Source organism: Callithrix jacchus, chromosome 12 (assembly GCF_049354715.1).
Source record: "Callithrix jacchus isolate 240 chromosome 12, calJac240_pri, whole genome shotgun sequence".
Classification (NCBI taxonomy): Eukaryota; Metazoa; Chordata; class Mammalia; order Primates; family Cebidae; genus Callithrix; species Callithrix jacchus.
Window position 1 is genome coordinate 30,711,068 of NC_133513.1, and position 56,778 is coordinate 30,767,845.

A 56,778-nucleotide genomic window follows, 5' to 3' on the forward strand; every position below is an offset into this window, starting at 1 on the left:
TCAGGCCTCTAGAGGCAAACTTCCCTAAGCCTTCATGTTCCAGGTGCAGAGTGACCTTGACTCTGTTACAGTGCATAACATGCTCAAGGACTTAAAACCCCTTTTGTAGCATTACAAAATCATCAGACTTGTATGCTCCTTGAGACTCCCTCTCTCTTGCTGCGCCTAGAATGCAATCTGTAGATAACCACATATTCTTGTTTTGTGAAATGCCCAAACTGCCACTGTTATCAGTCTTTAGAATGATGCACCAGTTCTGGCTCACTGATTGAGTTCCGGCTCACTGATTCACGCCACCATTACTCCACTTCCTCCCCACTTTCACCCCACCATCTGTTGACTGCTCAAAGTGTAACCAATAAATACGGTGGGGAACCTAAGCTTAGGTGGGGAACCTAAGCTCAGGGCCTTCACTGCCTCCATTACAAGTGATGGTCCCTTGCTCCCACTTTTATTCTTAATCTTTTTCTCTTTCCTTTGTTGTCACCAAACTTGGGGTACCAACAGCTGGGGTGTGGGGGCTGGTTCCCTACAGGGACCTGCAGGAGGTCGAGACCATCCTGGCCAACATGGTGAAACCCCATCTCTACTGAAAATACAAAAAATCAGTGTGGTGGTGTGCACCTATAATCCCAGCTACTTGGGAGGCTGAGGCAGGAGAATCGCTTGACCCTGGGAGGTGGAGGTTGCAGTAAGCCGAGATCATGTCTCGAGACTCCATCTCAAATAAATAAATAAAAAAAAATAATGGAGACCTGGCAATTCCACCCTAGGCTTGCACGTTTGTTTTTCTGGTTTTGATTTTCCAGAATTTCAGGGAAAGTTAACCCATCCTGGTTTTTTTTTTTTTTTTTTTTAGATTGCTGGAACCATATCCTCTATAACTTGGGGGGTAATACACACACAATTAAAAATATATATATATAGGAGTCCTCCCTTATCTACAGTTTCACCTTATACAGTTTCAGTACAGTAAAACAATCTGTGCTGAATATATAAATTGAACTTTATCATTTGTCAAAATATGGATTCTAACTCAGTAAATCCAGGTGGAGCCCAAGATGTGCATTTCAGGCCAGGTGTGGTGGCTCATTCCTGTAATTCCAGCACTTTGGGAGGCTGAGGTGGAAGGATCACTTGAGCCCAGGAGTTGTGACAAGCGTGGGTAACAGCAACATCCTGTCTCTACCAAAATTTTTTTTTGAGATGGAGTGGCTCTGTTACCCAGGCTGGAGTGAAGTGGCATGATCTCTGCTCACTGCAACCTCTGCCTCCCAGGTTCAATCGATTCTCCTGCCTCAGCTTCCCAAGTTGCTGGGATTTATAGGTATGTACCACAATGCCTGGCTAATTTTTGCATTTTTAGTGGAGATGGGATTTCACCATGATGGCCAGGCTGGTCTTGAACTTCTGATCTCAGGTGATTCATCTGCCTCGGCCTCCCAAAGTGCTGGGATTACAGGCGTGAGCCACCAAACCAGGTCAATTTTTAAAAATTTTGGTAGAGGCCGGGTGCGGTGGCTCACGCCTGTAATTCCAGCATTTTGGGAGGCTGAAGTGGGTGGATCATGAGGTCAGGAGTTCGAGACCAGCCTGACCAACATAGTGAAACCCCGTTTCTACTAAAAATACAAAAAGATGAGCTGGGTGTGGTGGTGGGTGCCTATAATCCCAGCTACTCAGGAGGCTGAGGCACGAGAATTGCTTGAACCTGGGAGTTGGAGGTTGCAGTGAGCCAAGATCACGCCATTGCACTCCAGCCTGGGCTGGAGGGTGAGACACCCTCTCCAAAAACAACACACAAAAAAAACAAAAATTAGCTGGATGTGGTGGCACACACCTGTAATTCCAGCTACTTGGGAGGCTGAGGCACCAGAATTGCTTGAACCTGGGAATTGGGGGTTGTAGTGACCTGAGATTACACCATTGCACTCCAGTCTGGGCTACTGAGCAAGACCCCATCTCAAAAAAACCCAAAAAACAAAAAACAAAATTAGCTGGGTGTGGTGGCATGCACCTGTAATTCCAGCTACTTGGGAGGCTGAGGCAAAAGAATTGCTTGAACCTGGGAGTTGGAGGTTGCAGTGAGCCAAGATTGTGCTATTCAGACTGGGTGACAGAGTGAGACTCCATCTCAATAAATGAATGAATGAATGAATGAATGGTGGCATGTACCTGTGGTCCTGTGATCCCAGCTGGAGAGATTGAGGCTGCAGTGAGCTGTGTTCCTGCTACTGCACTCTAGCCTGCAGTCCTGGGTAACAAAACAAGACTGTTCCCTGCGCCCTCCCCTCAAAGAAAGCATTTCTGACAGGCTTTCGAGTGATACTGACGCTATTGCTTCAACACTTCTCTTAGAGTAATGTTCTAGAGATTGGCAGAGTCAAATTATTTTTGAAGGGGAACTTGGCTTTGTACGAAACTTTCTTCTTTCTCCCCCCGGCTCCTGCCTCCTGCCCCCCAGCTTTTTTATTGGAGACAGGGTCTTGCTCTGTGGCCCAGGCTGGGGTGCAGTAGCACGATCACAGTTCACTGCAACCTCCAACTCCTGGGCTTAAGTAATTCTTGCACCTCAGCCACCCAAGTAGCTCGGACTATCAGGTACCACCATGTCCAGCTAATTAAAAAAATTTTTTTTGTGGAGACGAGGTGTCACTGTTGTTCAGGCTGGTCTTGAACTCTTGAGCTCAAGCAATCTTTCCCGCTCAGCCTCCCTAAGTGCTAGGATTATATTTCTATATCAACTGTGCTAGCTAGGAGCTAAGAAAAAGTGGTTGTGTGGGTTTTTGTAATAAGCACAGGCCCAGCCAACACTGGCTTCTGTTTTCTTTTTAAGTCTTGTGAAGCTTAAATGGCAAGTTTGAGCAAAAAAGAGGATGCTGTCCTCTTTGTGGGATTTTTGCGGCTGTGGGGAGATCTGGACCATCACGGAGGGTGTCCTCAGCACAGGGATGGGATTTGGTTCCTGCAGGGCCTCAGAGAACCATGGGACAGCCCTTCAGGTGTAAGGGGAAGATGATTTTGAGTTGCTCCTTTACTTTGTTGAATGTCTCTGAAATCCAGTTCTGGGGCTTGGCAGGAATGTTGCTGTTTGCAGTGGCTGCCCTTCAGCTTATCTAGGATGTGTCCCAAGATGCTGGAGTTGTCTGCAGCCATCTGGACTGGGGCTGGGCCTTCCACATCCATGGAGAGAAGCACTGCCAGGACTGGGAGCAACAGAACGAATCTGGGGTGGTACCAAAGGGGCACTCTAGATTGGTCTTGGGATAGCACAGGTGAACAGATACAGTTCTAAGCCTTTGGGGGCCGAGGAGCAGAACTGTCCTAGTGGAGGTGATTGCTAACTCTGAGGTGCACTTGCCATAAGCCAGTTGCTGTTAGGGGATGAGCTGCGACCTGTCACCTCCACTTTACAGAGGGGATGCCCACACAGCTAGTGAGAGGTGGAGCTGGGACTTGAACCTCTCTCCTTTAGCTGTAGAACTTCTGTCCTTTACCACTATGCTGTGCCTGAAATCCGAGGACACTTCTGGTAGGACTCTTTCTTCCACAGCCTAAAGAAAAAGGGAGCCCCAGGACATTTTTTATCTTAGGGAGACTTTCTTGGAATCCCTTCCTTTCCTCAGGCCTGCGCTGGATTTTTGTAGTGACTCTAAGGATGCCTCTCATGCAAGGATGTGTTACCTATGGCCCCATCTCAGGAGAATGATTAGGTTCCTGTGAAGTTTAAAAAAATCTTGTAAGGCCGAATGCGGTGGCTCATGCCTGTAATCCCAGCACTTTGGGAGGCTGAGGTGGGTGGATCACAAGGTCAAGAGTTAAAGACTAGCCTGGCCAACATGGTGAAACCCTGTCTCTACAAAAGATACAAAAAAAATAAAATTAGCCAGGCGTGGTAGTGTGCACCTGTAATTCCAGCTACTTGGAATGCTGAGGCAGGAGAATTGCTTGAACACGGGAGGCGGAGGCTGCAGTGAGCTGAGACTGTGCCATTGCACTCCAGCCTGGGCTACGAGAGTGAAACTCCATATTAAAAAAAAAAAAAAAAAAAAAAAAAAGCCAGGCGAGGTGGCTCATGCCTGTAATCCCAGCACTTTGGGAGGCTGAAGCTGGTGGGTCACGAGGTCAAGAGTTCGAGACCAGCCTGGCCAGTATGGTGAAACCCCATCTCTACTAAAAATACAAAAATTAGCCAGGCGTGGTGGCATGGGTCTGTAATCCCAGCTACTCCGGAGGCTGAGGCAGGAGAATTGCTTGAACCCGGCAGATGGAAGTTGCAGTGAGCTGAGATCATGCCACTGCACTCCAGCCCGGGAAACAGAGCGAGACTCCGTCTAAAAAAAAAAATCCTGTTAGATACTAGAGATACAAAGTAACTGCCATATACTGATTACTTCTTACATGCAAGGCACTTGTACAGAGGTTGAAAAGATGTCTGCATTTAAGCAGGGGAGTGGTGGAGTCCTCTGTGAATGTAGACCAGCACATGGTTTGCATTGCCACAAGACACTGGGAAGAGACTCTGAAACCCAGAGGAACGCATGTGTATGGGCTGTCTGGGGCAGGTAGAAGATGTCAAGGTGTCCAGAGATAAAGGGGCCAGCATGTGTTAGGGCACCAGGTGTGAGCAGATAGTGGTGGGATCATGGGGTGTGTGAGGAGAGGAGAGGTTGCATGGAGTTAAGCGCCAGGCTAGGAGGAGAGTTTAGGTGTTCTATTAAAAATGACAACTGAAGCTGGGTGCGGTGGCTTATGCCTGTAATCCCAGCACTTTGGGAAGATGAGGCGGTGGATCCCAAGGTCAGGGGTTCGAGAGCAGCCTGACCAACATGGTGAAATCCAGTCTCTACTTAAAAATACAAAAATTAGCCGGGCGTGGTGGTGTACACCTGTAATCTCAGCTACTTGGGAGGCTGATGCAGGAGAATCACTTGAACCCAGGAGGTGGAGGTTGCGGTGAGCCAAGAGCACGCCATTGTACTCCAGTCTGGGTGACAGAGCGAGACTCCGTCTCAAAAAAAAAAAAAAAAAAAAAGAGACAGCTGCGCATGGTGGTTTGCACCTGTAGTCCTAGCTATTCAGGAAGCTGGAGCAGGATGATCGTTTGAGCCCAGGGGTTTGAGGCTGCAGTGAGCCATGATTGCACCGCTGCACTCCGGCCAGAGCAACAGATGAGATCATGTCTCCAAAAAAAGTGAGAGTCTGTTCCCATGATCAGTTTGGATTTCTGAGACCCTTGGAGCTACAGGCAGGGAGGATGAAGTAGGAAGCTTGTTGCAGATAAGACATAATTAGAGATAAACCTGGTGGGGCAGTGAGGTCGGAAAGTGGTTGTCTGGTGATTGCTAAGGATAGGATCCAGGGCCTCCTTGGTATCTGCCCATTGCTTTGCAGATCCTCCCTCTTCAAGGCCAGAAAGGATTGGGTGTAAAGTGTACTCAGGAAGTAGCCCTAGATTCCTGCTTCCCCAAACAGCCTCTGGAAGGACCTCAAGTTTCCTGGAGAGAGATACCCATATTTCCCTTTGTGGGCAAAAATTGCATCAAGAAGGCTCACACCTGTAATCCCAGCACTTTGTGCGGCTGAGACAGATGGATCACTTGAGGTCAGGTGTTTGAGACTAGCCTGGGCTATGTGGGAAAACCCCATTTCTACTAAAAATACAAAAATTAGCCAGGTGTGGTGGCAAGCACCTGTAATCCCAGTTACTTGAGTGGCTGAGGCACAAGAATTGCTTGAACCTGGGAGGCAGAGGTTGCAGTGAGCCAAGATCGTGCCTCTACACTCCAGCCTGGGTGACAGAGTGAGCCTCAAAAAAGAAAAAAAATACATAAATAAATGTGTCCGGGCATGGTGGTTCATGCCTGTAATCCCAGCGCCCCAGCACTTTGGGAGCCGAGGTGGGTGGACCACTTAAGGTAAGGAGTTTGAGACCAGCCTGGCCAACATGGTGAAAACTTGTCTATCAAAAACAAAAATTAACCAGGCGTAGTGGCGGGGATCTGTAATCCCAGCTACTTGGGAGGCTGAGGCTCAAGAATAGCTTGAACCTGGGAGGTTGAGGTTGTAGTGAGCGGAGGTCATGCTGCTCCACTCCAGCCTGGGTGACAGAGGGAGACTCCATCTCAAAGAAAAGTTTTAACTGTTCCTTTCAAATGAATGAATAAGCAATAATAACTCCTGAAAAAAATTGCATCAAAAGAGGCAGCTACCACAACTCACTTCCTGAAAATTTGCTTTGGTGGTTGGCATGTTTTTTTGAGCAAAGGGCAACCTATGCCCCTTTCCTCCACAGGATGGGCGGGGTGGAGGGAGTGTTTAAGCCTGCTAGAGCCAGGGCCAGGAGGAGCCATCAAGCGATTTGGTGACTTATGCTCTTCTGTTCTGTATTTAGATAATGCTCTGTCTCTCCCCCTGAAAATTGCTCTAATTTTGCATTTTTCTCCCGTGTAAAATGTGGAAGGTAGGGAAGCTATGAAGACTAGTGTGTTTCTAAATGCCTGGGACAGAGCTGCCTGCCACAGTTTCAGACCCTTTGGTACATGCCTTTTTTAACCTTTGGACCTGGGCCACAGGGTGTTATCTCTAACGGCAAGGATAGACCCTTTAGGGAGCATTGCAAGGTTAGACCCTTTAGGGAGCACTGTAGGAGCACCACCTGGTGAATGAGGAGGGATAGTCCATGGTGATACCAGGAAGGATGGAGGAAGCATCTGCGGTGCGGGAGGCCCTAGGGACACGGAGCTGGAGGGCTGGTCGGCCTCGGAAGCATAGCTGAGCGCTGCACATGCCACCAGGCTAGAAGTAGGAAAACACACAAGTACAAGTTGGCTTTTCATGTATTGTGTATAAAAGCATCAGACCCAGAATGCATTCGCTGGGATTGCAGTGGCTGGGGTGTTGCTGGCGTAGAGCCTCAGCTCTTCTGCTCCAGGTCTTCCACCAGGTAGGACTGGGTCTCCCTCAGGGCCTGGAGGAACAAGTCCTTGCAGTTCCAGTTCCAGGCTGGCGTGAAGCTGAAGAGCTTCCGCATCTTGGTTGGGTTGGTGGGCTCGGCTCGCACTGCCTGGTACTGCTCCTCCGTCAGGACCTTCGCGTAAAGGGCATCCAGCAGCCCCTCAACCTCTGTGACCCTCGCGATAAGCGCAGCCCTGTGCAGGTCTATAAAGTGCTGGCCTGGGGGTGGGAGGAGAACGTGAGTTGGCAGCCAGGGTGTGGGGCCTGTCCCTGCTTAAACGCAAGCCTAGGGGCGGGGCTCCAGGGGGCGGCCCACCAGGACCCCATATGTAGTGGGATGAAGGTAACATGGTCTCCCTTCCCCTGCAGGGAGGAGAGTGGGTGTGTAGGTGGAGTGCGCAGGGTTGCGCGGTCCTGCCCGGCCCCGCCCTACCCTGGCTGCGGGAGCACAGATACTGGCTGTGCGGGGGTGCGGTGAGGCCGGGCTGGGTGTGGCGGCCTCACCTGGCTTGGCTGCTGGCTGAGGAGGGGCCCGGATCCCAGCTGGCGCGGCTCCAGAGCCTGAAAGAAAATGGGTCAAGTAGACATTTTCTCTTCCTGTCTTGGGGCCGGGGTCCCCTTGGTCGGGAGGCAAAGCGCGGGGAGCCTCCTTTCCGGCACAGGAGCTTCGTTTAGGGGTAGGAGGAACAGAAAGCGGAAGAGCCCGAGGGGCAAGCGCTGGTGTGAGTGGAGGGGAAAGATGGGGTGGAGGGGCGGGTGGGGGCGGCTCACCCTGCTGCGTGGCCTCCTGCAGCTGCCCGGCCATCTCCTGCAGGCCCATGTCCCGCAGCACAGTCGCCGCGAGCTCGGCGCCGTAGGCCTCCAGGTAGAAGCTGACCAGCTTGTCGGTGAGGTCCACGGCGTCCATGGGCAGCAGCGCGCCCCGCGGGATGCGCCCGTAGCCCTCGCGCAGCGGCACCGACAGCAGCTTCAGCTTGAACTTCTTGAGCTCGTCGGCGGTCAGGTTCTCCAGCGCATCCAGGATGGCGTCTCGCGCGCGTCCCATGGCTCCTGGATCCCCGCCGCTGCCGCCGCTCGCGCCGCTGCGGCCGCCGACCAGGAGGAAGTCGACTGCGGGGCGTGACCTGGACTCCCCGCCTATCCCCCACTCCGGTCTCCCGACTCCACTCCCGGCCCCTGTTCGTTGCCCTCTAGCAAAAGGCGCTCCCCGACCACGCCCTTGGTCTCTGCTCACCCAGGCCTCTGGATTGGGGCCCCCAGCCGTCACGGGGAGCCAGGATCGCGCCCTCCAGCTGGCCTGCGAGGTGGGACCCGGGAGGGGACCCTCAGAAGGGCTCATGGGTGGCGCCTGCTTGTCTCTGGGCTTGTACCAGCGGGTACAGACCAGAAACCTGGGCTCGCTCTCACTGGGTTTATTGGAGCACCCAGGCTTAGAATCTCATTTCTAGAACTTCGAAATCTCTGCGATTCCCTGAACCTTAGGATCCTCTCCCACAGGTCATAGCATTTTGGAATCATCACAGCTAGAAGCATGAAGCTCCCCCAATTCCACATACTGGGGAGAAATGAGGTGGAAAAAGGGTGGGGAGTGTGCCTATGTCTCTGAGCGTCAGTTTCATTTTCTACCACGTGGGGATGATAACCCTCAGGTGCTTATAAATATTCCAGCATAACAGGGCCAACCTGATGGCTCCAGAAACCTTGCCAGATGCTTCCTAGGGGAGCTAGATTTTGATTCTAAGAGCTGAATTTCTGGGGAAGTGATGACAAGAGCCATTGGTTGAAAACATTCTCAACTGGAGGGATCATACTGTCTGGAGAGCCAGCCACTCTGGTCCCAAGGGCTTGGGATAGCATTGGAGCCTGTGCTGTGTCCAGAATTATTCCTCCTCCTCCTCCTCCTCCTCCTCCTCCTCCTCCTCCTCCTCCTCCTCCTCCTCCCCTCCTCCCTCTCCCCCTCCCCATCCTCCTTCTTCTTCTGACAGGGTCTCACTGTGTCTCCCGGGCTGGAGTGCAGTGGCAGGACCATCACTCCCTCCAGCTTTTAACTCCTGGGCTGAAGTGATCTCCTGCCTCACTTCCCAAAGTGCTGGGATTACAGCAGGAGGCACCATGCATCGCCCTCGATTTGTTCCTAACATGGCTGGGGAGGTCCGCTGGTCTGGCTTCGGTGAGCCTCCCTGGCCTTGTCTTATGCCACACCCTGCTTTCCCTCCATCTCTGAGTGGCAGCCACGCTAGTCTCTCAGTTCCTCAAGTGTGCCAGCCTCCTTTTACCTATCCAAGCCTTCGCATGTGCTGTTCCCTCAGCCTTGAAATCTCTTCTCTCTTTGCCTGGCAAACTTTAGTTCTCAAATTAAATGTCACTTCCTCTGGGAGACCAGGCTTAGAGCTTTTCCCAGGCTAGTTCACAACACCTGCTACGTATCAAATGCTGTGCACTTGTTTAAACCGCTTCTCCCTGCCAGTCTGTAAATCGTGCCTGTTCAGATCATTGTTACTTCCTCAGCATCCAGAACAGGGCCTGACAAATAGTAGGTGCTCAATAAATGGTTTCAGAATGAAGAATGAATGAATGGACCTTGTGGCTCAAGGGAGAATACCAGTAACTGCAAGGTATGCCTTATACACAAGCTCTTCAGTGAGAGGCAGCTTCCAGGAGATTAAAGACCATGAACTTGGCTCTGTGTTGTGCGGTGGCTTGCACCTATAATCCCAGCACTTTGGGAGGCTGAGGTGGGCGGATCACCTGAGGTCAGGAGTTTGAGACCAGCCTGGCCAACATAGAGAAACCCCATCTCTACTAATAAAGTACAAAATTAGCCAGGCGTGGTGCCTGTAATCCCAGCTACTTGGGAGGCTGAGGAAGGAGAATCGCTTGAACCTGGGAAGTGGAGGTTGTGGTGAGCTGAGATTGTGCCATTGCACTCCAGTCTGGGCAACAAGAATGAAACTGCGTCTCAAATTAAAAAAAAAAAGATCATGAACTTGAAGCCATACAGTTCTTAGTTTGAATCCTGACTATTTCCCAGGGGGGTATTTGGAATCCTTCATTTTTTCCTGCTCATCTGGGTTGTAACAATCACTGTTCCTTGTAGTGGTACGACCCTGATATATTACACATTTATTTACTTACTGGACATTTATCCCTCTTTAAAATGTGAACCCTGTGAGCATCGCAGACCTTAACTGTCTTGTTCATTGCTGAATTCCTAGTGTCAAGAATGTACCTGGAAATAGCCAGATGTGGTGGCAGGCGCTTGTAATCCCAGCTACTTGGGAGGCTGAGGCATGAGAATCGCTTGAACATGGGAGGTTGAGGCTACAGTGAGCTGAGATTGCGCCACTGCACTACAACCTGGGCGACAGAGCTAGACTCCATCTCGGAAAAAAAATGTACCTGGAACACAGTAGCTGCTAAGTAGAGACATGGTGAAACCCTGTCTCTACTAAAAATACGACAATTAGTCAGGCATGGTGGCAGGTGCCTGTAATCTCAGCTACTTGGGAGGCCGAGGCAGGAGAATCTCTTGAACCTGGGAGATGGAGGTTGTAGTGAGCAGAACTGTCTTGTGGGGGGAAAAGAAACCAGGATGGGGAGCAGTGCTCTGCTACCTGGTGGAAGCCATTTTTGTTGTTGTTTATTTTGAAGACAGGTTCTCACTCTGTCACCCAGGCTGGAGTACACTGGAGGGATTGTGGCTCACTGCAGCCTTGGACTCCTGGTCTCAAGCAGTTCTCTCACCTTGGCCTCCTGAGTGTCTGGGACTGCAGGTGTGCCACCATGCCTAGCTAGTTTTCTTCTTATTTTTTAAAATAGAGACTAGGTCTCCCTATGTTGTTCAGGCTGGTCTTGAACACCTGGGCTTAGCAGTCCTCCTGCCTTGGCCTCCCAAAGTACTGGGATTATAGGTGTGAGCCACGGTGCCTGGCCTTGATCCCCATCCCTGTAGCATGTAGGCTGGGGTAAGCTGTGTGCCAACATCTCACCATGGGTGGCACTTGTGGTTCAACAGCCAGCATTCCTTGGCTCATGGATATTTATCATGCCTTCTTACTGTCCTTTATTCTTCCAGAATCTCCAACTCCTTTTGTGCACTGTAGCCAGAGAATACATCTTCCTAATCCTGCCCCTGCCTAGCTCAGAGACTGCCCCCCACCCCATGACTCTCCAGTGCCCTCAGATTCAAGTCTCAAGCCTTTGGCTTGGCCTTCAAGGTCTTTGCCAACCTCTTCACCTGCCCCTTCCACCTTACTGACCTCTGAACCTCTGTCCCTGTGGGGCCTGCTCTCTGCCTGACCTCTTTTCCCTCCTGGTCTACTTGGTGAGTTCCTGCCTATCTTCTGATACTCACCAGGCATCACTTCTTGTCTTCTTCTTCTTTTTTTTTTTTTTTAGAGATGAGGTCTCACTCTGTTGCCCAGGCTGGAGTGCAGTGCGCAATGATAGCTCACTGCAGCCTCGACCTATTGGGCTCAAGCGATCCTTTCTCAGCTTCCTGTGTAGCTGGAACTATGGGCACATGCCACCAAGCTCATTTTTAATTTTAATTTTTTTGTAGAGATGGGGTATTGCTGTATTGCCCAGGCAGATCTCCAGCACCTGGGCTTAGTGATCCTCCTGCCTTGGCCTCCCGAAGCACTGGGATTACAGGTGTGAGCCACCACACCCAACCCAGTAGTCACCTCTTCTAATAAATAATATTTCCTTCCTTCCTTCCTTCCTTCCTTCCTTCCTTCCTTCCTTCCTTCCTTCCTTCCTTCCTTCCTTCCTTCCTCCTCCTCCTCCTCCTTCCTTCCTCCCTCCCTCCCTCCTTTCCTCCTTCCCTCCCCTCTCCCCTTTCTTTCTTCTTTTTTCTTTCTCTCTCCTTCCTTCTTTTCTCCTTCCTTCCTTCCTTTCTTCTTCTTTTTTTTTTGACAGAGTCTCACTCTTGTCACCCAGGCTGGAGTGCAGTGGTACGATCTCAGCTCACTGAAACCTCTGCCTCCTGGATTCAAGCGATTCTCCTGCCTCAGCCTCCTGAGTAGCTGGGATTATAGGTGCCCGCAACCATGTCCAGCTAATATTTTGTGTTTTTAGTACAGACAGGGTTTCACTATGTTGGCCACACTGGTCTCTAACTCCTGACCTCGTGATCTGCCCGCCTCAGCCTACCAAAGTGCTGAGATTACAGGCATGAGCCACTGTGCCTGGCTTCTTTCTTTCTTTCCTTCCTTCCTTCCTTCCTTGTTCCCTCCCTCCCTCCTTCCTTTCCTTTTTTTGCAGTTTTTACAGTTTTATCTAAACACAGAACGTGCACAGGAGCTGTCTACTCACTTTCTTCACTGCACAGCCTGGCATTGGGGTTGGTGACTCTGAGGGTCAACGGGGCAGCTCTTTCCACAATGGCGTTGCGGTTCTTGGAGGAAACATTGTGAGCCGTCTCAACACAGTAAGATTTGTTGTCTATCAGTAGCACTTCCAGCTCCTTCACATGTGGACCAGGAACTTCCGGAAGCCACTGGGCAGCATGTGCTTTGTTTTCTTGTTTTTTTTTTTTTTTAAAGAAAAAAAAGGAGTGAAGGAGAGGAAGAAAAAGAGGGAGAGAGAACGGAAATGTTGCTTTATTTTAAAAAATGGGTATTAATAATGGCCAATCAATATTTCATCTAAACCTATGAGTAGGTATGATGTGGTATTGACAAGAATGTATATTTTGTGTATTTAAAGTGGAGAGCTCTATAAATATTTATTAAGTTTACTTGTTCTGGATCTGAGTTTGAGTCCTGGATATCCTTATTAATTTTCTGTCTCATTGAGTCTAAGTCTTTATGTATTTGGGTGTTAGGATCTTTAGCTCTTATTGTTGCATTGATCCTTTTACCACTATATCTTTGTTGCTTTAAAATCTATTTTATCAGAGGCAAGAATTACAACTCCTGCTTTTTATTTATTTATTTATTTTTGCTCTCCATTTAGTTGGTAAATCTTTCTCCATTCCTTTGTTTTGAGTCTTTGTGTATCCTTGCATGTGAAATGGGTCTGGATGTAGCATACCATTGGTTTTTGGGCTGTATCTTTTGATTGGGGGATTTAGTTGATTTAAATTTAGGGTTACTGCCATTTGATGTTAACTGGCTGTTTTGTCCATTCGTTGATGTAAATTCTTCTTTATGTTGATGCTCTTTACTTTTTGGTATATTTTTAGAAAGGCTAATACTGGTTGTTTCTTTCTATGTGTAATGCTTCTTTCAGAAGCTCTTGTAAAGCAGGCCTGGTGGTAATAAAATCTCTGAGTACTTACTTGTTCACAAAGATTTTATTTTTCCTTCAGTTGTGAAGCTTAGTTTGGCTGGATGTGAAATTCTGGGCTGAAAGTTCTGTTCTTTAAGGATGTTGAATATTGGCCCCCACTCTCTTCTGGCTTGTAGAGTTTCTGCTGAGAGATCTGCTGTAAGTCTGATAGGCTTCCCTTTATGGGTAACCTGACCTTTCTCTCTGGCTGCCCTTAGTATTTTCTCCTTCATTTCAACCCTGGTGAATCTAACGATTATGTGCCTTGGGGTTGCTCTTCTTGAGGAATATCTTTGTGGTGTTCTCTGTATTACCTGGGGTTGAATATTGTCCTGCTTTGCTAGGTTAGGAAAATTTTCCTGAATAATATCCTGAAGAATATTTTCCAGGTTGGATTCATTCTCTCCGTCGCATTCAGGTACATCTATCAAACATAAATTAGGTCTTTTCACATAGTCCCACATTTCTTGGAGACTTTGCTCATTCCTTTTTATCCTTTGTTCTCTATTCTTGTCTTCTCGTTTTATTTCATTAAGTTGGTCTTCAACCTCTGATATCCTGTCTTCTGCTTGATCAATTCGAGTGTTTAAACCTGTGCTTCCTTCTCGGAGTTCCCATATTGTATTCTTCAGTTCCATTAATTCACTTATATTCCTCTCTAAATTGTCTGTTCTCATTAGGATTCCGTCAAACCTTTTTTTCAAAGTTCTTAGTTTCTTTACATTGGGCTACAACGTGTTCTTTCAACTCACAGAAGTTTCTTATTATCCATCTTCTGAAGCCTGATTCTGTTAATGGGATTCACTTGTTGATGAGGAACTGTGATCCTCTTTACAGGGAGAGGCATTCTGATTTTGAGTATTCTCAGCCTTTTACACTGGTTTCTTCCCATCATTGTAAATTTATCCACCTGTCATCTTTGTAATTACGAACTTTCAAATTAGGTCTCTGAGTGGACGTCCAAGTTGTTAACTTCCAGGGCCGAAATATGAGCAACCCACTGCGCCAGCCAAAACAGTGGCATTAAGACTGATGGTGCTTTTCTGCCCGGGAATCTGCAGTCTGGCTTCCTTCTTGAGTCCATAATAGGCGACTCTGCTTTCCTGGAGCTCCAAACGTCGGTCAGAAGGGGAACCAGTCCCGTTTACTCTGCACCAACAGCTGCCGTGCCAAGGTGCCAGCAAAACCTCTGTGCCAGCCACAAGAGTCGCACTGGTGACCTGTGGGGCTCCTCCACTGGGAATCTTCTGCTCCGTGAGCGATAAAAATTTGTCTGAAAGTGTGGCGTCCTCTCGTTCTCTGCGCTTTCACTGGGAGCTTCGATCATTAGATGTTAGCGATCAGCCATCTTGGATCGTTCTCCGTTTTCTTGTTGCTCCCATAATCAGTGTTAGGCATCAAGATCTGGCCCTTGAGCCTTCTACGAACCCTGTTGTCAATACTCTGGGTTTCTGCCAGTTACGCTTAATTTTGACATATGTGTCTGACTGGTGCTGGATGAACTTTTTGATTCTCTTTTTGAAGATCTTGGGCTGCACAAGGGGTCTGAGGGTGGCCATGATGCCGGGGAGGAGATGCCTGTCACCTCCATAGGCAGCACTAAGGAAGAGAGCTTCCTTCCTTCTTTCTTTCCTTTCTTTCTTTTCTTTCTTTCATTTCTCTCTCTCTCTTTCTTTTTTTCCTCTCTGTTTTTTGAGACAGGGTCTCAGTCTGTTGCCCAGGCTGGAGTGCAATGGCCTGCTGACCTTGTCCTCCTGAGTGCTTGGGACTGCAGGTGTGCCACCATGCCTAGCTAGTTTTCTTCTTATTAGTCATAGCTCTCTACAGACTTGACCTCTTGGGCTTAAATGATCCTCCCATCTCAGCCTCCCAAGTAGCTGAGACTACAGGTGTGTGCCACTATGCCCAATTTTTGTTATTTTTTATTTTAGACAGAGTCTTGCTCTGTCACCCAGGCTGAACTGCAGAGGTACAATGTCCGGTTACTGCAACCTCCGCCTCCTGGGTTCAAGTGATTCTCGTGCTTCAGCCTCCTGAGTAACTGGGATGACAGGCAGGAGCTATCATGCCTAGCTAATTTTTGTATTTTTAGTAGAGACGGGGTTTTGGCATGTTGCCCAGGCTGGTCTCGAATCCCTTGACTCAAGCAATCCACCTGCCTTGGCAACCCAGGTCCTGGGATTGCAGGCGTGAGCATCATGCCCAGCCCACATGCATTATTTCTAAGCCTTACAGCAATCCCTTTGAGATAGGGAATCGTGGCCCCATTTTGTAAATGAGAAGATGGGTTCAGAGAGGTGGAAGGGCTTGCCCAAGGTCACATTTCAGCCCAGAGCTTGGCACGGACCCAGCCTTGATAAGCCGTTGTAGAATGACACAAGAAGCCTAGAATATAGAATCACTGAAACATGCTCTTTTTACTCTGATAGAATTGGAGGAGCTTTGGGCATATGATCCATTTTTAAATGATCGCCTGGGGCCAGGCGCAGTGGCTCACGCCTGTAATCCCAGCACTTTGGGAGGCCGAGGCGGGTGGATCACGAGGTCAAGAGATGAGACCATCCTGGTCAACATGGTATGGTGCAACCCCGTCTCTACTAAAAATACAAAAATATTAGCTGGGCATGGGGGCATGTGCCTGTAATCCCAGCTACTCAGGAGGCTGAAGCAGGAGAATTGCCTGAACCCAGGAGGCGGAGGTTGCGGTGAGCCGAGATTGAGCCATTGCACTCCAGCCTGGGTAACAAGAGCAAAACTCTGTCTCAAAAAAAAAAAAAAAAAAAAAAAAGATTGCCTGATTCAAACCCTACAACACAGAGCAGGGGTTCCCTTTGCCATGTGGCCTCCTGCCTATATCTCTGGAGCCCTTGTTTGGATGGGGTGGCCTTTGCTTTATGTAAAACAAATGTGATAGCTTTCAATGGAACCTTTGGGGCTGCAGGAAAATGCACTTATGGGAGTGTGTGTGTATGTGTGCGCACGCGCGCTCATTGAGTGTGAGTGATGCCTCTGTCCTCCTCCCAGCCAGCTTCTTTGTGGAGAAGGAGGTGAGCATGTGAGTCCCTGTGGGGTGAAGCTCCCATTTTTTCTGGGCATCACCACCCAGGGTCCTTCCTTTGGGGCTCAGCTTGCCTCTGGCATCTGACCCCAGTCACGTCCTACTGACACACACATTCAGAGGAGATGGGGAAGCACCTGGCTGTGATTGTCATCTGACATCACCTCAGAGCAAGTGTTAGCACTTTGGTAAGATGTCACAGGGAGGCAAGGGACAAGGGACTGGGGAAATGCAGCTGTTTCTCTCGGAGAACTGGAAGCCTCGCTCTTGCAGTAGTTTTGGGTCAGAGCTCGGTGAGAACAAGTGACATTTTTTTTTTTTTTTTTGAGACAAAGCCTCTGTCACCCAGGCTGGAGTGCAGTGGTGTGATCTGGGCTCACTGCATCCCCCGCCTCCTGGTTTCAAGAGATTCTCCTACCTCAGCCTCCTGAGTAGCTGGGATTACAGGCATCCACCACCAAACCTGGCCAATTTTTGTATTTTCAGTAGAGACAGGGTTTCACTGTGTTGGCCAGGCTGGTCTCGAACTCCTGAACTTGTGATCCGCCCCCCCTCAGCCTCCCAAAGTGCTGGGATTATAGGTGTGAGCCACTGCACCTGGCAAACAAGCGAAATCTTTCGGCAGATGCATGTGCTCTGTGAGCAGACTGCAAATGCGTTGTTTTTGTTTTCAAGACAGTGTGGCTCTATCACCCAGCCTGGAGTGTGATGGCACCCTCTCAGCTCACTGAAGCCCAAGCAGTCCTCTCATTTCCGCCTCTTGAGTAGCCAGGACCACAGGCATGTGCCTCCATGCCTGGCACATTTTTGTATTTTTTTGTAGAGACAGGGTTTCACCATTTTGCCCAGGCTGGTCTGGAACTCCAGGGCTCAAGAGATCCACCTACCTTGAACTCCCAAAGTGCCGGGATTACAGGTGTGAGCTACTGCATCTGGCCTGACCCCCATCTTTCTGCATGTGAGCTCCAAGTGCTGAGTTTTGACTCTTGGCAGGAAAGAACCTCCAGTTCTCAGCCCAGGCTCACCTTTGCCCCTGGATTGGAGCCAGAGCGGTTGGTGGAATTAGGATGCCTCCTTCCTGGGTATGACGCCCAACCCCACAATGAAGTAACTCCTTGATTGCTGGAGCCAGATTGCTTTTCCTGGGGCAAGAACGGCTATAGACACTTAGCCCCTATGCCCCATGGCCTCCCTGTAGGATGGTGAAAGCGTTGTTATGAGGGTGCAATGAGTCCAGAATTGTGAAGAACTGGTGCAGTGGCTCACGCCTGTAATCCCAGAACTTTGGGAGGCCAAGGTAGGCAGATCACCTGAGGTTGGGAGTTTGAGACCAGCCTGGCCAACATGGTGAAATCCCATCTCTATTAAAAACACGACAGTTGGCCGGGCGTGGTGGCGGGTGCCTGTAGTCCCAGCTACTTGGGAGACAAGACTCTGTCTCAAAACAAAATAAAATCTGTAATCCCAGCCCTTTGGGAAGCCAAGGTGGGTGGATTGCCTGAGCTTGGGAGTTCGAGACCAGCCTGGGCAATATGGCAAAACGCCATCTCTACCAAAATGCAAAACTTAGCTGGGTGTGGTGGTGCGGACCTGTAATCCCAGCTACTTGGGAGGCTGAGGTGGGAGAATCGCTTAAACTAGGGAGGTGGAGACTGTAGTGAGCTGAGCTGGCACCATTGCACTCCAGCCTGCGTGACAGAGTGAGACTCCATCTCAAAAAAATAAAAATAAAACAATTTACTTGTTGCATCTTTACAGCAATCCACAGTCTTGATGCTAATCCTTGCATGATTCTCACTTTACAGGTGAGAAAATCAGGTTAAGTGACTTGCCCAAGGTCACACAATAAGAAAACTTCAGAGTCAGGACTGGAACCTAGTAGTGGCAGTCACTGCTTCCTAAGCCCTCAGGTGCCAGCACACTGTCCCTGTTTATGTGGCATTCTTTTTCTTTTTTTTGATACAGAGTTTCACTCTTGTTGCCCAGGCTGGAGTGCAATGGTATGATCTCAGCTCACTGCAACCTCTGCCTCCTGGGTTCAAGTAATTCTCCTGCCTCAGCCTCCCAAGTAGCTGGGATTACAGGCATGTGCAACCATGCCTTGCTAATTTTGTAATTTTAGTAGAGATAGGGTTTCACCATGTTGGCCAGGCTGGTCTTGAACCCCTGACCTCAGGTGTTCTGCCCGCCTTGGCCTCCCAAAGTGCTGGGATTACAGGTGTGAGCCACCACACCTGGCCAGGATGGTGTTATTTATCCTCATATTGTAACTGAAGGTGCTGAGGCTCAGAAAGGCAGGTGATTTTCCCAGTGGTGCTCAGCATGAGCTCGTGAAGTTAGCATTCAGGACTTGCTTCTGTAGCGGCTCTGACTGGGGCTTCCTGGCCTCTCTCTGCATTTATCCACTAATCAGGTGCTCTCACCTCCCAAGGCTCTCATTGCTTGAGCTTTTGGGAAGCTCTCCCTTAGGCTGCTTCCTGGGTGTGACCCCAACCCCACCACGAAGTGACTCCTTGATTGTTGGAGCCAGATTGCTTCTCCCGGGGCAAGAAACACCATAGACACTTAGCCCCTGTGCCCCATGGCCTCCCTGCAGGATAGTGGAAGCCTTGTTATGAGGCTTTAGGAAAGTGCTGGAATCTGTCCCCAGTGAGCGATGTAGGTCCCAGGGAGCTTGTAGGGTCAGCCACAGTGGTTCACCACCCGCTTCTTCCCTGCACATGGCTTCTTGTCTCTTCTTGTTCTCAGTCTACTTAAGACAATCACTGTTCCTTCTATGGGTCAGAGGCCAGTCCTGGTCCATCTGCAGAGAAGGATTTAATAGACTATCACCCACCTGTCTTGGATACCTGCTCCTATGAATGACAGCAGGACCTTCAGCCCCCGGCTTGGCAATGATGAAAACTCCAGACGAGATCTAAGTTCCGGAAGTTGAGTTTTTGAGCCTGAGCACCTTGTGGTTTTAGAGACCAGCTCCAGCTATACCCCCTTTTTCACCCTCTTCCTGTTGAACACAAGGCTGAGTCTGAGCTGTCAAGAAAGGAAAAGAAGAAATCAGAGGCTTTTAGCTAGGCATGCTGGAGGATGCCTGTGGTCCCCGTTACACAGGAGGCTGAGGTGGGAGGATTGCTTGAGCCTGGGAGGTCGAGGCTGCAGTGAGCCATGATTGCACCATTGCACTCCAGCCTGGGCAACACAGTGAGACCTCATATACTTAAAGACAAAGAAGGTGGGGACACAAAACTTCCCTGGGTTTCTCAGTGTGCTGGTGAAGAGCACCAGCTTCCTGAGACTTTTCATATACCATGAGAATTATACCTGCAGTCATTTACACAGGTAATTGCTCTTATCCAAAAGAATAATATAACTTTTCACTGGGCACGGTGGCTCACACCTATAATCCCAGCACTTTGGGAGGCCGAGGTGGGTGGATCACTTGAGGTCGGGAGTTCGAGACCAGCCTGACCAATATGGAGAAACCCTATCTCTACTAAAAATACAAAAATTAGCCAGGCATGGTGGCATGCGCCTGTAATCCCAGCTACTTGGGAGGCTGAGGCAGGAGAATCGCTTGAACCCAGAAGGTGGAGGTTGTGGTGAGCCGAGATCATGCCATTGCACTCCAGCCTGGACAAGAAGAACTTTTCTCCTCGTAAAAGGACCAGATAGTTAGAGACTGCACTAGGGCCTAGGTTAAACAAGGTGTCAGGGGCCGGGCGTGGTGGCTCATGCCTGTAATCCAAGCACTTTGGAGGCCAAGGTGGGCAGATCACCTGAGGTTGGGAGTTCAAGACCAGCCTGACCAACATGGTGAAACCGGTCTTTAAAAAAAAACAAGGCGTTAGGCATCTGGCGTAGCTGCCTTCCTAAGCAGGCCAGTAGAAACTCGTGCTGTAACCACCCAACATACAGGAAGGAATGAGTGACTGGGCATGGTGGCTCACCCCTGGAATCCCAGCATTTTGGGAAGCTGAGGCAGGTGGATCACCTTAGGTCAGGAGTTCAAGACCAGCCTGGGCAACATGGTGAAACCTCTGTCTCTATGAAGAATGCAAAAATTAGCTGGTGTGGTGGCACATGCCTGTAATTCTAGCTACTCAGGAGGCTGAGGCAGGAGAATAGCTTGAACTTGGGAAATGGAGGTTGCAGTGAGCCAAGATTACACCACTGCACTCCAGCCTGGGTGACAGAGTGAGACTCCATCTTGGAAAAAAGAAAAAAAAAAAAAAAAGAAAGACAAAAAAATTAAGAACCTGGCCGGGCGTGGTAGCTCACGTCTGTAATCCCAGCACTTTGGGAGGCCGAGGCGGGTGGATCACGAGGTCAAGAGATCAAGACCATCCTGGTCAACATGGTGCAACCCCGTCTCTACTAAAAATACAAAAAAATTAGCTGGGCATGGTGGTGTGTGCCTGTAATCCCAGCTACTCAGGAGGCTGAGGCAGGAGAATTGCCTGAACCCAGGAGGCGGAGGTTGCGGTGAGCTGAGATCGTGCCATTGCACTCCAGCCTCGGTAACAAGAGCGAAACTCCGTCTCAAAAAGAAAAAAAAAAAAAAAAAAAAAAAATTAAGAACCTAAGAGAGAGGCAAAGGGAGAGTCCAAAGGGGAGATTAAGAGACTGAAACAGAAACAGCAATTCAGAAATTCATACTGAGAGAGACAGAGAGCTGTTGAGAGAGGAAAGAGTAAAACCAGGGAAAGGTTTGAGGGAAGCTAAGAGAAAGATGGAGAAGCCAAATGAGAGAGATGGAGTTTGCAAGCTTATTCATTCACCTAGTATCTGTGGAACATGTACTGTGTGTCACATGCTTTATTCTAAGCTGGAGACAAGCAGTAAACACAATTTCTATTCTGTAGGAAGAGATAGACAAGAAACCAGCAAACAAGTGGAATGGTGGCGTGCTAGATGGTGATAAATGCTATGGGGAGAAAGAAGGTCAGAAAGCGAGGTGTTGGGGAGATAGGAGGTTTAAAATCAGGGAGTTGGGAGAGGCTTTGTTGGAAAGGTGACATTGAGCAAAGTCTGAGGGAGGAAAAAAAGGAAGCCACGCAGTATCTGGGTTGGAGAGTGTTCTAGGCAGGGGAGACGGCAAGTGCAAAGTCCCAGATGCCAAGTGATCAATGGGGAAAGGGGTGAAAAACGGGTCAGAGTGATTAATGGGTTGTACCAGATAGAGCATTGTCGGCCACAGTGAGCACTTTGGTTTTTATTCTAGATGAAATTTCTTTCTTTTATTTTTTTATTTTTATTTTAATTGTTTTTGAGACAGAGTCTTGCTCCATCACCCAAGCTGGAGTGCAGTGGCGTGATCTCAGCTCACTACAGCCTCCAGCTCCCGGGTTCAAGCGATTCTCCAGCCTCAGCCTTCCAGGGAGCTGGGATTACAGGCACTTGCCACCACACCTGGCCAATTTTTGTATTTTTTTTCTTTTTTTTTTTTTTAGTAGAGATGGGGCTTCACCATGTTGGCAAAGCTGGTTTCGAACTCCTGACCTCAGGTGATCCTCCTGCTTCCGCCTCCCAAAGTGCTGCGATTACAGGGGTGAGCCACCATGCCTTGCCCTTTAAAAAAAAAAAAACTAAAGGGCCAGGCGCGGTGGCTCAGGCCTGTAATCCCAGCACTTTGGGAGGCCGAGGCGGGTGGATCACGAGGTCAAGAGATCAAGACCATCCTGGTCAACATGGTGAAACCCCGTCTCTACAGAAAATACAAAAAATTAGCTGGATATGGTGGCGCGTGCCTGTAATCCCAGCTACTCAGGAGGCTGAGGCAGGAGAATTGCCTGAATCCAGGAGGCAGAGGTTGCGGTGAGCCGAGATCGCGCCATTGCACTCCAGCCTGGGTAACAAGAGCGAAACTCCGTCTCAAAAAAAAAAAAAACTAAAAGTAAAATTGGGAGACATCACATGAGGTCAGGAGTTCGAGACCAGCCTGGCCAAAATGGTGAACTCCTGTCTCTACTAAAAATACAAAAATTAACCAGGTGTGGTGGTGGGTTCCATAATCCTTCCAGCTACTTAAGAGGCTGAGGCAGGGGAATCGCTTGAACCTGGGAGGCAGAAGCTGCAGTGAGTTGAGATCATATAAGTGCATTCCAGCCTGGGAGTCAGAGTGAGACTCAGTCTCACATACACACAAAAAAAGTGAAGGTAAAATAGTTTTTTTTTTTTAATAATTTCAACTTTTCTTTTTTATCTTTATTTATTTTCTTGAGACAGGGTCTCACTCTGTCACCCAGACTGGAGTGCAGTGTACAGTCTCAGCCCACTTCAGCCTTCGCCTCCCAGGTTGAGGTAATCCTCCCACGTCAGCCTCCTGAATAGCTGAGCTCACAGGCATGCACCACCACACTAGGCTAATTTTTTTAGTATTTTTTGTAGATACTGTGTGTGCAGGCATTGTGAACTTTTATTTATTTATTTATTTTTAGATGGGCCACCACACCTGGCTAATTTTGTATTTTTAGTAGAGATGGGGTTTCACCATCTTGGTCAAGCTGGTCTCAAACTCCTGACTTTGTGATCTGCCTGCCTTGGCCTCCCAAAGTGCTGAGATTGCAGGCGTGAGCCACCTCATCAGGCCAGTTGAGTTAATTTTTGTATGTGGTAAAAGGTAGGGTCCAGTTTCATTCCCTTGCATGTGGCTAGCCAGTTATCCCAGCGCCACTTAAATAAAATTTCAGTTGAGATTTGAAAGGTACACATACAGGAACCAGGGCCGAATTGAGTTCTGGGCTGCAGGCTGGATTCCGTTCATTCACTTATTCAATATCTCTCTATCAGTCATTCTCCAAGCATTTAGAGAGACCTTCTTTGTCCCAGGGCTTGTTCTGGGTGTACTGGAGAGACCAATGTGGAAAAGACCCTCCCCTCAGCTCTGGAGGAGGAAAACATTTCAGGGTGGGGTGAGGTCCTGCCCTCCTGCAAGTGGGGTAATCCTGCCAGAGTGGCCTTGGTCAGCCATAAGCTTGGGGAATGAGTGGACCACACGCTGGAGAGGGGCTGTGGGCAAGAGGAAGGAGCTGGAGAGTGTAAAGGTGGGAGTGGGGAGAGAAAGGGGAGACCCTCCCCTCAATTTTCTGTTTTTTTTCCATGGTGTGAGAGGCCCTGTCTCCCTGCTGGCTCTGAGCTCTAGCTCCAGGCTGGTGCGGAGCAGACAGTGGATGGGCCAAGACAGGTGGACCTGGCATGTGATACGTGCCCGGGGACGACTCAGCCCTTACTTTTAGAACGGTTTCCAGAACTGATGGGAGGGATTGGGCAGGGCAGCTAAATATAGTCCAGGGGCCTGGCTTAGTCTGGGAGGGTCTTCCGCTGAGCACTGTGTGCCCATCACGCCGAGTATCCACTGCCAGCTGCCCCTGTGAGTCCCCGTCCTTGCTTGGAGCCTGCTGCCTGTCTCAGATCCTTGGACACAGCCCTGACCCCGGTCCAGCTAGGCCCGACCCTGACCGGTCCTTCTTCGAGTCTCTTTTGGCCTAAGATCTCCAACCAGACCTGTGAGTCCCGGGGACTGGAGAGACGGGGGCGGGGAGGGCTGGGGATCGTGGTAAAGTGGGAGAGGGGAGTCTCGGAATGGGGGTTCTAGGGAATTTGGGGCAGGGGCTGAGGTCAGAGGGTGGGGCCTGGGGCTAAGGCGAGGGCAAGGACAGTGGGCTAGACCCTGGGGTTGTGTTCAGGAACTGGGGTTGACGGATAGGGTATATTTTTGGGTCTGTACTGAGAATTGCCATGGAGGCTGCTTTTGGGCCTGAGACCGAGTTCGTCTCACCCGGGCCGTCAGAGCCCCATCCAGTGTAGGATGTGCGGTCTTTACAGGCTGGTGCTTCTCCCTGCCGGGCGGCGGGGCCCGGCCTTAGGCTGGGGCTGGGGCTGGGCCGGGAGCGCGGCGCCGCGGGGTCCCCCTAACCGACTTTTCATCCACCCAGGTCCGCCATGTCGGCTGCGCCCGGCCTCCTGCATCAGGAGCTGTCCTGCCCGCTGTGCCTGCAGCTGTTCGACGCTCCCGTGACAGCTGAGTGCGGCCACAGTTTTTGTCGCGCCTGCCTGGGCCGCGTGGCCGGGGAGCCGGCTGCCGATGGCACCGTTCTTTGCCCCTCCTGCCAGGCTCCCACGCGGCCGCAGGCACTCAGCACCAACCTGCAGCTGGCGCGCCTGGTGGAGGGGCTGGGGCAGGTGCCGCAGGGCCACTGCGAGGAGCATCTGGACCCGCTGAGCATCTACTGCGAGCAGGACCGAGCGCTGGTGTGCGGAGTGTGCGCCTCACTCGGCTCGCACCGCGGCCACCGCCTCCTGCCCGCCGCGGAGGCCCACGCGCGCCTCAAGGTGCGGGACCCACGCTCATCGGGGTCGGAGGGGTTGTTCGGTGGCGCCGGGCCTGGTCAACGGGGAGGTCGCTGCACTGACTTGGATTCTGAGCCGCTAGAGAGGCTACCGAGCACCTACAGTTGCGGGAAGCGGGGGCGGGGCGAAGCAGCCTGGAAGGAGGGTCTGAGGAGCCGAATGCGGGGCTGGTAGAGGAAAGCCGCGCGGGGACGAAGCCTGGCCAGAAGGGCGCTGAGCAAACCTAGGTTTCCGGGCCTGAACCCCTCGAGGGACCGGGAGATGGGTGGGCGGATCCCCGGGGCGGGTCTGATGGGCGGGGCGGAGCCGGGCGGAGCGAGGACTGGCCAGCGGCCCAAGTGGTATTCTTGCACCCGGTGGGCGGGTCGGACTGGCTCCCCGCGCGGCGCTGGGGGAGGAGCGGCGTTCGGGAGGGAGCCAGGCGGCCGGGGCGGGGCTGTCCTGATGTCCTCAGCGGAGGCCCACGCGCCCCTGAAGCTGCGGAACTTGGGCAGGCCTGATGGGCTCCAGGCTGGCCTTACCGGAAGGGAGGCAGGATGGCCAGGTACGCCGGCCTTTGCACATGTGGGCGCGGGCCCAGCGGGCACCGAGAGCTCCACCCAGGATGCTTTTCTGGGTGTAGCTGGAAGTCCCGAAAGCCTCGGGAGCCCACGCAGTTGTGTGCGCCAGGACATACCCAGCAGAGACACCGAGACACAGGCAAATAGAGACGCGTGCACACCGGCTAGGGCGTGTAATACGTGTGTCAAAGCACACGCGTGTATCTACTAGCGGACACGTGCGCGCGCAGCCCCAGGAAAGTCTTCCATGAATGTTTATTGGGCAGTGGAAGAATAAACGCCAGGTATAGGGCTGGAGGAGGCGAGATCTGGAGGCACGGAGGCGTCCTCGGTCTCCGAGGTTGAGACTCTGCCATTGTTTTCCGCCACTGGTGCGCGCGCGGGGCTGGCTTTACCAGCGTTGCACTGCTCCTCCCCTTGGCCCGTATCCTAGAGGGGGTAAACCACCATCCTTTCGTTGGTATTCGAGGCCCCCATACTTCCCAGGGGCCCAGCCTCTCAGTCCCGCCAGCTCCTGCCTGGCCTAGTTCTGCTCAGTCCTGGCTGGTGGTCCCCTAGCTCAGGGCAGGAGCCTCCTCCCAGGAGCCTTCCCATCCCAGCTCACCTGTGCTTATGCCCTGGAACTCCCAAACTCGTCCGTCTTTATCTGCGAAGAGAGCACAGAACCCGTGAAACAGAACAGGGCCCAGGCAGCCCAACAGCCTAGAAAGGGGCTGTGGGGCAGGATGCAGCCCCCCTGGGGCTCTCGGCAGGCCGGCCCTTCGCCACCGGGAGGGGCTGGCTGGAGGTCTGAGGGAGGACCCCAGGAGGGAGCCTGAAGGAGGAGGAAGACCGGAAGGCTCTGGGCGGGACCCAATCCCTGGGTCCTTGGTGAGGAAGCAGAGTTGGGTCCCGAGACCACGCACCAGCTCGGAGTGGCCCTCACGCGGCCCGCTGCAGCCGCTCCGCCTCCTCCTGCATGCCCATGTCAAGCAGCACGGTCACGACGAGCTTGGTTGCCTGGTCCTCGCGGTAGAAGGCGACCAGCTTGTCAGTGAGGTCCACGATGTCCAGCTGCCCGAGCACTCCCCTCGGGATGCGCTGAAAGCCCTCGCACAGCGGCACGGTCCCCAGCTTCATCTTGAACTTCTTGAGCTCCTCCGGGGTCAGGTTCTCCAGCACCTCCAGGATGGCGTCGCGCTTCTTTACCATGGCTCAGCCTTGCGCCTCTGAGCGTCTGAGGGCCCGGAGACACTAGGCCCTACCTTTCCCGCAGCAGGAGGAGCCGCCGCCCCTGGGGATGTCCGGGGGAGGAGACTGACCTGGCAGCTCACGTGCAACCCTGTGGCTCCTGCTGGGAGGGGACTCTGCAAACACCGCCTTAGAGGGCCCCCAGTTTCCCCTGGGAAAGTGGGGGGAGCCAAATTGTTGAGGTGGGGATTGCTGTTCCCAACTGCAAAGGAGGAAATAGGTTCAAAGTCTTGGAGGTCGGAATGGAACTGATTCCAGGGCCAAACACCTCCCAGCAAAGAAGTGGCTTTGTAGCCTGGCATGCTTGCCCATCCCTGTGGTGCCAGCTACAGGCTGAGGCAGAAGAACTGCTTGAGCTTGGGAGTTCGAGGATGCAGTGAGCTGTGATTGTGCCACTGCACTCCAGCCTGGGGGGTGGGGGGGGGAAGTAACCTAAAATGCAATTAAAAAAAAAAAAAAAAGAAGCAAAGAAGTGGCTTTGGCAGGAGTAGAGGGAGTTCTCCTATATTTGCATATGTGCATTTCAGGTCTTGAGTAAGATCTAGACCACAGAGTGGTTGGTCTATGAGGGAACATTTAAATTAAATTGCCTGCCCCCCCACTCCAAGCCCATATGTGTACAGGCAGGGTGACTTGGGGGGTCAGGCTGACTGAGGCTGGTGTTCTGCTTATTTATTTTTTTTTTTTTGAGGTGGAGTCTTGGTCCCATCGTACAGGCTGGAGTGCAGTGGTGTGATCTCTGCTCGCTGCAAACTCCATCAGCCAGGTTCAAGTGATTCTCCCTTCGCAGCCTCCCTAGTAGCTGGGATTACAGGCGTGCACCACCACACCCAGCTAATTTTTGTATTTTTAGTAGAGACGATGTTTCGCCATGTTGGCCAGGCTGGTCTCGAACTCCTGACCTTGTGATCCACCTGCCTCGGTCTCCCAAAGTGCTAGGATTACCAGCGTGAGCCACCGCACCCAGCTGGTGTTCTGCCTTTAAGTAAGAGAGGAAACCCAGGAGTAGGGGAAGGCTGTCTTTCTTCTTTCACACATCCTTCATGTACTTGCAACAGACCCCCCTGAGGTCTGTTGTGTGCCAAGCTCTGTGCCTGCCTGTCTGGTAGGGGAGATCAAACCTCACTGGTGTTTGACATCCTCACAAAGACCTGTGCTGTGGGGCTGACTGCTGAGCAGAGGGGGTCAGGGAAGGCACAACCAGGAAGAGGTCAACAAAATAGACAAGGGGCTGGGGGTGTGGTGGCTCACGCCTGTAGTCCCAGCACACTGGGAGGCTAAGGTGGGAGGATTGCTTGAGGCCAGGAGTCAGAGACCAGCCGGGGCAACAGAGTGAGACTGTCTCTATAAAAATATTTTAAAAAGCCATGGCCAGGCATGGTGGCTCATGCCTGTAATCCCAGCATTTTGGGAGGCTGAGGTGGGTGGAACACCTGAGGTCAGAAGTTCGAGAACAGCCCAGCCAACATGGTGAAACCCCGTCTCTACTAAAAATACCAAAATTACTCGGGCGTGATGGCGCAGACCTGTAGTCCCAGCTCTTGGGAGGCTGAGGCAGGAGAATTGCTTGAACTTGGGAGGTGAAGGTTGAAACGAGCCGAGTTTGCACCACTGCACTGCAGCCTAGGTGACAGAGTGAGACTCCATCTCAAAAAAAAAAAAAAAAAAAAAAAAAAAAGAAATTCGATGGGCATGGTGGTGTATGCCTATAGTGCCAGCTGTTTGGGAGACTGAGAGGTGAGAGGGTCAATTAAGCCTGGGAGGGTGAGGTTGTAGTTAGCTGTGATAATGCCACTGCATTCCAGCCAGGGCAACAGAGTGAGACCCTGTCTCAAAACACCAAAAAAAAAAAAAAAAGACAAGGGCAGGGGAAGCATCTGAACCTTGGGAGTAGTGCCAGCTGAGGCCAGAAGAAATGCAAGTGGGTTTGGGGATGGGAAGATGGCTGGAGGAGGAGCTGGCATTGAGGTTGAGCCACAGAGGGCAGGTTTAGATGGGAGGTGTGGGTTTGGGGTGGGTGGCATCCCCATCACTTCCCCATGCCTCACCCCCAGACGCAGCTGCCACAGCAGAAACTGCAGCTGCAGGAGGCGTGCATGCGCAAGGAGAAGAGCGTGGCTGTGCTGGAGCATCAGCTGGTGGAGGTGGAGGTGAGGGCTTCGCAGGGCCGAGCCTGTGTGTGTGTGTGGTGGGGGGCGCCAGGCTAGGGGTCTCCAGCCAAGAACTTTTATCCTGTGGATCACCGCCCCATCCCTGCAGGAGACGGTGCGTCAGTTCCGGGCAGCCGTGGGGGACCAACTGGGCAAGATGCGATTGTTCCTGGCTGCACTGGAGGGCTCTTTGGACCGAGAGGCAGAGCGTGTGCGGGGCGAGGCAGGGGTTGCCTTGCGGCGGGAGCTGGGGAGCCTGAACTCTTACCTGGAGCAGCTGCGGCAGATGGAGAAGGTGCTGGAGGAGGTGACCGACAAGCCGCAGACTGAGTTCCTCATGGTGAGCACTGGGTGACCTCCCCTCCCCTCCCTGCCCCGGCCCCCTGGGTAGGCCCCAGAGACCTTATCCCATTATCAGATAGGCCCTGAGTGGGGCAGGCATAAGCCAGCATCATGTATCTGGGAGGGGCAGGCCTCAGGACTGCTGCATGGTTGTTTAGGTTGAGCACTGCACAAGGGCATTGTATTAAGTGAACACCATTTAAATCACAGACATTGTAGTTTTATATATTTATTAGGACACTTTATTTATTTATTGCATTTTAGATTTTGGGGTACATGTGCAGAACATGCAAGATAGTTGCATAGGTACACACATGGCAGTGTGTTTTGCAGCCTTCCTCCCCTTCACCCACATTTGGCATTTCTCCCCATGCTATCCCTCCCCAGCTCCCTCCCCCGCTGTCCCTCCCCTATTCCCCCAAATAGATCCCAGTGTGTAGTGCTCCCTTCCCTGTGTCCATGTGTTCTCATTGTTCATCATCCGCCTATGAGTGAGAATATGCGGTATTTCATTTTCTGATCTTGTGTCAGTTTGCTGAGCATGATGTTCTCAAGATTCATCCATGTCCCTACAAAGGACACGAACTCATTATTTTTGATTGCTGCATAATATTCCATGGTGTATATGTGCCACATTTTCCCAGTCCAGTCTATCACCAATGGGCATTTGGGTTGGTTCCAGGTCTTTGCTATTGTAAACAGTGCTGCAATGAACATTCGTGTGCATGTGGACACGTTCTTTTTTTAAGGCAAGGTCTCACTCTGTCACCCAGACTGGAGTGCAGTGGCATGATCATAGCTCACTGCGGCCTTGACTTTGTAGGCTCAAGCAATATCCCCATCTCAGCCTCCCATAGCTGGCACTACAGGTGCATACACCATGCCCAGCTAATTTTTTTATGTTTAGTAGAGACTGGGTCTCACTACGTTGCCCTGGCTGGCCTCAATCTGCCTGCCTCGTCCTCCCAAAGTGCTGGAATTGCAGATGTGATCCAGTGCACCTAGCCTATTAGGAAATCTTCTAATAGATGGAATCAGAGTTTCTCGGAGGAGAGGATACTTTTTTCTAATACACATAAAAGTGAAGGGGTAGGGTGGCCTTGAGTTCTGGGTTTCTTTTGTTTTTTTGTTGTTTTTTTCTGAGACAGGGTCTCACTTGGTTGCCCAGGCTGGAGTGCAGTGGCATGATCTCAGCTCACTGCAACCTCCACCTCCTGGGTTCAAGTGATTCTCCTGCCTCAGCCTCCTGAGTAGCTAGGAGTACAGGAGCACGTCACCACACCCGGCTGATTTTTTTTGTGATTTTAGTAGAGATGGGGTTTCACTCTGTTGGCCAGGCTGATCTCGAACTCCTGGCCTCAGGTGACCCACCCACCTTGGCCTACCTAAGTGTTGAGGTTACAGGCATGAGCCACCTCGTCCAGCCTCTTTTGGCTTTTCTGATTCTTCCTAACGTCACACTCAGCGTTCCTAGCTGTCTACCCCATCCTCAAAGTCTCCAATGTCCCGACCGTCGGTTTCACCACTATTCTCTTTTCTCTCTCTCCAGAAATACTGCCTGGTGACCAGCAGGTGAGAGCAACGTGGCCCTGCCCCTTTGCCCAACTTGTCCCAGTCTTCTAGGGACACCAGCCGGTTCACTCTCCACTCACCAGTGTGTCTGCACACCCGCAATTCAGTCCGCTGCCCTTCCCTGCCTGAACAGGGTTGTAGACAGAAATGATCTAAACTGATGCTTTCCCTCAGGGACCTGCTAGAGACACATGGGTGGGGACACAGGCGTCATTGTGTGCTCAGTGTGTCCGTGGAGGGAAAGGGGTGGCCAGAGAAGGAGTGGATGTTTGAGTTGGGCCCTGGAGGGATGAACAGGAGTTGGCTAGGCAAAGCGGTGGGAGAAGAAGGGCATTTCGGGAGAAGGGCACTTTGGGGAGCGGGGAGAAGGGCGTTTCGAGGAGAAGGGAGTTGAGGGGAGAAGGGCACTGCTCGCAGAGGGAACAGCTATTACTGGCGAGTGGGAGGAAGAGGAAGCTGGGGTGGCAGATGGATTTGTGCTGACAAAGCTGGGGGCGTTGGACCTTATCTTAACTGAAGGATTAAAAAAAATGTGATTGGGCTGGGTGCGGTGGCTTACACCTGTCATCCAAGCACTTGGGAGGCTGAGGCAGGCGGATCACTTGAGGTCAGGAGATCAACACTTGGCTAATTTTTAACACAAAAATTAGCCTGGTGTGGTGGCGGACTCCTCTATTCCCAGCTATTCAGGTGGCTGAGGCAGGAGAATTGCTTGAACCCGGGAGGTGGAGGCTGCAGTGAGCCAAGATCGTGCCACTGCACTCCAGCCTGCGTGACAGAGCCAGACTCAATCTCAAAAAAAAAAAAAAAAAAAAAAAAGGAAACAAACAGTGGTAAAATATATGTAACTTAAAATTGACAATTTTAAGGTTTTTTTTTTTTTTTTTGAGATGGGGTTTCTTGTTGCCTGGGCTGGAGTGTAACGGCACAGTTTTGGCTCACTGCAACCTCCACCTCCTGAGTTCAAGTGATTCTCCCACCTCAGCCTCCTGAGTAGCTGGCATTACAGGTGCCCGCCACCATGCCCATATAATTTTGTATTTTCAGTAGAGATGGGGTTTTGCCATGTTAGCCAGGCTGGTCTCGAACTTTTGACCTCAGATGACCTGCCTACCTTGGCCTCCCAAAGTGCTGGGATTAAAGGCCACTGCGCCCAGCTTTTTTTTTTTTTTTTTTTTTAAGACAGGATTTTGCTGTGTTGCCCAGACTAGACTCAAATTTCTGAGCTCCAGTGAGCCTCCTGAGTCAGCCTCCCTGAGCACCTGGGACTACACTCCACCTAGTTCATTTTAAGCATTTAAAATTCAGTGGTGCTAAGTACATTCACATTGTACAGCCATCACCAGCATCCATCTTCAGAACCTTCTCATCTTCCCAAACCAAAGCTCCAAAGGAAGAGTTTTGAGCAGGGTTGTGATGTGGGGAGATCCTAGAATCCCCCTGCCCTTGTGCTCCCCCTCACAGATCCCTCCTCTTTACCTCGCCACCCTCAGGCTGCAGAAGATTCTGGCAGAGTCACCCCCACCTGCCCGTCTCGACATCCAGCTGCCAATCATCTCAGATGACTTCAAATTCCAGGTGTGGAGGAAGATGTTCCGGGCTCTGATGCCAGGTACTGGGAGGGACTGGCTCAGGTTTGTGTGTGACCAGGTGGTTGATGGGAGGCCCTAGCCACCCGGAGAGGCCTCCCAGTTGCAACTGGGGAGACCACTGAAGGAGGTGCCCATTGCCCCTTTGCCACTGGGGTTCCCACCCCCGAAGTCCGCTAACCTGCGTTGGGAGGAGGACCTTTGAGGGCATTTGCAGTGGGTTGTTGCTGTCAGTGGTCGGGGACGATGGGGCCTGGGTCTGAGCCACTGACTTGCTGTATGATCCATGGTGAGTCCCTGCCCCTCTCTGGACAGTGGAGATGGTAAATCCTGCCAACTGGGGACTGAGGATCTGCAGAGCTCCTGGAACCCTGGGGGCTGGCCTGGGTCAGAGAGAAACTCTGGTGGCCTGTGGCTGGGAGGCCCAAGGGCTCAGTTCCTCCTCCGAGAGCTTGATGATGCAGGTTACAGAGCTCTGGGACATACACGTTGCTGGGGCAGCCCTTCCTGCTTCAGGGGAGGTGGGAATGGAGACAGCCCCATTTCATTCAGGAGAAAATTAAGGCCCAGAGACTGGGTCGAGGCTGATGTGAAGATTGGACTCCTTGACCATGGGCCTTATTTGGGCCTCAGATGGTGAGTTCCATGCCTTGTATCAATTTAGGCCTGTCCGCCAGGCTTGGTGGCTCATGCCTGTAATCCCGGAACTTTGGGAGGCCGAGATGGGCGGATCACTTGAGCCCAGGAGTTTGAGACCAGCCTGGACAACATAGTGAGACCACCTTCTCTACAAAAACTTAAAAAACTTAGCCAGGTGGGCCGGGCGTGGTGGCTCACACCTGTAATCCAAGCACTTTGGAGGCCAAGGCAGGTGGATCACCTGAGGTCGGGAGTCCAAGACCAGCCTGACCAACATGGTGGTTAAACTCCATCTTAAAAAACAAAACAAAACAAAAAAAACAACTTAGCCAGGTGTGGTGGCAGGTGCCTGTACTCCCAGCTACCTGGGAGATGGGAGATGGGAGGATGGCTTGAGCTTAGGAGTTGGAGGTTGCAGTGAGCCAAGGTTGAGCCACTGCACTCCAGGCTGGGTGACAGAGCGAGATCCTGCCAAAAGAAAAAAAAGAAAGAAAGAAAAGAAAAAATGCAGCTGTGCCTGCAACTCTAGAGGGAAGCAATCATGGCCTCATCTCACAGCTGAGCAAACTGAAGCTGAGCCAGGTGTGGGCCGCTGCCCAAGCCCGTGAACAGAGATGCAGGGCGGATTAGGGAGACAAAGCTGGCCTGTAATTGGTGGGGAGAGGCCCCAGCGAGGCAGAAACCCAGCGTTCTGACTGTGGTCTCTCTGGCAGCGCTGGAGGAGCTGACCTTTGACCCGAGCTCTGCGCACCCCAGCCTGGTGGTGTCTTCTTCCGGCCGCCGCGTGGAGTGCTCGGAGCAGAAAGCGCCGCCGGCCGGGGAGGACCCGCGCCAGTTCGACAAGGCAGTGGCGGTGGTGGCCCACCAGCGGCTCTCAGAGGGTGAACACTACTGGGAGGTGGAGGTGGGCGACAAGCCGCGCTGGGCGCTGGGTGTGATCTCGGCCGAGGCCCCCCGCCGCGGGCGCCTGCACCCAGTGCCCTCGCAGGGCCTGTGGCTGCTGGGGCTGCGCGAGAGCAAGATCCTGGAGGCGCACGTGGAGGCCAAGGAGCCGCGCGCGCTGCGCAGCCCCGAGAGGCGGCCCACGCGCATCGGCCTCTACCTGAGCTTCAGCGACGGTGTCCTCTCTTTCTACGACGCCAGCGACGCGGACGCGCTCGTGCTGCTTTTTGCCTTCCACGAGCGCCTCCCCGGGCCCGTATACCCCTTCTTCGACGTGTGCTGGCATGACAAGGGCAAGAACGCCCAGCCGCTGCTGCTCCTGGGGCCCGAAGGCGCCGAGGCCTGACCCACTGGATGGGTGGGGGAGGGGCGTAGGGGCCTGGGTAGGAGCTTAGGTCTCCTTGATTGGGTCTGAAGGGAAAAGGGTGGCAGGGGGAGGAGGGCAGGTTGCCGGGGCCCAGGGGGGCTGGGAACTTGGGGGGAATCTCCCGGAATTCTGACAATCATGCGGGTTGGCGGGAGCAGTGGCTCACGCCTGTAATCCCAGCACTTTGGGAGGTGAGATGGTCGGATTACCTGAGGTCAGGAGTTCAAGACCAGCCTGGCCTACACGGTGAAACCGTCTCTACAAAAATTAGCTGGGCACAGTGGCGCACGCCTTTAATCCTAGCTACTCAGGAGGCTGAGGCAGGAGAACTACTTGAACCCAGGAGGCGGAGATTGTAGTGATCGGACATTTCGCCACTGCACTGTAGCCTGGATGACAAGAATGAGACTGTCTCAAAAAAAAAGCATGGGTATTGGCATGGCCTGGGACGGCCTGTGAGGGGTTGGGGTGATATTGGGGACAAGACCCAGTGGGGTAGGGAGATCTGGAGTCAGGCCAGTGGGCAAATCAGAATTTAGGAGCCAGAGGCCCTGAGAATTCCAGGAAGAAATTAGGGTTGATTGAGGGAGGGACTGGGCCAGGTGTGGCAATTGACGGGAGGCGCCTTTAGTCTCACACTCCCCTCCTTCTTAGGCCTTGGGGTCTCGGCTCCAGACTCACCTTACCCAAAGGCCTTCCCCTAGTCCTCCACCTTGGGCAGGCATCAGAATCACTTTTTTTTTTTTCTGAGACAGAGTCTCGCTCTGTCACCAGGCTGAAGTGCAGTGGTATGACCTCGGCCCACTGCAACCTCTACCTCACGGGATCAAGCAATTCTCCTGCCTCAGCCTCCTGAGCAGCTGGGACTACAGGTGTGAGCCACCACACCCAGCTAATTTTTGTATTTTTAGTAGAGATGGGGTTTCACCATGTTGGCCAAGATGGTCTTGATCTCTTGACCTTGAGATCTGCCCTCCTTGGCCTCCCAAAGTGCCGGGATTACAGGTGTGAACCACCACGCCCTGCCAAAAAATGTTCATTTCTAGCATGTTTCCCAGGTGATGCTGCTGGCCACTGGGACTCCTGCTGGGGGAAGCTCTGACCTGGTGCACACCCCATTGTGTCATTCACTCTCCGTGCAGGTTAAAGAGAGGTATAAATCCAAAACATATTCCTCCAGTCAAAGACATGTAAGGTTTGCGCCAGGAGTGGAAGGAAAGAAACATAAACCAAAACAAAGGCACTTACCTGCTGGGCACTCACGCCTATAATCCCAACACTTTGGGAGGTTGAGGCGGGAGGATCATTTGAGACCAGGAGTTTGAGATCAGGCTGGGCAACATAGCGAGACTCTGTTGCAACTAAAACCAGAAAAACAGAAAAGAAGCCCCTGGAAAACTGCTGGAGACGATTCTAGGGGAATCCACAACCTGAGACTTAACTTGCTTTGCCTCTGGGATCTGTTTATCAAGCGTCTGGAGCATTGAGGAGTCCACCAGGTTGCCAACCAAGAGAAAGAGCCTGATGCTAAGCTTACGCTGGGCCCTGCTGCTCGCAGGGAAGAGAAGATGCCCCACTACATCTCCCAGAACCAGCCGCTCCGCACTTACTTGCTGGTTCACCGCTTCTTTGGTTTTAGTGCACAGGGCATTTCTCGGGCTCTGCAGTAACCACTGAGGCCTGAGTGAGAGTCCCTCTTTCCTGCAGGGAGAGGCCTTTGGGGATTCAGGCAGTGGGGCCAGAGGCTCCTCCCTTTGTCTCCTGGGGCCAGTCATTCTCATGGGGAGGGTGTGCTGGTGGGATGGGTGGAAGGGCCTGGGGCTGTGGCAGCTGCTACCATGGTGGTGGTTTTCTCGGTAGATGGTGGGTATGGGACTAAGGGTGAAAGGGAGGTGTGATTTGAATAAGAAAGGCCTAAGAATCTGGCAAGGGAAGGCGGCACACCTGGGTGTGTGTCCCAGAAGGAGGCCTGTGGAGTCCTGGCTTCTGGAGGTAGAAGAGAGGAAATAAAACAATATAGTAAATGGATTATTTGGATGTAAAATCCAACACCATAATAAAACCATTATATTCTGACCCCTTCCTCATTAAATCTTCCTGAAAGACAAATGATCTGTTGCAAGGCCTCCTAATTGCCCTCTAGCCTTTAATCTTGACTCGGGTAATGTTTCAAAAAACGCAAATGTGGTTACGGGACTCAGTTGCTCAAAACTTTCAACTCCCTTTTGCCAGCAGGATAAAGCCCCCAGTCTTTGGCTCAGCATTTGAGCTGTCCTGCCTTTTTGTTTTTGAGATGGAGTATTGCTCTGTCACTCAGGCTGGAGTGCAGTGGTACGATCACTCCAACCTCCACCTCCTGGGTTCAAGTGATTCTCCTGCCTCAGCCTTCCCGAGTAGCTGAGATTACAGGTGCCTGCCACCATGCCCAGCTAATTTTTGTATTTTTAGTAAAGATGGGGTTCCACCATGTTGGCCAGGCTGGTTTCAAACTCCTGACCTCAAATGATCTGCCCGCCTCAGCCTCTCAAAGCATTGGGATTACAGGTGTGAGCCATGGCGCCCATCCCCTGCACTTCTCTTTTAGGGATTAGGATTTAGCTGGTTCCCTCCCACTCATCCTTCAGGGCTCTCCCGAAACACCACCATTTCCTGTCCTCTCTTGACCTTCTAGACCTCCAGGAAGACTCAGCTACTCTCCTCTCTGGATCTCCCAGCACCTCGTCCACCTCCACCATGTGTGGCCCATGGCATTGAATTGTCTACACACAGGCCATGGGTGTCTAAGGAGGGATGGTGACATCTGAGACCCCAAAGCCTGCTTCTGAGGAAATGGGTACTCTGAGAAGCAGATGCCAGCATAGGATTAAATGGGCAGAGATTTTAGGAGGGAAGATGGGGAAGGTCATCAGACTGTTTCAAGTCTGCCTCTGCATGCAGGAGAGAGGGAGGGAAGGCTCTTGTGGCATCTCCTGCAGCCAAAGCCACGGTTCAAACACTCCTGTGCCTCCTGGGACCTGCGCTGGCTTTATTCTTCCTGCAGAGCTGAGTAATGTATGCGCTCTTCTGTTGGAATTATGTCAGGAAACTTTCTTTTGGAGCAGCCACAGGTTCTTTCTGTGTACAGTTGCAGCTTGAACTGCATGCATTGAGAGAAACGGCCCATGGCTGACTAGGTGAGGTGGGCTTTATGGGAAATGCTGCCTAATCCAGGTGGTGCTTGTCGGGTGGGGCTGCCTGACCAGGTAGGATCTCCCTGGGGATGTAGGAAGGTGAAATATGAAGAGAGAAGAGAGTTCCTCCCGCACTTCTGTCCTGAAGCACCAGCATCCCCTCCATGAGTCCCTCCCCTCTGAGGGAATGCTGGAAACTCCCAGTAACTGGCTGCCAAGACATTTCCTGTGCCTTCTGACATCTTTAGGTAGCACAATAGCAAACTTGACCCTGGCTATGTTCATATAGCAAACTAAACAAAACCATGATAAAACTGCAGGCAAGAACATTTATTGTTGCTGGGAGCGGTGACTCAATGCCTTGAATCCCAGCACTTTGGGAGGCTGAGGTGGGTGGATCACCTGAGGTTAGGAGTTTGAGACCAGTCTGGCCTGAGGGAATCTGTGGGGATTGCTCCAGTGTGAGGCCCCTGGGAAATGGGCCTCGCCATACGGTGAGCTTGAGCCCAGACCCAGATCCCTGGTTGGGGGAGTCGAGCTGAGGGAAAGCACGAACCGAGAGAGGGACTATGTTATTCTAAATAATTAACAGACATTACTTTATGGATATGAGGACTTGGGAGGCAATGTGTCCACTTTCGGCTTTTTATGGTTTATTGCTTGATTGTGTTCATTTTGGACCCTTGTTACCTTCATTGTAAAATATTAACTTAAGTATTTATACTTGGTAACTTACTTACCGTAACTTGCTGGGTGTAACTGTAACTAACTTACTTACCATAGCTTACAGGGCGTAACTGTAACTTACTTCCCATAGCTTACTGGGCTTGACTGTAACTTACATTGATCCATTGTTCGTAACCGTAACCGTAACCTACTTAATGGGATTAACTTACTTAGTGGGTGTAACTTGCTTATTGTAACTTAAGTACGTTGATCTGGTGTAAACAACTTTGACTTCAGAAAAGTATATAAGGAAACATATTACAAAAATAAAATTGCTGCTTGGACATAGTCTAAGCCAGCCCTCCAGGCTCCGCTTTCCTATTTTCTTTCACTTCCGCGCACTCTCTCCCTCAGGTTGAACGAGACATCTACGTTGGTGGTCTCGGGGACTCCTGCAGGTCGGTAGTCCCCCGGCAGACGTGCCGGACCCCGACACTGGCCCACATGGTGAAGTCTGTTCTCTACTAAAAATACACAATTAGCCAGGTGTGGTGGCTTGCTGTAATCCCAGCTACTCTGGAGGCCAAGGTGGGAGAATCTCTTGAACCCGGGAGGGGTAAGTTGAGCTGAGCTGATCGGGCCACAAAGGACCTGGGTCCACAGGCGCATGATGCATCTTGGAGTATTGACTTTATGCTAAGATTACTATTTTTCTTGATATTGGTGGTTGTTGGGGTCCAGCATGTCTGCCCGGGGGGGCTACCGACCTGCGGGAGTCCCCGAGACCACCAACGTAGATGTCTCGTTCAACCTGAGGGAGAGAGTGTGTGGAAGTGAAAGAAAAAAGAACAGTGGAGTCTGGAGGGCTGGCTTAGGCTATGTCCAAGCAGCAATTTTATTTTTGCAATATGTTCCATTATATACTTTTCTGAAGTTAATGTTGTTTACGCCAGATCAACATACTTAAGTTACAGTAAGCAAGTTACGCCCACTAAGTTACACCCAGTAAGTAAGTTAAGCCCAGTAAGTCAGTTACCCCCAGTAAGTAAGTTAAGCCCAGTAAGTCAGTTACCCCCAGTAAGTTATGGTAAGTAAGTTACAGTTACGCCCAGTAAGTTATGGTAATTAAGTTACAGTTACACCCAGTAAGTTACGGTAAGTTACCAAGTATAAATACTTAAGTTAATATTTTATGTTAATATTACATAGTATTCTTCATAATATTATATTAATGAAGGTAACAAGGGTCCAAAATGAACACAATCAAGCAATAAACCATAAGGAGCTGAAAGTGGACACAATGCCTCCCAAGTCCTCATATCCATACAGTAATGTCTATTAATTATTTTGAATAGCATAGTCCCTCTCTTGGTTCCTGCTTTCCCTCAGCTTGACTCCCCCAACCGGGGATCTGTGTCCGGGCTCAAGCTCACCGTATGGCAAGGCCCATTTCCTAGGGGCCTCACACGGGAGCGATCCCCACAGATCCCTCAGGTGGTGGTGAGAAAATTGTGTTATTTAACCAAAAGTAAAAATCAAAGATGTCATGTTCCTATTAAACAGAGCGGGGTGTGGTGGCTCACACCTGTAATCCCAGCCTTTTAGGGGGCCAAGGTGAACAGATCACGAGGTCAGGAGATTGAGACCACCCTGACTAACATGGTGAAATCCCATCTCTACTAAAAATACAAAAAAAAAAAAAAAAAAAAATAGCCAGGCATGGTAGCATGTGCCTGTAGTCCTGGCCACTCAAGAGGCGGAGGCAGAAAAATCGCTTGAACCTGGGAGGTGGAGGTGCAGTGAGCCAAGATTCCACCGCTGCACTCCAGCCTGGGCGATAGAGCGAGACTCCGTATCAAAACAAACGAAAACAGAGCACAAAATCTGCATGAATTTTCAAGATAAGCCATGCCCACAAAGTTTTGTACTGGTGCTGGCCATTTGTATAGGCCTTCAGACCCTCAAAAATATGAATTCTTAAAATTGTTATTATTTATTTTTGAGACAGGATGTCACTCCATCACTTAGGCTAGAATAGAATACAATGGTGTGATCTCTGCAGCCTCCACCTCCCAGGCTCAGGTGATCCTCCCACCTCAGCCTTCCAAATAGTTAGGATTACAGGGACACACCACCCTGCCCAGCTAATTTTTTGTATGTTTAGTAGAGACAGGATTTCACCATGTTGCCAAGTCTGATCTCAAATGCCTGGGTGCAAGCGATTCACCTGCCTCAGCCTCCCAAAGTGTTGGGATTACAGGTGTGAGCCACTGTGCCTGGCCTAAAAAATACTTTCTTGCTAAAAATGCTAACCATCATCTGAGTCTTCAGTGAGTCATAGTCTTTCTGGTGGAGGATCTTGCCTCAATGTTGATGGCTGTTGACTGATGAGGAGGGTGGCTGCTGAAGGTGGGGGTGGCTGTGGCAATTTCTTAAAAGAATTTCTTAGGCTAGGCATGGTGGCTCATGCCTGTAATCTCAACACTTTGGGAGGCCGAGGTAGGTGGATCACCTGAAGTCAGGAGTTCAAGACCAGCCTGGCCGACATGGTGAAATCCCATATCTATTAAAAATATAAAAATTAGCTGGGCATGGTGGTGGGCACCTGTAATCCCAGCTACTTGGGAGGCTGAGGCAGAAGAATCACTTGAACCCAGGAAGCAGAGATTGCAGTGAGCTGAGATCTCACCATTGTACTCCAGCCTGGGTGACAGAGTAAGACTCTATCTCAAAAAAAAAAAAAATTATTAAAAGAAGACAACAATGAGGCTAGGTGTGGTGGCTCACACCTGTAATTCCAGCACTTTGGGAGGCCAACGTGGGTGGATCACCTGAGGTCAGGAGTTTGAGACCAACCTGGCCAACATGGTGAAACCCCGTCTCTACTAAAGATACAAAAATTAGCTGGACGTGGTGGCAGGTGCCTCTAATCCCAGCTACTCAGGAGGCTGAGGCAAAATAATTTCTTTTAGAACCAGGAGGTGGTTCAGTGAGCCAAGTTTGCACCGTTGCACGACAGCCTGGGCAACAAGAACAAAAGTTCATCTCAAAAACAAAAAAGATCTAAAAGGCAAAATGACTCCTTGACCCATGGGCTGCAGAATAGATGTTGTGTTAGCAAGTGTATTAGTCCATTCTCACACTGCTGTGAAGATATACCTGAGACTGGGTAATTTATAAATAAAAGAGATTTAATCGGCTCATGGTTCTGTGGGCTGTGCAGGCTTTTGCTTCTGGGAAGGCCTCAGGAAACTTACAGTCATGGTGGAAGGTGAAGGGGAAGCAGGCATGTCTTCACATGGTTGGCAGGAGGTGGCGGAGGTGCTGCACACTTTTAAACAAGCAGCACTAGGGGATGATGCTAAACCATTAGAAACTGCCCCATGGGCCGGGTGTGGTGGCTCATGCCTGTAATCCCAGCACTGTGGGAAGCTGAGAAGAGTGAGTGAGGAGGTCAATAGATTGAGACCATCCTGGCCAACATGGTGAAACCCCGTCTCTACTAAAAATACAAAAATTAGCTGGGTGTGGTGGCCCATGCCTACAGTCCTAGCTGAGGAAGCTGAGGGAGGAGAATCGCTTGAACCCGGGAGGTGGAGGTTGCAGTGAGCAAAGAGATCACGACACTGTACTCCAGCCTGGTGACAGAGTGAGACTCTGTCTCAAAAAACAAACAGAAACTGCCCCCATGATCCAGTCACCTCCCACCAGGCCCCTCCTCCTGAGGATCACAACCTGACATGAGATTTGGGTGGGAACATGAGCCAAACCATATCAGCAGGCATGGAAACAACACCGATCTCTTTGTACATCTCCATCAGAGCTCTCGGATAACCAGGTGCACTGTCAATTAGTAGTAATATTTGAAAGGAATCTTTCAGACCAGATGTGGTGGCTTATGTCTGTAATCTCAGCACTTTAGGAGGCTCACTTGAAAGCCCAGGAGTTTGAGACCAGCCTGGGTAACATAGTAAGACCCTGTCTCTACAAAAAATAAAAAAATTAACCAAGCAATGGTGGCACAAACCTGTAGTCCCAGCTACTTGAGGGGCTGAAGCAAAAGGATTGCTTGAGCCCAGGAGGTGGAGGCTTCAGTGAGCTATGATCACACCACTGCAACCCACCTGCGCAATGGAGAAATCAATCAATCAATCAATCAATCAATCAATCTCTTTCTGAGCAGTAGTTCTCAACAGTGGGTTTAAAATATTCAGTCAACTATGCTGTAAACAGGTGTGTTGTCATCCAGGCTTTGTTGTTCCATAGTACATTTAGCATAATTCTTAAGGGGACTAGGATTTTTGGAATGGTAAATGAACATTAGCAACTTAAAGTCACCAGCAGCATTAGTCCCTAACAAGAGAGTCAGCTTGTCCTTCAAAGCTTTGAAGCCAGGCATTGACTTCTCTCTAGCTATGAAAGTCCTAGATGGCTTCTTCTTGTACTAGAAGGTTGTTATGTCTATATCGGAAATCTGTTGTAAGGTGTAGTCACCTTCATCAATGATCTTAGCTGGATTTTCTGAATAATTTACAAGTTATCCAGAAAAGGTTTTTAATTGATTTTACCTAGATCCATCAGAGGAATCACTATCTATGGCAGCTATAGCCTATGAATTATATTTCTTATTTTTTTTTAGACAGTCTTGCTCTGTTGCCCAGACTGAAATGCAATGGAGCAATCTCAGCTCAGTGCAACCTCGGCCTCCTGGGTTCAAGCAATTCTCCTGCCTCAGCCTCCCATGTAATTGGGATTACAGGTGCCCACCAGCACACTTGGCTAATTTTTTTGTATTTTTAATAGAGATGGAGTTTTGTCCTGTTGGCCAGACTGGTCTGGAATTCCTTACCTCAGGTGATCTACCTGCCTTGGCCTCCCAAAGTGCTGGGATTATGGCGTGAGCCACCATACTGGGCCATGAAATGTATTTCTGAAATAATAACACCTGAAAGTTGAAATTACTGCTTGGTCCAAGGACTGCAGAATGAATGTGTGTTTCAGGCATGGAAACTGCAAAGTTCTTAGAACTGGCTGCACCACAGGCCGTACCCTAAGTCCAGCCATGTAGACCCCTGTGACCCACATGTACACCTCTGGATGTTCTCCCAGAATTAGAAAATCTGAAGTAACTGGAAGACCATGAAAAGGGGAAGAATGATCAACCCCTGTGGCACTTAATTAACTTGAGACATTCTTCTATCATTCCTTATTCCTGCCTCAATTGATAAAGCAACTGGACTTTGTAACTGACCTTGGTCAACCTCTGACTTCAGACCCTACAACCCCCTCCCAGCTTGCAAAAACCACCCTAAACGGTAACTTCTGTAACTTTCCACTACCTATCCCAAACCTATAAACCAACTCCTATCCCATCACCCTCCGCTGACTCTCTTTTTGGACTCAGCCCACCTGCACCTGGGTTAATAAACAGCCATGTTGCTCACACAAAGCCTGTTTGGGGGGGTCTCTTCATTCAGAGTGCTTGTTTTAACAAAAACAACACTCATCTCCTTGAACTTCTCCATCAGAGCTCGTGGGTGACCAGGTGCATTGTCAATGAGCAGCAAACTTTTGAAAGAAATCTATTCTTCTGAGCAGCAGGTTTCCAGAGTGGGCTTAAAACACTCAGTCTTTGGCTGGGCGCGTTGGCTCATGCCTGTAATCTCAGCACTTTGGGAGGTTGAGGTGGGTGGATCACCTAAGGTCAGGAGTTTGAAACCAGACTGGCCAACATAGTGAAACCCCGTCTCCACTAAAAATAAAAAAATAGCCGGGCATGGTGGTGCATTCATGTAATCCCAGCTACTGGGGGAGGGCTGAGGCAGCAGGATCGCTTGAACCTGGGGGTGGAGGTTGCAGTCAGCCAAGATCGTGCTGCTGCACTCCAGCCTGGGCAACAGAGCGAGACTCTGTCTCAAAACAAAACACCAAAAACTACTCAGTCAACCATGCTGTAACCAGATATGCTGTCATCCTGGCTTTGTTCCATTTCTAGAGCACTTCCTGTGTGAATTTAGCACAAAGTGCTGAGCCACCCCGCCCAGCTTCTATCTCAGCTTTTGACAGGCCTTCCTCACTAAGCTTAATCACTTGTAGCCTTTGTTTTATATGACTTTCTTTCACTTGAGCACTTAGAGGCCATTGTAGGGTTACTGTTCTAATTTCAATATTGTTGTATCTGAGATGATAAAAAGAGGCACAAGGAGTGGGAGAGAGACGGGGAACCACCGATAAGCAGTCAGAACAACACACACATTTATCCATTATGCTCGCCATCTTATGTGGGTGAGGTTTGTAGCACCCCCAAACAATTACAATAGTGACTTCAAAGAACACTGATCACAGATCACCATCATAGTTAGAATGATGAAAAGCTTGAAATATTGTGAGAATTATCAAAATCCGACAGAGAGGTACAGTGGGCATGTGCTGTTGAAAAAATGGCACTGATAGATTTGGTTGACACAGTTGTCACAGACCTTCAATCTGTAGAAAATGCAGTATCTACGAAAAGCAATGAAGAGAACTCCAATAAAACAAGGCACACCTGTACTTAATCATATCTTACAGATGAGGGTGTAGCAGGAGCAGCTTTGGGAAACGGATCTCTCAAACACCGAATGCAGGAGGAAGAGGGGTTTATTGTAATTATTATGGCTGGGAGCCTGGGCGATAATTTGTCCAAAACCCAGCTCGTCTAACAAAGGGAGGTTCAGCTTTTATATAGGCTTATACTTTAGATATTACAGGTGAAAGAATCTTAGGTTCATAGTTTTAGGACTCACATGTGAAAAGGTTTTGGTTTAGTTTCAGGAATCACATATGAAACGGTTCCAGTTTACAGTTTTAGGACTCACATGTGAAAAGGTTTCTGGTTTGATCTTGTTTTAAGTAAAAATAGTGCCTTGTGGAGAGTTTCCCCAAGGCCTAGCCTGTCACCTATAGGAAGGTGAAACCGGAGGCGCCAGTCGGTCAACCTTTTCTTCTAATGAAATGCAGCATGATAGTCAAAGGGGAAGTTGATCTGAGAAGCCTGGGTCTCCCTCTTCAAGGGGAAGTTTTCCTTTGACCGTACACTCAACGCTGATTGTTTCTTTTCCTTCCTCATCAGAAGTAATATTGTCAGTTTAGTGAGTAGAATTTTTTTTTTTGAGACGGAGTCTTGCTCTGTCACCCAGGCTGGAGTGCAAAGGTGTGATCTCAGCTCACTACACCCTCCGCCTCCTAGGTTCAAGTGATTCTCCTGCCTCAGCCTCCTGAGTAGCTGGGGTGACAGGCATGCACCACCATGCTTGGCTCATTTTTGTATTTTTAGTAGAGACGGGGTTTCCTCATGTTGGCCAGGCTGGTCTTGAACTCCTGACGTCAGGTTATCTGCCCACCTCTACCTCCCAAAGTACTGGGATTATAGCTGTGAGCTACCACATCTGGCTGTGAGTAGTTTTTCAAGACTTTCTGTATATAGATATATCCCACAGAAAATATATAATATCATGTTTTTTTTTCTGTACAAATGTCATACTCTGCATGAGTATCACATGCTATCCCACATTGCAAGATGCTTTTGCATTCAGCCATGCCATCAGGAGAGGCCTGCATGTTACTATACAGAGTGCACCTTGTCCTTTTATTTTTATTTTATTTTATTTTGTTTATTCATTTGCTTGTTTGTTTAAGATGGAGTCTTGCTGTCGCCCAGACTGGAGTGCAGTGGTGCAATCTCAGCTCACTGCAACCTTCGACTCTGAGGTTCAAGTGATTCTCCTGCCTCAGACTCCTGAGCAGCTGGGACTACAAGGCATGTGCCACCACCCCTGGCTAATTTTTTGTATTTTTAGTAGAGATGGGGTTTCACCATGTTAGCCAGGATGGTCTTGATCTCTTGACCTCGTGATCTGCCCTCCTCTACTTCCCAAAGTGTTGGGATTATAGGTGTGAGCCATTGAGCCCCACAATTTTTATTTTTAAAATTTAATTAAAAAATTTTTTTGGGGGCAGGCACGGTGAGTCACACCTGTAATTCCAGCACTTTGGGAGGCCGAGGCAGGCAGATCACATGAGGTCAGGAGTTCGAGACCAGCCTGGTCAAGAAGGTGAAACCCTGTCTGTATTAAAAACACAAAAATTAGCCGGGTGTGATGGTGCACGCCTGTAATCCCAGCTACTTAGGAGGCTGAGGCAGGAGTATTGCTTGAATCAAGAGGTGGAGGGCGAAGTAAGCAGAGATTCTGTCACTGTACTCTAGCCTGGGTGACAGAGCAAGACCCCATCTCAAAAAAAATTAGCCAGGCGGCCGGGCACGGTGGCTCACGCCTGTAATCCCAGCACTTTGGGAGTCCGAGGCGGGTGGATCACGAGGTCAAGAGATCGAGACCATCCTGGTCACCATGGTGAAACCCTGTCTCTACTAAAAATACAAAAAATTAGCTGGGCACGGTGGCACGTGCCTGTAATCCCAGCTACTCAGGAGGCTGAGGCAGGAGAATTGCCTGAACCCAGGAGGCGGAGGTTGCGGTGAGTCGAGATCGCACCATTGCACTCCATCCTAGGTAACAAGAGCGAAACTCCGTCTCAAAAAAGAAAAAAATAAAAAAATAAAAAAATAAATAAGCCAGGCATGGTGGTTCATGCCTGTAGTCCCCACTACTTGGAAGGCTTAGGTGGGAGGATAGCTTTGCACTTTGGGAGTCTCATTTTCAGATATGAAAAAAAGCCCAGCGTGGTTCCAAAGTTAACATCACTTTCAATTTATAGAGACCTGGTGGGGCACAGTGGCTCACACCAGTAAGCCCAGCCCTTTGGGACACTGAGGCAGGTGGATCACCTGATGTCCAGAGTTCGAGACCAGCCTGACCAACATGGAGAAACCCCGTCTCTGCTAAAAATACAAAATTAGGCTGGTGTGGTGGCTATAATCCCAGCTACTCGGGAAGGAGGCTGAGGCAGAAGAATCGCTTGAACCGAGGAGGCAGAGATTGTGGTGAGCCAAGATCTCACCATTGCACTCCAGCCTGGGCAACAAGAGGGAAACTGCCTAAAAAAAAAAAAAAAAAAGTAGGCTGAGGCAGGCGAATCACCTGAGGTTGGGAGTTCAAAATCAGCCTGACCAACATGGAGAAACCCCATCTCTTCTAAAAATACATAATTAGCTGGTGTGGTGGTGCATGCCTGTAATCGCAGCTACTCGGGAGGCTGAGGCAGGAGAATCGCGTGAACATGGGAGGCAGAGGTTGTGGTGAGCCGAGGTCATGCCATTGAACTCCTTCCTGGGCAACAAGAGCGAAATTCCGTCTCAAAAGGAAAAAAAAGCAAATAAAAATATAAAAATAAAGTGACCTAAAGTGGTGAAGGAACCCTCCCACTCCTCTCTGCTGGCTCCTTCAAGGTCAAGGTTAATCAGAGGAGAAGAGGCTGGGTGAAACGTGATTGGTGTGGCTGTGACACCTCTTAATGTGCTCTCCTGGGAGGTGTTGGCTTCTTCTCCTGACAACCTCTAGGCCCTTCCTCCCCACCCCTCCCCAGAGGGTTCCACTCCCCGCAGCCTCTCACCATCTCTTTGCCAGGGTAGGCAGCTGTTTAGGGCAGGGGCTGCCACAGCGCTGGAGCCTCATTTTGTTGGCATCCGCTAGGTCTAGAGGTCTCATTTATTCTCACCTAGCCAAAGGACGTGCCCTCCTTTCTCTCCCTGTCTGGCCTCCTTGGGCTGCTCCAGACCTTCTCTGTCCCTCCTCCAGAATCCTCTGGGTTGGACGACAGCCCTGGGCACTCAGGGGCCTGCATCAGGTTCTCCTAGGAGCCTCTCACCAGCTTTCATGGGAGCCTTCCAGTTCCTGCAGCCCAGGAGCACTGCCTCCAGTCTTCACAGTGCTGCTGCTGCTGCTGCTTCTATTTTTTTGTATTGTTTGTTGGTTTTTCAGACAAGGTGTTTGACATTCAGGCTGGAGTTCAGAGGCACAATCACAGCTCACTACAGCCTTGAACTCCTGGGCTCAAGCGATCCTCCTGCCTCGGCCTCCCAAGTAGCTGGAATTAGAGGTGTGCACCATCATGCCCGGCTAATTTTCACCTTTTAATTTTTAGTAGAGATGGGGTCTCACTATGTTGCCCAGCTGGTCAGGTCTTCTTTTCCACAACCTCCTCACTTGCTTTGAGGTGTGGGGCGCCCCCATGGGGGCAGGCAAGGAACCACCACAGCTTTCTGTTTCACTGAGGCGGGTGATGGGGGTGAAAATTAGCGGGATGGACCTGCTTTCTCACTAGGAGTCCCAAAGGGTGTGTCTGCGCTCGCTTTAGAATATGGAGCTTTGTATTAATCAGTTTAGTCCTCAGCTTTGGGGATATAAACCAAAATTCTATCAGTGTGCACTCCAAACACTGTATGAGAATATAGTTGCTCCAAATCTTCTCTAGCACCCACCCCCCCTTTTTTTTTGAGACGGAATCTCGCTCTGTCACCCAGGTTGGAGTGCAGTGACACAATCTTGGTCCACTGCAACCTCTGACTCCCAGGTTCAAGGGATTCTCCTGCTTCAGCCTCCCAGATAGTTGGGATTATAGGTGTGCATCGCCATGCCTGACTAATTTTTGTATTTTTAGTAAAGACCGGGTTTCACCATGTTGGCCAGGCTGGAGCACTCAATATTATCAAACTCAAACTCTTTTTTCTTTTTGCCAACATGATGGGAAATAAATAAATAAATAAGTGGTATCACATTGCTTTTTAAAATTTTAATTTACATTTTCCTCACTGCATGCATTTATTGACCAGTTATAATTCCTCTTCCAAAAATTGCCTGTTTCTGGCCAGGTGCAGTGGCTCACCCCTGTAATCCCAGCACTTTGGGAGGCCAAGGTGGGCAGATTATGAAGTCAGGAGTTTGAGATGGTCCTGGCCAACATGGTGAAACCTTGTCTCTACTAAAAATACAAAAAAAATTAGCCGGGTGTGGTGGCTAGCGCCTATAATCCCAGCTACTTGGGGGGCTGAAGCAGGAGAATCGCTTGAACCTGGTGTGGAGGTTGGAGTGAGCTGAGATCGCACCATTGTACTCCAGCCTGGGCAACAAGAGCAAGACTCTAGCTCAAAAAAAAAAATTGCCTGTTTTTATGCCTTGCTTGTTTTCCTTCATGAGTTACTGTGATTTTTTATGTATTCTGCATACCTTTGTTTTCTTTCTGCTGCATACATGTGTGGGAAGTGTTTTTTCCTAATCTGACAGCTTGTTCTTTAATTCTGTTTATTGAGTTCTTTTCCTTGTGGTCTAGAGGAAATGATTGAAGAGCGCTGGCTTACGTGTCATCTGCACAGGGCACTTTTGTGCCTTCAACTATGAACTTTTGTGCCCGAGTGATGGCAACACACACTTCTTTTGGCACCTGGGTCCTGAGCACGGGCTCTTTGGGTCAGCATCCCTGCTGCTCTACATGGTAGGAAAATCCCTTATCCCTAAAAGATTTCTTATATTTATTTATTTATTTTTGGGATGGAGTCTTGCTCTGTCGCCCAGGCTGGAGTGCAGTGGTGCAATCTTGGCTCTCTGCAACCTCTGCCTCCTGGGTTCAAGCAATTCTCCGGTCTCAGCTTCCTGAGTAGCTTGGATTACAGGTCATGCCACCATGCCTGGCTAATTTTGTGTATTTTTAGTAGAGATGGGGTTTCACCATATTTGTCAGGCTGGTCTTGAACTCCTGATCTTAGGTGATCCGCCTTCCTTGACCGTTCAAACTGCTGGGATTATAGGTGTGAGCCACCGTGCCCGGCCTCAGTCCCTAAAAGATTTCTAAATGGAGCTTGAAACCTGAACCCTAACTCATAACATCCCAATTCAGATGCAATCACCTGGGTAACGCTTTCCGATTTTGCAAAGTGCTTTAATATCCTTGATCTTAAGTGACCCTCTTAGGGAATGAGGGGAGGCTTGGAATCAGGTCTCCAGTTTATTGGAGGAAACAATCTCTCAGCAGTTCCCAATGGCAACTGTGATGGTGTGGGCCATGAGCCCAATTTGTCTCTCAATCTTGACTTCTCTTCCTCATGTAGTTATTAATGTCCATCTTGAAAGAATTCTGAAGCATTTGCCTAGCAGGGGAATGTGACTGTAAGATCCTCAGAAGGGAGGCTTGTGTTAGTAAAGTTGAAAGTAGTCACAGCCAATCTAAATTGCTGCTATTGTTTCTCTGGCTTTGGTCCCGGAGTTGAGACCGCAGAGAATTTAGCAAGGCTGGGGTGGAGCTGGGTGTTTCAGGAAAGGACTCAAGAGCCAGGAAATGCCCACTATTCAGTTGCTCACAGCCTGGATGAATGGATAGAAATGGCTTTTGCTGCGTGAATGAACACTTTCCTTCTCCCTTAAACCCATGCAACTTTGTGAACCAAATAGGGTGAAATCTAGTATCGAAGAGTTTTTTAATGCAATAGGAAATACTCATAAGAGGAGATAACAGTCACATCGAATGATAAATCCATTATGGTTACAATTATGAGAAACAAATTCTCTGAAAGGAAAAAGACAAATGACACCGGGTATGGTGGTTTAAACGCCTATAATCCTAGAACTTTAGGAGGCTGAGGAGGGAGGAATGCTTGAGGCCAGGAGTTTGAGACCAGCCTGAGCAACACAGTGAGGCCCCGTTTCTATGAGAAATACAAAAAAATAACCGGGTGTAGTGGTGTGTGTCCACTGTAATCCCAGCTACTTGGGAGTCTGAGGCATGAGAATCATCTGAGCCCAGGAGGTAGAGGTTGCAGTGAGCCGAGCACTCCAGCTTGGGTAACAGAGCAATACCCTGCCTCAAAAGGAAAAAAAAAAAAAAGAAAGAAAAAGCAAAGCAAAAAAGAAAAATTTGTGTTTGGGCCAGTCACCGTGGCTCACACCTATAATCCCAGCACTCTCAGAGGCTGAGGCACTTAGGCCAGGAGTTCAAGTCTAGCCTGGGCAACATAGTGAGACCCACCTCTACGAAAAAGAAAAGAAAGAAAGAAAAGAAAGGAAGGGACCTTGTGTGTTTTGCTTATTTGTAGGTCCCTGATGCCTGGTACATAGTTGTCTCTCTCTCTCTCTCTCTCTGTATATATATATATATATATACACACACACATATACACACATACACATTATATATGTACCATTATATATATAAATATAACGTGTGTATATCTCTATATATAATATATAGATATAACTTGTGTATATCTCTATATATAATATATAGAGATGTGTATATATCTATATATTTTATATATAGATATGTCTATCTATAGAGAGAGAGAGAGCGAACAAGTTGGGCACAGTGGCTTACGCCTGTAATCTCAGCATTTTGGGAGGCTGAGGTGGGCAGATCATTTGAGGTTAGGAGTTCAAGACCAATGTGGCCAACATGGTGAAACCCAGTCTCTACTAAAAATACAAAAATTAGCTGGGCATGATGACGGGCACCTTTAATCCAGCTACTCGGGAGGCTGAGGCAGGAGAATCGTTTGAACCTGAGAGGCAGAGGTTGCAGTGAGCTGAGACCTTGCCATTGCACTCCAGCCTGGGCAACAAGAGTGAAATTCCATCTCTCTTTTTTTTTTAAATTAAAAAAATTAAAAAAAAATAAAGATGGGGTTTCACCATGTTGGTCAGGCTGGTCTTGAACTCCCGACCTCAGGTGATCCGCCCACCTTGGCCTCCAAAGTGCTTGGATTACAGGCATGAGCCACCATGCCCGGCCTTGTGAAATTCTATCTCAAAAAGAAAGAGAGAGAGAGAGAGATGCATATTTTTTTTTTTAAAGAGATGGGGTCTTGACCTTTTACTCAGGCTAGAATGAAGTGGCGTGATCATAGCTCACCACATCCTTGACCTCCTGGGCTCTTGAGTTTATCTTGAGTTCATACATTTTAATGAGTAAATTAATAAGTGGGGAATTCATTGATTCAATTATAAAACTCTAGCAGGAAATCCAGTAAATTGTAATTATAGGTACTGGGGAAGTGAAAAACATTAGGTAAGGGAGCCTCACTCCTCACGGGAAAAGGGGAAGCGAGGAGAAACTTCAGAGCAGCAAAGAGGAACCTGACAACAGTTCAGTTCACTCTTGTGGAATCCAATGATGTGAGACAAAATCAGTCGGTCCTTAATGACGCTGCCGAGCTTCGATCGCGCAGCTCTGGAGCCCCTCTCTGGCCTCTTTCTGTGGTAGGATTCATGAGCTATTGTTTAAGTTGTGATCTCTATTATTTGTAGGTCAAAGCATCCCAACAGACATAATCTTTGTTGCAAATACTTGGTATATAATGTCATAACCTTTTATTGGGGGGGGAGGGAAGGGGAGGACAGGGTCTCAGGCTCACTCTGTCGCCCAGGCTGGAGTGCAGTGGTGTTGAAAGCGGGTTTATAAAGTCGGGAAAAATCCACACTGAGACAGTGGATCAGTCAGCAAGGCTAGTTTACTTCCTGCAGGAAGGGTGCAACTCGCCGGCAGTCTCACCACGAGAGCACACCTGAACAAGGGAGACAGGGACGTTTATAACTTTCATAACGTGATGCAATCGCTCTACTGCTGTGTCCAGTTTCCATTGGCTGGAATGGAACCTCACATTCTATGCTTAATTGACTAAAAACTTGGAAATGTCTTGAATAGATAAGGGGGAAAGAAGGCAAGGAAGAAGACAAGGAAAAAGAGGAAGCTAGTCAGGAGGGTTTCCAAATAAGGAATGCACCAGGGTTTGGAGCTTGCCCAGTTCTGTTCTGACATGCTGGAGTGAATCAAGGTAGGTGATTTAACATGTAGCTGATTTAGAGAATATATAAACATGGGGTTGGGTGCCTGTAATCCCAGCACTTTGGGAGGCTGAGGTAGGCAGATCACCTTAGGTCAGGAGTTTGAGAACAGCCTGACCAATGTGGAGAAACCCCATCTTTACTAATACAAAAAATTAACCAGGCTCGGTGGCATATATTTGTAATCCCAGTTACTCAGGAGGCTGAGGCGGGAGAATCGCTTGAACCCGGGAGATGGAGGTTGCAGTGAGCCGAGCCGAGATTGTGCTGTTGCACTCCAGTCTGGGCGACAAGAGTGAAACTCTGTCTCAGAAAAAAAAAAAGGATAATATATATGCATGGGTATATGTTTATGCTAATAGCAGATAATGGCCATAGAGCAAGAGATGGTAACTCCTTATAATGTAGTCTAAGATATAAACTTTGAAGAACTTTCCTGTCTCTCACAAGTGGCATGATTGTGGCTCGATGCACCTTTGACCTCCTGGGCTCAAGTGATCCTCCTGCCTCAGCCCCTCAAATAGCTGAAACTACAGGTGTATCCCACCCTAGACAATAAAAATGCCTACTTGTTTTTGTGAAATGTGTTTTAGTGTTTAAAAAGCTATACTCTCTTTCTCATTTTTTTTTTTTTTTTTGAGATGGAGTCTCACTCTGTCTTCCAGGCTGGAGTGCAGTGTTGCGATCTCAGCTCACTACAACCTCTGCCTCCTGGGTTCAAGCGATTCTCCTGCCTCAGCCTCCTGTGTGGCTGGGATTACTGGTGCCCGCCACCACGCCCAGTTAATTTTTGTATTTTTAGTGGGGACAGGGTTTCCCCATATTGGCCAGGCTGATCTTGAGCTCCTGACCTTGTGATCTGCCTGCCTCGGCCTACCACAGTGCTGGGATTACAGGCATGAGCCACCCTGTGCCAAGTTTTTCTTTTTTTAGTTTAATAGACATTTATTCCTTTAGTTGAACAACCTCTACACAATCAAAATGTATGACTTAAGATCTTTTCTTGAGAAGAAATTTAGGTCTCAAGAACTTTTATGAGCTCGCTATGAGTACTTCCTGGAAATCAATGACCTGAGCCTTTTGAAACCTCTCGAGAAGATAGGAGAAAACTGGTTCAGAGCAACGAGCATTTAAATTAAGTCAGCAAAGTCAGAATTTAGAACTGGTCGATTCCTTGTCTATGTTTTCTTTACACTCAAATTCACTAGGAAAACAGTAGCCTAGTCTCCTGAAAGACGTGATGCAGAAACAATGCATCGTGGTGGTACACTCACAGTCAAGGTGCGTACAAGGGTGATGGCCCAACTTTGTGGAATGCTAAGGATTTTTAGGGTAGTTTGGCCAGGAACGAGAGAAATAACTGCAGAAAACACACACAGTTGGAAACCGTGCCCTTGTATGACTTTTCCTCAAGCCTATGGGAGGGGACAGAGGGGGTAACCCAGGATATATTTAAGACTGACTGGACAAAGTAAAACAGGAATGGCTGCAAGAAACAAGCCTCTCGGACACCAAGCTGGGAAGGAAGGGGTGATTTATTCTGCTGGGAGCAAGGCGGCATAGCTGTCTAACAGCCAAGCTCTGCTCACAAAGTCCCTGCCTTTTTAAAGGTTCACAAGTCTAGAAATTACATGCCAGAGGGTCTTGGGCCATGGAATAGGGTGGGGTACAGTGGCTTAGGTGGGAGTTTGATCGTGTTTAAGTAAAAGCAATGCCTTCCGGAAAGATTCCTCCATACCACTCCTGCCATCTGTAAGAGCGCGACTAAAGGTGGCGCCCGCTCTGCCAGCCTTTACTTCTATTGAAATGCAGTGTGGAAGTCGAGGCAGAGGTGGTTGTAGATGCTTAAGGGTGATTAAGGGTCTCCTTCCTTGGAAGAATGAGGTACTTATAGCCAACTACTTTCCCCCCTGATGTGACTGAGGGGATTCATAATGATCACAAATTAGTGTTACAGTTAAGTATTTTAGGGTTGACTGCTAAGCTCACACTTGAAAGGTATTTATCTAATGGCCACTGGCTGGCCAGCTTCCCACCCTAGCACCGATTGCTAGCTTACCAGCCTTAAGGCTGATAATTTTATTTAACATTCAATTTCAAAATCCACCAGTGTTAATACCACTACCAATAACCGTTGAATGCCATGAAGCCATGGCACTGAGCCCGGCACTTTCACCTTTTATGTGAACTTAAAATGGTACTGTGCAGACTGAGGCCATTTTCTTCAGGCTAACCCACATCTGTGCCCCTAACTTTCTAATTATAATCGTGACATAGTTAAGAAGTCCTCCTCCCACCCTACAACTTCTAAAGCAAAGCCCAATTTAAAAAGCCTGTACCTGCCAAACTAAAAACCAGCCACTTGAAAGTAAACCAGCAGAGCATTGCCATAACCCCAATAAAGCTGCGGACTTCAACATATGCACTAGACACATCTACAGGGCTAGCTTCAGTACTCTTCTTTTAAAGAGTTTATTTTAAACCTATTATACTGGCTGGGGTGCACTTTGGGAGGCGGAGATGGGTGGATCACCTGAGGTCAGGAGTTCGAGACCAGCCTGGCCAACATGGTCTCTATAAAAACAAAAAAACAAGAAAACCTATTATTATACCACACAGTGTATTTTATCCTCTGACATATAACTCCCTAACAACATAAAGCAAAGACAAAAACATTTGTCTTATTAGAAACAAGATACGCCATCACCTATTGTCTTCAAACGTTATTGCACTATAACTTTCTTAATCTGACAAAGCATTTATCAAAAAATCAGCAGACTAGTTTTAACAGACAAATAACACCTGTAAGCAGACAGGACTGTCCACAATTTTTTATTAGGTATGAATTTTACAAACTTTACTTGTATTAGTGGTAACGGTGGAGCTGGAGAGTATTGCACCTTCTCCAAGCTGCGGGACCAGAACCACTAATAGTGCGGTGGAACTTACCGCCCTTTCCAAAGCCCCGGCTTTTTCAGCCTGCAGATGTCGGGCCACGCATCTCCCTGTGCTTGTGGACTGGTTTGGTGATCCACTGGGTGTCAGGATTTCTTCTGAGAGCTTTATGGAATGGATCAATGAGAACAACCTCAAACAATTTGTATGTGGAATCTTTGCCAACCCAGTAAGAATTCAGGACTCCTGGCCGGGCATGGTGGCTCACGCCTGTAATCCCAGCACTTTGGGAGGCCGAGGCGGGTAGATCACGAGGTCAAGAGATCGAGACCATCCTGGTCAACATGGTGAAACCCGTCTCTACTAAAAATACAAAAAAAAAAAAAAAGATTAGCTGGGCATGGTGGAGCGCGCCTGTAGTCCCAGCTACTCAGGAGGCTGAGGCAGGAGAATTGCCTGAACCCAGGAGGCGGAGGTTGTGGTGAGCCGAGATCGAGCCATTGCTCTCCAGCCTGGGTAACAAGAGCGAAACTCCGTCTCAAAAAAAAAAAAAAAAAAAAAAAAATAGAATTCAAGACTCTTAGAGCCCAACGGTGGCGTCCACGCACTCCTCTGCAACGGACTAAAGGCTCCCAGCAAACTTTAGCTGGTTAACCCCATGATGGACAGGCTTGCCTTAAGTTGCATCCTTAGGAACTGGGCATTTTCAGCCACCACGGCAAACACGAATCCTATATATAGCGTAACCTTGCTTGGCCTTGTAGCCCAGTCGTGCGCCGTATCAGGCCGGGTGGGGCGGGGAGGCCTGTGGAGAGCCGAGAGCTGTACTGCCAGCAGCGGACCCTCACAAGAAAGCGCGCGACTGAGACGGCTCCGCCCGGCGTGGTGGCACTGCCTGTAGTCCCAGCTACCCGGGAGGCTGAAGCTGGAGGATCGCTTGAGCCCAGGAGTTCTGGGCTGTAGTGCGCTGTGCTGCACTAAGTTCGGCATCAATATGGTGACCTCCCCGGAGCGGGGAACCACCAGGTTGCCTAAGGAGGGGTGAACCGGCCCAGGCTGGAAACGGAGCAGGTAAACATTCCCGCGCTGATCAGTAGTGGGCTCGCACCTGTGAATAGCCACTGCACTCCAGCCTGGGCAACACAGTGAGACCGAGACCCGGTCTCTAAAAACAAAGAAAAGAAAAAAAAAAAAAAAAAAAAAAGAGACTGCTTCTTTCTCCATCACTCCTGGATGTACTTGTATGCACCCATCTTG

General features: G+C 49.7%; 3 protein-coding genes across 4 annotated transcripts; 1 reads left to right on the plus strand and 2 right to left on the minus strand.

Annotated features, from left to right (window-relative positions):
• Positions 1-6,821: 6,821 nt before the first annotated feature.
• On the minus strand, positions 6,822-8,071 carry PYCARD (PYD and CARD domain containing). Its single transcript, XM_035267470.2, has 3 exons — positions 7,729-8,071; positions 7,462-7,518; positions 6,822-7,176 (listed from the first exon to the last, which is right to left on the minus strand). The coding sequence occupies exons 1-3, from the start codon at positions 8,000-8,002 to the stop codon at positions 6,917-6,919; spliced, it is 591 nt and encodes a 196-aa protein (XP_035123361.2). The 5' UTR covers positions 8,003-8,071; the 3' UTR covers positions 6,822-6,916.
• A 15,521-nt stretch (positions 8,072-23,592) lies between these two features.
• Positions 23,593-36,134, plus strand: TRIM72 (tripartite motif containing 72). Of its 2 annotated transcripts, XM_035267472.3 has the most exons (7): positions 23,593-23,790; positions 24,220-24,616; positions 28,479-28,574; positions 28,684-28,914; positions 30,466-30,488; positions 31,982-32,100; positions 33,430-36,134. In XM_035267472.3, exons 2-7 carry the CDS (start codon positions 24,227-24,229, stop codon positions 34,002-34,004), a joined length of 1,434 nt encoding a protein of 477 aa, XP_035123363.1. In that variant the 5' UTR covers positions 23,593-23,790; positions 24,220-24,226; the 3' UTR covers positions 34,005-36,134. The 2 variants fall into 2 exon arrangements, with proteins under 2 accessions (XP_035123363.1, XP_035123364.1); XM_035267473.3 differs by lacking the exons at positions 23,593-23,790; positions 24,220-24,616 and adding an exon at positions 25,002-25,178.
• Positions 25,426-26,412, minus strand: PYDC1 (pyrin domain containing 1). Its single transcript, XM_017978880.4, has 3 exons — positions 26,100-26,412; positions 25,799-25,840; positions 25,426-25,623 (listed from the first exon to the last, which is right to left on the minus strand). The coding sequence occupies exon 1, from the start codon at positions 26,383-26,385 to the stop codon at positions 26,116-26,118; it is 270 nt and encodes an 89-aa protein (XP_017834369.1). The 5' UTR covers positions 26,386-26,412; the 3' UTR covers positions 25,426-25,623; positions 25,799-25,840; positions 26,100-26,115.
• Positions 36,135-56,778: the final 20,644 nt, after the last annotated feature.

What these genes read in the sequence shown, in the direction of transcription:
- PYCARD (XM_035267470.2), bottom strand. Translation starts at nt 8,002, where the DNA reads ATGGGACGCGCGCGAGACGCCATCCTGGATGCGCTGGAGAACCTGACC. An exon ending in GCAGGAGGCCACGCAGCAGG is followed by an intron (nt 7,519 to 7,728) that starts GTGAGCCGCCCC and finishes ATTTTCTTTCAG; the next exon opens with GCTCTGGAGCCGCGCCAGCT. An exon ending in TCAGCCAGCAGCCAAGCCAG is followed by an intron (nt 7,177 to 7,461) that starts GTGAGGCCGCCA and finishes TCCCACCCCCAG; the next exon opens with GCCAGCACTTTATAGACCTG.
- TRIM72 (XM_035267472.3), top strand. Translation starts at nt 24,227, where the DNA reads ATGTCGGCTGCGCCCGGCCTCCTGCATCAGGAGCTGTCCTGCCCGCTG. An exon ending in AGGCCCACGCGCGCCTCAAG is followed by an intron (nt 24,617 to 28,478) that starts GTGCGGGACCCA and finishes CCTCACCCCCAG; the next exon opens with ACGCAGCTGCCACAGCAGAA. An exon ending in GTTCCGGGCTCTGATGCCAG is followed by an intron (nt 32,101 to 33,429) that starts GTACTGGGAGGG and finishes TCTCTCTGGCAG; the next exon opens with CGCTGGAGGAGCTGACCTTT.
- PYDC1 (XM_017978880.4), bottom strand. Translation starts at nt 26,385, where the DNA reads ATGGTAAAGAAGCGCGACGCCATCCTGGAGGTGCTGGAGAACCTGACC.